General features: G+C 44.5%; 3 protein-coding genes across 6 annotated transcripts; 2 read left to right on the top strand and 1 right to left on the bottom strand.

The window, feature by feature from the left end:
* Positions 1–1012: 1012 nt before the first annotated feature.
* On the top strand, positions 1013–6065 carry LOC110504629 (heterogeneous nuclear ribonucleoprotein H). 2 transcript variants are annotated; one of them, XM_021583394.2, is made up of 10 exons: positions 1013–1166; positions 1696–1799; positions 1904–2059; positions 2229–2372; positions 3066–3204; positions 4139–4323; positions 4555–4667; positions 4746–4881; positions 5052–5228; positions 5366–6065. In XM_021583394.2, exons 2-10 carry the CDS (start codon positions 1715–1717, stop codon positions 5455–5457), a joined length of 1227 nt encoding a protein of 408 aa, XP_021439069.1. In that variant the 5' UTR covers positions 1013–1166; positions 1696–1714; the 3' UTR covers positions 5458–6065. The 2 variants fall into 2 exon arrangements, with proteins under 2 accessions (XP_021439069.1, XP_036826115.1); XM_036970220.1 differs by having other exon boundaries at positions 5362–6061.
* Positions 6066–6109: 44 nt separating this feature from the next.
* LOC110504628 (RUN and FYVE domain-containing protein 1) lies at positions 6110–17129 on the bottom strand. Of its 3 annotated transcripts, none has more exons than XM_036970217.1 (15): positions 16763–17129; positions 16276–16449; positions 15843–16062; positions 15504–15689; positions 15140–15275; positions 9912–10013; positions 9705–9821; positions 8902–9069; positions 8724–8821; positions 8528–8656; positions 8334–8463; positions 8157–8251; positions 7647–7695; positions 7362–7439; positions 6110–7209 (listed from the first exon to the last, which is right to left on the bottom strand). In XM_036970217.1, exons 1-15 carry the CDS (start codon positions 17094–17096, stop codon positions 7069–7071), a joined length of 2157 nt encoding a protein of 718 aa, XP_036826112.1. In that variant the 5' UTR covers positions 17097–17129; the 3' UTR covers positions 6110–7068. The 3 variants fall into 3 exon arrangements, with proteins under 3 accessions (XP_036826112.1, XP_036826113.1, XP_036826114.1); XM_036970218.1 differs by having other exon boundaries at positions 16276–16446; XM_036970219.1 differs by having other exon boundaries at positions 8528–8641; positions 16763–17127.
* A 738-nt stretch (positions 17130–17867) lies between these two features.
* Positions 17868–24233, top strand: LOC110504627 (proheparin-binding EGF-like growth factor). Its single transcript, XM_021583392.2, has 6 exons — positions 17868–18351; positions 19216–19470; positions 21011–21206; positions 21385–21543; positions 22650–22738; positions 22992–24233. The coding sequence occupies exons 1-5, from the start codon at positions 18309–18311 to the stop codon at positions 22720–22722; spliced, it is 726 nt and encodes a 241-aa protein (XP_021439067.1). The 5' UTR covers positions 17868–18308; the 3' UTR covers positions 22723–22738; positions 22992–24233.
* Positions 24234–60948: the final 36715 nt, after the last annotated feature.

Here is a 60948-nt window from a genome sequence, read left to right as displayed (position 1 = left end):
TTTGAAACTGGTCTGCCTCCCAGGCATGAACCAAGTGCATGTTCAAAGCCCACAAAACAAAAGTGACCTAATTAAGCACAAAGTGTAATGAGTAGAAGTCTGTGACTACACATGCAAAAGTGATTTCTTTAAATAAAAACCCTTTATCTGCCTTCCCAATTAAAACTATACTGAACACAAAAATAGGCCCAACCACTTGGCAGCCAGGCCCACTCACTGGGGAGCCAGGCCCAGACATTCCCCCTCCCCCAAAAAGGTATTTATTACAGACAGAAATACTCCTCAGCACCAATTTTTGTTCAGTGTAGTTAGAAAATTAAAACATGTGTTTTGTAGAAAATAGATGTATGTTTCTGGACTATGCACCATGCTGCCTTGTTGACAACATGAATGAGCAATACAGATTAATGTTCAATTTGAGAAGGGCACTCCTCCCTCACCGCTTTTTCCCATTCACGTCACGGACCATAGACCGGTTCCCTGCGGCTCAGCATAATCGAATCCGCCCATTAGCAGAGAGGTTTGGAACTCTCTTTGTTATTGGTCTATTAACTAATTTACTGCATGGTGATGTCACCATGGAAAGCCAAAACTCCCACCCAACCTGCTAATTAGGTCCTTTGTAGATTGTATTTTCAACCAGCCAACTATCAGAAAATAAAAACACTGATAAATGTTTTAAAAACTTTTCCAGTGTTAGTTTCATCAGCTGTTGTACAATATAACAGAAAACACAGGAAAACATGTTTTGACTGTACTGGGCCTTTAATGTTAAAATTTACATTTCTAATTTCTAGATTAGGAATGTACCTTAGAGTAATGTGAGTGCATTTTTTTCTCAAGAGCAAAAGGAAAGCAATGTAAATGTTGAATCTGAAAGGAAGAACTAGCTTTCCAAGTTTTCCAAGAAGCTAGCAAGGTGTCATGTAGTCTACAGCACTAATACAGTTCAGTTTTCACTTCCGTGTCCTCAGTAAAAAAAATAAAATTACAAATGGGTCCACAGATATAGGGCCCAGACAGGCTACGTCATGCTTTTAGGGCGTGGACCTAGTTAGCGAGATTGGCGCTAACTAGCAGAAAAAGACCGACCTGATTCCGATGCACAGCTAGCTATACTAACAATCCTGGTTGTGATAATATTGCCACTGTATCCAAATTAACAGGTAGCTATGTCTATTTTTCAACGAATATGATTTGTGATATTACTTTTACCTTGTGAGTCCTTGCTTGCGGTTTATGCCATCCAATTTGATCAAGCTACTGGTAGCAAGCCAGGTAGCTAACGCCAGGCCTGCCATTTGTGTATGACTGTCTGAGGATCAAATTATGATCTAATAACGTTAGCCAAATTAACGTAATCTAGCTATTTTGTTAGGTGCAATCATGTGTTTCATGATAATGAATTTAGCTACTGTAGCCAGCAAAATGTATTTAACGTAAGCTACTAACAACAATGCGCTAGCTAAATTCACAATGTGCTAACATTGTTAGATAGCTACCAGCTAGCATTTGCAGCAATTTAAAAAGTCTAACGTTATAAGACACGATTAGCTAGTTAACTGCATTCACTTACCTAAAAGTAAAATACAATGTAGATGGCCAGCTAGCTAACTAGTTACGTAGTTAAATATTATTAGCCAAGAAACTTAGGCTAGCTGAGTAAAGGTAGCTAGTTAATTTACGTCTCCTCAGGTTTAAGAGAATACCAACCATGTCTGATGGAGAGGGTTACGTGGTGCGTATGAGAGGTCTACCATGGTCCTGCTCTGTGGATGAAATACAGAGGTTCTTCTCAGGTAACACCTTTACGATAACACCTGTATAGCTTTATACTACACGTTTTATAGCCTCTCACAGCTGAGATAACTGTGAGTCCCTCTAAACTCTTCTTGGTATATAGATTGTAAAATCGCCAACAATGGCACCAGCATCCATTTTACCTCCACACGTGAGGGCAGACCCAGCGGAGAGGCCTTCGTGGAGCTGGAGAACGAGGATGACCTGAAGATCGCTGTGAAGAAGGACAGAGAAACCATGGGCCACAGATATGTGGAAGGTGTGTGCGTCTCTCTGTGTGTGTGTTTTTGTGTCACTGTACATCTTGAAGTTTCAATATTTGCAGCAGAAGCATAATATGTGCCTTGGGACCTCATTTTGGGCTACATTTCTCAGCTGTTTACATTGTGTAGCACTATCAGTAGTGACTGTATGTGTTGTTTTCTCAGTGTTTAAATCCAACAATGTGGAGATGGACTGGGTGATGAAACATTCTGGTTCAAGCAGCCCAGAGACGACTGGAGACGGCCTGGTCAGGCTCCGAGGCCTCCCCTTCGGCTGCAGCAAGGAGGAGATCGTCCAGTTCCTCTCAGGTACTAGTAGCTTGGTTCATAAGAACAGCCCCATAACAGCCTGTAGGAGTAGGTGACCGTCCTCAGCCCTCATCAATGATCCAGGATCATCTACATTTTTCAGACATTTAGCAGACAGTCTAAACCAGAGCGACTTACATTATATAAGCTATAGTTTGTCCAGGATTTCCCCCATCACCTAATTTTCTCTATCACTGCTTTGGTCCCAACCAATACTTAAAACAAAAATAATTATTCTGTCCAAAGATTTGACCAATCAGGCCTGACATGCTAGTCTCTGTCACTCATTGACAGTGGTCCTTTAATTCATCCCATTGGGACAATTATAGAATGGGTGGGTACTAAAGGTACTACCAGAGCCACTCCTTTTTATGCCTTCACATCTACAGTCTCTTCTGTATCCTCTTCTCTCTCTCTCTCCTTTTCTTTTTCGCTCACTCTTTCCTCTCATCCTCCTTTATGTTGCAGTAAAATTAAGTACCATGAATGGTAATTAACTCATTGGTTAAAAACACTCACCAGGTGTGTACATTACATAATGTAAAGTTTTCATTATCTTTATTTTTTTAATTTATTTAAAAAAAAATCTATCATACAAAAGAAATAAAGCAACAACAGAGAAAGCTACCTTTCTGTAACTGGGCATGTGATTTACTGTGTCCCCCACTGGGGTTATCTGTCCTTGGGTTGAAGGGTTGGAAATCGTGCCAAATGGGATAACATTGCCGCTGGACTTCCAGGGGAGGAGTACGGGGGAGGCCTTCGTGCAGTTTGCTTCACAGGATATAGCTGAAAAGGCTCTAAAGAAACACAAGGAAAGAATAGGGCACAGGTGGGGATGGTTGGTTGGTTGGCTGGATAAAGTTGCATTTCTTATGGTGTACAACTTATAAACATTAACCACAGGTATAACTGACTGACACTCAACAGAACAGTAAAAAGTTATCTGTTCATTTAAGACAACACGTACTCAGATATTGACTGTAAAGACACATAGTTACAATATTGGATAAAAACACACTAACACTCATTCACTCACAGCAGTCGTTGGGAAAATTAAGCACATTCTCTTGTTCTTAAAACCATTGGGAGATAGATCATATTCTGAGTTTAGTGCCGAGGTGACTTGTAAGCTCTCAGGTTCGTCGCAGAGTAAAAATTGCAGTTTAATTTGGCATATCCATTTTAAGAGTGAAACTGATTGGTTCCTGGGCACTAAACATCAGTACAGGTAGCCAATGAATAGACAGATACGATTCTCCCAGGTGTTCTAACTCACTGAGGGCCATTCAACATGAGGACAAGGACCCTGCCCACTGACACTCACAGGTAATGAAAGTGTGTCTCCATGGATAACAACAGGACAATGACCACAACAGGGACACAGATTGTACTGTAACCTCAGTGTTAACTGTATCGGGTACCTGCAGGTGACCATAAGAAAAGTGCCTGTTGTACTGTCAAGGCTTTATACTGCACAGTATACTGTTACCCACTAGATCAAGTCTCACCTACCTACGAAACAGTAGTGCACATGGCAGCACCTGGCCTGAATAACCCAACTTTATCAGTACCCTCAATGACCAGCAACTACAGAAAAATGTCAGCTCAGCAACTGAATAGTGAACATCCAACTTTATTGGTGCCCTTTCCATTTGAACACACATTGATTCAGCCTTAGGAGCTGTACAGTAGCTAGCTCTAGTCTACACCTCCTCCTGTGTGTGGTGGTCTTCATGGTGGTGTGTGTACTGTATGCATCTCAGGTACATTGAGATCTTCAAGAGCAGCCGTGCCGAGGTGAGGACCCACTACGAACCCCAGAGGAAACCTATGGGGATGCAGAGACCGGGGCCCTATGACAGACCGTCTGGGGGCCGTGGGTACAACATGATGGGGGGCCGAGGAGGGGGCTCTTACGACAGGGCCAGACGCGGAGGCTATGGTGGAGGTGTGTGTGTATAATATCTACCCAGTGTAAGAAGAAAGTTTTTGTTTTTGATCATCTGGATGGAGTAAGAGGGAACGATGATCAGTCAAAAGGGTCATGATTATGGATCATAACGGTCTCCCAGTCATATTCTTCCTAGCCCTCTATGTACATTTCTATCATGATGAGAGACTGTATATGCCCCAATGTCCCAGACCGGTCTCTCCTTAACTAAGGTGTGTCTAACCACAGGTGTGTCTGATGGGCGGTATGGTGACAGTAGCTCCTCCTTCCAGAGCACCACGGGTCACTGTGTTCACATGAGGGGTCTGCCCTACAGAGCCACAGAGACTGACATCTACAATGTGAGTTCTAGGATCTCCTACTAAGAATGGTCTGTGTGAGAGACGGTGAGAATAACACACTGCTCCCTCTCTCCGTAGTTCTTCTCTCCTCTGAACCCAGTGAGAGTGCATGTAGAGATCGGGCCAGACGGCAGAGTGACAGGAGAGGCTGACGTGGAGTTTGCTACACACGAGGATGCTGTGACAGCTATGTCAAAGGACAAAGCCAACATGCGTGAGTCTGTCTTTGTTTGAAGTTGTTTTGGTTTGAGCCGGCCACAGCTATTATGAAAGGCACTTTAAAATGTACCCCCCCCCCACAATTCTTCCTCCTACCCCATAATCCCTCCTTATTTTCCTACCTTAATGATTAATACATGTACTAACCATCTGTCTGTCCTGCAGAGCACCGCTATGTGGAGCTGTTCCTCAACTCTACAGCAGGAGGCAGTAATGGCTCGTACGGCAGTCCGATGCAGGGGGGTATGGGGAACCAGTCCTCCTATAGCAGTGGAGGGCTGAGCTCTGGATACTCTGGAGGCTACAGCAGCCAGGGCAGCATGGGAGGTTACAGTGACTATAGTGAGTATCAGCTCTGTAAAACACACCCCCTGTTCACATGCACCTCCACCACTGTTGACCAGCCTTGAACTATCAAGCTTTACTGTGTGTGACTTCTGAACTCCTCGGTCCTATAGTGTGTATCTCTCTCCTGTCAGGTAACCAGGGCGGTATGAGCAGCAGTTACTACAGCGGCGGTGGACGAGGAGACAGGAGTTCCAATGGCCTGGGGGCAGGATGGGGGATGTAGTTCTTTAACCAAGCATGCATTCTGCTGGAAGGACTGGAATTGTAGTTCTCACCTGGATGTTTTGTTTTAGACTGATCGTATTAATGATTGAGGTCCCTTTGACTTTTTGTTTTCACCTGCTCCTACTATTGTTATTGACATGACTGCAGCAATGCAAACTATGACCGTGGTCGGAATGCTTGTTTCATCATCGTTACCTGGAAGATTCAAATAACCAACTGTGACCCAGAGTAGTTCACTGTGAAGGGTTGCGGTAAACTAGTCAATTCAGAAAGTAAACCACATTTTTGTAATTGAAAAGCAATTGGCCCCATCCCTGAGTGGATGAACCAACACTTCTGTAAATAGTCTTCTAGATGTTCTCTTTTCTCCAGTAGGTGCAAACATTTCTGGACTCTCTGTCGAAGTAGTGTGACGTTAACATGGAACTAAGAGCATGTTTGTTTTATAATGAAGATTGTTATGGGGAATTCTCCATGCCGGATGGATACTTATTTAGCAAACTAAGTTTCTGTTTATAAAGGTTTCTTTCTACTGCCTATGTGGAATTTTCTCTTCGTATTTCTTGTAAGGTGGACAAGAGTAAATACAATTTTAAGATCGATAAATGTCTTTGTCCTGTTTGACGTGAGTGGTTCCTTAGACAGTCAAACACATTCAGATATGTTTTATTAAATTAGATATCTATATAGAAAACATGTTGCTCAAAACAAGCCCCAATGAATCGGCAGAAATTGGCTGTTTAGTAGCACTAGTCACAATTATCGTTATTTATATACATTGTAAAATAGACCTTTCTTGGTATGTGTTAACATTCTGTCATTTACAACAACAAATCCACAATTGTTCAGCAAGGCAGGTTGAGGAAATGAACTTGGTTCCTTTGCTTCAATGGAAGTGAAAGAATCATGTGAAACTATATATAATCGCCTCAGACATTTAAATCAAGAGTTTTGAAAAGGTCTATAAGTGAATCAACAATGAAATTATTGAAGGTCAGTTCATCTAACATTTTCCCACAATTGTGACATTCTGGGTCATTCATAATACAACAAAGACTGACGTGTTCCATACTCTACACCCCCCCACCCCACAACTATCATTTTAAATTCAGCATCCTAGAGGAATATGGAGTTAGTAACATGACAATTAGCTGGCTAACTAACTATTCTTCATCTTACTTTGAAATCCACCCAGGGGAGATGAGAAAAGGCAGAGGGTTCAACAGTCAACCGTGCCCAAACATCCTGAATTTCAGGTTAGTGGCAAAACAGAACTTAACACAGCCTCCCTGCTCAAATTTGATTAAAATGTTCTCTGTGGGCTTTGAGCACAGTGAGGGAAGAAAGATTATTAGTGAAGCGTGTGAGTGTGTATTCCGTCAGGAGGAAGAGGTGTGTGTGCGTGTTCCGTCAGGAGGAAGAAGTGTGTGTGTGTGTGTGTGTTCCGTCAGGAGGAAGAAGAGGTGTGTGTTCCGTCAGGAGGAAGAAGAGGTGTGTGTGTGTGTTCCGTCAGGAGGAAGAAGAGGTGTGTGTGTGTGTTCCGTCAGGAGGAAGAAGAGGTGTGTGTGTGTGTTCCGTCAGGAGGAAGAAGAGGTGTGTGTGTGTTCCGTCAGGAGGAAGAGCTGCTCCTCTGCAGCAGTAGTGAGTGACAGATGTCACAGACTCGTACAGGTCGAGGGTAGGAGGGCAGGGCCAACTCATTACTAGAACAACTGTTACAGTAGATATCTCCACAGTTCCTACAGTGGTGCTACAGACAAACAGACAGGAAAAAACAGGGACATTTAGTAGAACTATATTTGTTAACCTTGTGGCAAATGACAGCATTTCATACAAAGGCCTTTCTAAACATCTGCCACAGACCAGAGTCCACAACGAAGAGATGGATGGACAGAGCCGTACCTTTCTGCGAGCGATGGAGAACTCCTTCTGGCATTGTTTACACTGTGTAGCCTCATCATCTTTCAGCCAGGCTTGGCCCTGATGGACACAGAGACAACAATGCTCAATCACGAATGATTACAGAAATGAGTCTGTGCTGTGAAGGTGGGGCTCATGGGGTCGTTCAGGTACAAGGAGAATTCTAAGACCAGCGGTGAGTGCCGATGTCTCGTCTGTTCTTCACCGTAGAGACTTGGTGTAAGGTGGGCTAGGGGAAGTGTTCATGTAGGACAGTGAACACCTTACCTTCAGGGCTTTGTTGACTTCTTTGAAGTCCTCCATCTTCAGTTTAGACCTACAAGAGAGATGAGTCACACAAAGATAAACAGATGGAACACAGGAAGGAAGAGAGATGTAAATAGGCCCATCTCCTGTAAGGCCGTGTGGTACAGTACTCACTGGCTGAGGTATAGGCCCATCTCCTGTAAGGCCGTCTAGTACAGTACTCACTGGCTGAGGTGTAGGCCCATCTCCTGTAAGGCCGTCTAGTACAGTACTCACTGGCTGAGGTGTAGGCCCATCTCCTGTAAGGCCGTCTAGTACAGTACTCACTGGCTGAGGTGTAGGCCCATCTCCTGTAAGGCCGTGTACTACAGTACTCACTGGCTGAGGTGTAGGCCCATCTCCTGTAAGGCCGTCTAGTACAGTACTCACTGGCTGAGGTGTAGGCCCATCTCCTGTAAGGCCGTGTACTACAGTACTCACTGGCTGAGGTGTAGGCCCATCTCCTGTAAGGCCGTCTAGTACAGTACTCACTGGCTGAGGTGTAGGCCCATCTCCTGTAAGGCCGTCTCCTGCTCCTGACAGGTCTGCTGGAGCTGCTGCTTCTCCTGACGAACATCCTGCAGCTCCTAGAGACACACAGAAACCAGCTCAGAAGAAAAACAGGAGGTAGACTTCTCTTTTCTCTGTGTGTGTGTGAGAGAAGCTGACCGTGTGTAGCCCCTGTATCTGCTGTAGTTGGGTGCGTAGCTCGGTGCTGTTGTCCTGTTCTCTCTGTAGAGCTCTCTGAATGGCCTGTCTCTGCTCCTTCTCACTGCACAGATCACTCTCCAGACCCAGCCTAGGGAGACAGGGGAGTGGGTCACAACGTCTGTGTGTGTGTGTGTATCCCCGTGCTTACGTACCTCAGTGTGTCCAGGTCAGACAGTTGTTTCTGTAGGGAGGCTACCCTGCCCTCCAGCTCTGTCCTCATGTCCATCTGGTCACTTTGTCTGCGATCACGCTCAGAGTTCTGCAGTCTGAAAATACATGGGCTACAATTCAATCCTGTTAAAACAAAGAAACCATCATGGAAACCACCCTGTACACACACACACACACCTCTGCTCCATCTCCTTAATGGTGGTCTTCATCTGGTTTATCTTCTCCTCCAGCTGTCCCTCTTCCTCCTGCTTCCTCTGGGCCTCACGCTCACAGTCCTGCACACACATTCTGTCAAGAGGTGTGTACTCACGAGGGTGTTGCTGCGTAAGTGAGAGTGTGTGTGAGTGTGTGTTACCTGTGTCTTATGGAACATCTGCAGGTTGAGGGTTTTGACCTGGTCTAGTTGTTGTCGGAGGGCTTGCAGTGTGTCCTGTTTCTCATGTGTGTCTTTCTCCAGCAGCCTCATGGCCATCTCCATCTCCTGCTTTAGTCCTACCTGCAGCTCCAGCTCCCTCTCCAACTCCTACACACAGGAATAAAATGTACAGGAACACACACACCTATTGTAGAGGCAGTTAGCTAGGGTCTCTTAAAGAAATGTAGAGCTCGTTGTTCATCTTGCTGTTACACACACCTGTCTGATGCTTTTCTCCTCCTGGTACTGTTTCTCACACACACACACACCTGTCTGATGCATTTCTCCTCCTGGTACTGTTTCTCACACACACACACCTGTCTGATGCTTTTCTCCTCCTGGTACTGTTTCTCACACACACACCTGTCTGATGCTTTTCTCCTCCTGGTACTGTTTCTCACACACACACCTGTCTGATGCTTTTCTCCTCCTGGTACTGTTTCTCACACACACACACACACACACCTGTCTGATGCTTTTCTCCTCCTGGTACTGTTTCTCACACACACACACACACACCTGTCTGATGCTTTTCTCCTCCTGGTACTGTTTCTCACACACACCTGTCTGATGCATTTCTCCTCCTGGTACTGTTTCTCACACACCTGTCTGATGCATTTCTCCTCCTGGTACTGTTTCTCACACACCTGTCTGATGCATTTCTCCTCCTGGTACTGTTTCACTCACACCTGATGCGTTTCTCCTCTTGGTACTGTTTCTCTCTCTCTCACACACACACACACCTGTCTGATGCGTTTCTCCTCCTGGTACTGTTTCCAGACCACACTGTACATCTCATCCAGGCCCTGTCGTGTCTGTCTGTATGTCTCCAGCTCTACTGCACTGTCCTCCAGGGTCACCTAGGACATCACACAGGACGTGAAATGCCAGCTCTTCATGTTGTCTGAGTTAGATTAAAGTTACACAGAGTAAAAGCAGTGAGTCCTGACCTCCTCTTTCTTCTGGTTGCTCTGGACGATGGTCTCATTCTCATGTCTCAGTGTTTCCTGTTCCTCCCGTAAAGAGTTAATTCTGTCTGTCGCTGCTGTCAACTGTAGGATTATAACACATCAATAAGCACTATGTAGGGTTATAACACATCAATAAGCACTATGTAGGGTTATCAATAGGCACTATGTAGGGTTATAACACAGCAATAAGCACTATGTAGGGTTATCAATAGGCACTATGTAGGGTTATAACACAACAATAGGCACTATGTAGGGTTATAACACATCAATAGGCACTATGTAGGGTTATAACACATCAATAAGCACTATGTAGGGTTATAACACATCAATAAGTAGGGTTATGTAGGGTTATAACACAATGAGCACTATGTAGGGTTATAACACATCAATAAGTAGGGTTATAACACATCAATAAGCACTATGTAGGGTTATAACACATCAATAAGCACTATGTAGGGTTATTTTCCCCCCATTAATCTCATTGTCTGAAAGTGTTAAAATACACTGAAAACACCTAAATAAATCTATACAGCTCAAATCTACCATGTAAAAACACGTTGACACAGAGGCTAAAGAACGTCTGCTTTTCTCACTTTACCTCATTTGACTAACCATTACTTTAGACAAATTCAACACGAGAATATTCTTGTAATGCTTTTTTGTATGAAAATCTTAAACTACAGTTCACACTGAGCAAATTAGGGAATTTGCGATTAATCACAGCAAATCCTGCGATTAACTCGATTAATAAAACATAAAAACATGAACCCACCCGCAAGGGCTGTGGGGTTAACACACCCGCAAGGGCTGTGGGGTTAACACACCCGCAAGGGCTGTGGGGTTAACACACCCGCAAGGGCTGTGGGGTTAACACACCCGCAAGGGCTGTGGGGTTAACACACCCGCAAGGGCTGTGGGGTTAACACACCCGCAAGGGCTGTGGGGTTAACACACCCGCAAGGGCTGTGGGGTTAACACACCCGCAAGGGCTGTGGGGTTAACACACCCGCAAGGGCTGTGGGGTTAACAAACCCGTAAGGGCTGTGGGGTTAACACACCTGTAAGGACTGTGGGGTTAACACACCTATAAGCACTATGTAGGGTTACAACACATCTGTAAGGACTATATGGTTATAAACATCCATAAATCATTACATATAGTAAGTAATAGAACACACAACAACTACATAGGGTTATATAACAGATCCACAAGCATTATGTAGGGTTATAACTACAGATGTGCATCTCTACCTTTCAAGACAATTCCATGTATCTGGATACATGGGCTCCGATACGATACGTTTCAGTTTGAAACGATTCTGTGCGATACGATTTGAAGCACTAACATTGCATTGCATAAACACATTCATTTTCTAAATGAAAATCTGCTGCTGATGGAACTCATGAGCTGACTTCTGTCTGTCTGAATGATGTATACTGGAAAAATATAAAACACAGCATGTAAAGTGTTGGTCTCATGTTTCACGAGCTGTCTCAGCCTCCAGTATTTATGCTTCAATAGTTTGTGTGTTGGGGGGCTAGGGTCAGTCTGTTATATCTGGAGTATTTCTCCTGTCTTATCCGGTGTGTGTGAATTTAAGTATGCTCCCTCTAATTCTCGCTCTCTTGGAGGACCTGAGCCCTAGGACCATGTCTCAGGACTACCTGGCATGATGAACCCTTGCAGTCCCCAGTCCACCTGGCCGTGCTGCTGCTCCAGTTTCAACTGTTCTGCCTGCGGCTATGGAACCCTGACCTGTTCACCGGATGTGCTTCCTGTCCTGTACCTGCTGTTTTCGACACTCTCTCTCTCGCACCTGCTGTCTCTAACGCTGAAAGCCTCTAAAGCCAACTGACATTTACTCCTGAGGTGCTGACCTGTTGCACCCTCTACAACCACTGTGACAATTATTATCTGACCCTGCTGGTCATCTATGAACATTTGAACATCTTGGACATGTTCTGTTATAATCTCCACCTGGCACAGCCAGAAGAGGACTGGCCACCCCTCATAGCCTGGTTCCTCTCTAGGTTCTGGCCATTTCTAGGGAGTTTTTCCTAGCCACCGTGCTTCTACATCTGCATTGCTTGCCGTTTGGGGTTTTATGCTGGGCTTCTGTATAGCACTTTGTGAGATTGGCTGATGTAAGAAGGGCTTTATAAATACATTTGATTGATTGATGAGCTGAAATAAAAGATCCAGAAATGTTCCATATGCACAGAAAGCGTATCTCAAAAGTTGTGCACAAATGTGTTTACATCCCTGTTGGTGTGCATTTCTCTTTTGCCAAAATAATCCATCCACCTGACAGGTGTGGCATATCAAGAAGCTGATTAAACAGCCTGACCATTACACAGGTGCACCTTGTGCTGGGGACAAAAGGCCACTAAAATGTGCAGTTTTGTCACACAATGCGCAATCGGCATGCTGACTGCAGGAATGTCCACCAGAGATGTTGCTAGATAAATTATCATATTTTGTTTTAGAGAATTTGGTAGTCTGTCCAACCGGCCTCACAACCGCAAACAACATGTAACCATTCCAGCCCACATCTGGCTTCTTCACCTGTGGGACCAACAACATGTAACCATTCCAGCCCACATCTGGCTTCTTCACATCTGAGACCAGCCAACCGGACAGCTGATGGAACTGTGGGACCTGCCACCCGGACAGCTGATGGAACTGTGGGCTTACCGTCTAAGGAAAGCTTGTCGTCCTCACCAGGGTCTTGACGTGACTGCAGTTCAGCGTCGTACTGACTTCAGTGGGCAAATGCTCACCTTCCATGGCCACTGACACGCTGGAACAGTGTGCTCTTCACGGATGAATCCCGGTTTCAACTGTTCCGGGCAGATCATTGTGTGGGTTTGCTGATGTCAAGCTTGTGTTCCATGGTAGCGGTGGGGTTATGATATGGGCAGGCATTTATCTATAAGAACAAATTCTTATTTACAGTGACGGCCTACCCCGGACAACGCTGGGCATTTTCTGTGCCGCCCAATGGGACTCCCAAACACGGCCGGATGTGATGCAGCCTGGATTCGAACCAGGGACTGCAGTAACGCCTCTTGCACTGAGATGCAGTGCCCTAGACCGCTGCACCACTCAGGAGCCCATTGCATAACCTATGGACAACGAACACAATTGTATTTTATTGATGGCAATTTGAATTCAAAGAGTTACCGTGACGGGATCTTGAGGCCCATTGTCGTGCCATTCATCCGCCGCCATCACCATGTCGCAATAATCTGTACACAATTCCTGGAAAGTGAAAATGTCCCAATTCTTCCATGGCCTGCATACTCACCAGACACGTCACCCATTGAGCATGTGTGGGATGCTCTGGATCAATGTGTACGACTGCATGTTCCAGTTCCCTCCAATATACAGCAACTTTGCACAGCCATTGAAGAGGAGCGGGACAAAATTCCTCAGGTCACAATCAACAGCCTGATCAACTCTGATAAGAAGATGTGTCACGCTGCATGAGGCAAATGGCGGTCACACCAGATACTGACTGGTTTTCTAATCCAGGCCCCTAACTTTTTTTAAAAGGCATGTTTTTTTAACAGTATCAGTGACCAACAGATGCATATCTGTATTCCCAGTCATGTGAAATCCATAGATTAGGACCTAATGTATTTATTTCAATCGACTGATTTCCTCATTTGAACTGTAACTCAGTGAAATCTTTGAAATTGTTGCATGTTGGGTTTATATATTTGTGTTCAGTGTATAGGTCTTTGGTGTATATAGCACAAATGTGGATTTCCTCCGGTCTTGTAATCGAATGGTTTGACTGTTTGGAACTCATGACAACTCAGTGAGCTTCTCTTTTTCTCATGCTTCGACCATGCAGCGCGGTAGCAAAAGTGATTGCTGTCCTCGTTATGAAATTATTAACTCTATATACAAATGACCATATATAATGTTGAAGACTCCTGCCAACTAATATCAATAAATAGTTTTATATACAGATAAAAAAATAAAATAATTAAAAATAAAATAATTAAAACTTATTTTAGTAAATACTTCCAACACTTTTTCTTTCTTAAAACTGTATTGTTGGTTAAGGGCTTGTAAGTAAGCACTTCGCTGTTGCCTGTTCTTTTCGGCGCATGTGACAAATAAAATTGGATTTGAAACATTGAATTTGGCCTTACTGCCCATAGAAAGACATTGAATAACAGCTTCATACATGGTTAAACAGATGTTTGTTTTTTACTATCTAAAGGAAGTCGTTCTGAAGTGTCTATCTGTGTTTTGCTCAGTTCATCTGTGTTTGTGAGAGACTAACCATTCCACAGAGGGGTCATATTAGTGTGTAGCTAAACTATTCAGACACTACAGACAGAAGTTGACAGATCAGCGGTACCGACTTCAGGACGAGTCATGTGATGGGGGTCGTAAAGCAAAACGGAGAACACCATCATGTTCGTGAGTCTCATGTTTCTTTGTAAAACCGTTCGCATGCTACAGACGTTTCTGTGAGAACAACAGTTTTCAGGATGTCACATGGTCTGACAAACACCATTCTAGCTCTGCCACCTTTCACCCCAGATGCGGATTGGAAACATTGTCCGATGCGGAAGGGAAACATCGTCCGATGCGGAAGGGAAACATCGTCCGATGCGGAAGGGAAATATCGTCCGATGCGGAAGGGAAACATCGTCCGATGCGGAAGGGAAACATCGTCAGATGCGGAAGGGAAACATCGTCCGATGCGGAAGGGAAACATCGTCAGATGCGGAAGGGAAACATCGTCCGATGCGGAAGGGAAACATCGTCCGATGCGGAAGGGAAACATCGTCCGATGCGGAAGGGAAACATCGTCCGATGCGGAAGGGAAACATCGTCCGATGCGGAAGGGAAACATCGTCCGATGCGGAAGGGAAACATCGTCCGATGCGGAAGGGAAACATCGTCAGATGCGGAAGGGAAACATCGTCAGATGCGGAAGGGAAACATCGTCAGATGCGGAAGGGAAACATCGTCAGATGCGGAAGGGAAACATCGTCAGATGCGGAAGGGAAACATCGTCAGATGCGGAAGGGAAACATCGTCAGATGCGGTGGAAAAACATGTCTATCTTAAAAACTTACAGATTTATGGGAATTTTGTATTACGCTAATTTGATTTCCGCAGGCATCAACTCTAGGGGGTTAATAAACACTACCAAGGATTAAAACACATAAGCTCCTCTGACCTCCTCAATGAGCTTGCCGTTGGTCTTCTCTATGGAGTCCATCTTGGCCTGCAGGTCAGAGACAGAGCAGCTCAGGTGTCTGTTCAGCTCCTCAATGTAGTGCTTCTGGTCCAATATGGCCGTCATCTTAGTATCACTGACAGAGGAGAGAAGGAGAGGTTACAGGAGAAGAGACAAAGTATAACAGAGAGAGAGGAGTGTGGTTCATCTTTGTATCACAGAGAGATGAGTGTGGTTTATACATAGTGTATGGGTAGAAGCTGTTGGATCCTTTTGGACCTAGACTTGGTGCTCCGGTACCGCTTGCCGTGCAGTAGCAGAGAGAACAGTCTATGACTAGAGTGGCTGGAGTCTTTGTACTTACTCCTTAGTGGTCTCAGTGGTCATAGGGTCCTTCAGGTACAAGGAGAAGTCTATGACCCCGACCTGGGAGTCCAGGTCCTCTCCTTTGATACAGAGGTTAGCATCAATGACGTTTAGCCCCACCAGCATCCCTCCTATCACTGTTCCCTCCTCCTCCATCATCAACGCTCCTGGATCATAGAACTCACTGTGGGAGGAAGGAGGGAGAGAGAGATATATTAAGTTAGATACAATAACTACTGTAAACGTGAATAGGACACATGTTTACCGGTGTTACATGTTTATTACATACTTATTACACTGATTTAGTTCTCGCAACAGAGCCTTAAGCTCTACTCACACCAGGAGGTATTTATTGTCCAGCAGGGCTTTCAGGTAGTCAGACAACTTCTTCTGCATCAGGGCCAGATGCAGCCAGGCCCGAGCCCGACCCAACCCAGTCTTTATCCCTGGCAGGTCTCTGGCACTGGTGGTAATATCAGTAGAATCAGGACACAGCTTCTGAACCAGCTCCAGAGGACCCCAGATAGACTTATTCTGATTGATGAATGACTTCTTTACTACAGAGAGAGAAGTAAGGTGAATGTTTAGGTAGTGTTCTTTAAAGGGTGAAAACTACCAAGTCTCCAACTTGGTTGTGCAGGCTTTCGCTCCAGCCCCGCACTAACACACCCGATTCAGCTAATCAAGACCCTGATAAAAGTCTGAAACACACCCAGTAGCGCTCCAGACTGAGGGTTGTCCGGTCACCCCTGTTCCAGAGCAAGTCTCACCTTTCAGTCCGTGTTTGAGGCACTGCTCCAGAACCACAAAGAACTGCTGCAGAGGAGGGTAGTCAGAGTCCAGGGTTCTGCCCAGACTTAGAGAAGACTGGATCAGACCCTTAATACTCAGCTTCATCATACTGAACAGGTTGGAGCGCTCCACAGCCATATGGTCCTTCACTGCTACATATAGAGAGGGAGAGACACAGAAAGGGAAATTAAAAGAACGACAGGAGAGAAAGAAAAAAAGAGGTGAGCGAGAGAAAGAAAGGCGAGAAAGAGAGGGGAGTTTCCGGTTCAAAAGTAATTAAATATAGACTGTTAGAATTACAGTCGTCTATATTTATGATGTTGGAATATGCCATTCTGATGTATTGTGTTTACAGCTAATGACGGTTGAGATACAGAAGAGTGAAGTCACTGGTTCAGCACGAAACTACCTACTAAGTTTATATACCTCCACATTGGCGTGCAATACAATACTCTTGTTACGTACCCGGTAGGTATTGGTTAGCGTTGGTGTCATTCTCCGTAGAGTTTTGTTTAGTCGGACACTTCAGAGAGCTCGCGGCAGATCCCGAAGATGTGGCGTTTCTCAACGCTGCACCGTAGCTGACCCCACTGCTGATCGTCTCGGTTGCCTTCCGTGCCAGCGACATGATCGGTGTTGACCAGTTGCTCTCGGTCGCCGGTTTGTCTTTTGAAGTCTCTTCATCGCTGCTAACGCCAACAGGGTGGCTGTCTGGAAGAACTTCCAAAACTTTGGGGTCCTCTTCTTTGGCGTCGCTTTCCTCAGCAGCTGTGTTTGTTTCACTTACTCCGTCGGCCATTTTTCATAATGGAACACGTGACAAGGCCTGAGCAGTCGCATATGATGCTTGCGAAAGTCCAAAGTAATCAATTTATGATTCTCGGTGGGTTTTTTTTATTCACTTCGCATTATTAGAAATGTTTCTTACCATATTTAAGCGAGGCTAAGTATTTGTATTTTCATTCTTATTATTCTTATTATATATATTTGTTTTAATTGCAACAATAATACCAATATTACGCATGTGTATATAATGATTTAAAAAAAATAAAAATAAGCCACGTATTGGGTACAACAGCTAATGTTTACGAGGTTATAGATGTGTAGCCATTTCACACCACTAGATGTCACTATTGTTATTGTCCCGTGTCCTTCAGGTGTGTCTCCATTGCGTGTGAAGGCCTATGATGAAACAGCTGAAGTCACAGACCTAGAAGTCCATTTAGATCAGTGGCTTTTGGTTGACATCATGTTATTATTTAAACCAGTTTCAAACATGTTTAGCTGTTTTCCCAGCTTTAGATTAAGTCTTGTCCTGACTAAGTAGATATTTCAATAGATACTCTTCATTGAACATGGATTTTAGTCCAGGACCAGGCTTATTAAACTGTGCCTGGTAAACGGACCCTAAATGTCATAATTTGCATGCGTTTTCTATTAATGTAGTCACAGGTCTAATGATAACCTTTCGTAAGTCCTTTATGCACTTTCATTCAAATGATACAGAAAGAGACAAAATATGATCAGCAATATAATGTTAAGCAATGCACCCTTTATGTTATTTTTCTAAGTAAAATGCCTAAAGAGTCAACAAATTAGACATGATCATTTAGCCTACATTAGTGTGTTGTAACTGTATAACCCATGTATATGGTTTCAACCACTGTAATTATTAACCATTATAATAAGGTGTATAGCATATAAACATGTTGTAATATGTATGTGACTGTATTCTACTGTATAGGCGTGGTCGAGGCAGTCTATATAAATCGTGACGCCTCTAGTCTGGCGCTCCTTCCACTCTTCCCCAATAGGCAAAGGCTGTGTTTGAGTGCGCAACGGCTACCCGATACGCGCCCGGCATCTTGAATAAGAAAGTCGCACTGAGAACCGACGGAATAGACAGGAACGTTTCAGGAGAACAAATATTGACTACGTGTACAAGAGAAAGGAAAACGACATACAGTGCTTTTTACAGAATTACAGTTGGTGGTGATTGAAGTTTGAAGACATGAGGATTCTACGAGTTGCGCTCCTGCTCGTCCATGCCTTTGGTTAGTGTCAAATTACACTTGTATATATCAGGTCAGATTATATAGTTCCTTTTCTGTAGCGTTTATACTTTAACATTGAATAAACTGTTGGTGGTAATAGTTTATCCTAGACTTTATTCCTCCTAAATGGTATATTTCTTATTCACAAGAGACATGTCTTGGAGTTACACTTGTTGACTGTAAAAGAGTGCGAACTTCTCAACCATGACCTTCTGAGCAAGTCTCCTAAACTTTTAAAAGAAGAGTCAACGATTTTCATAAGGTGTAGGCCAGCCTATGCTATTCAAGAACGAAGTGTGGTCATCTTTCTATTTTAAAACATGCTTTATGTAACTGGATATACTTATTTTTAACTCATATTCTTGTACATTAGCTAACTGTCTGTCTATGCAACATTTTGTGTACCATAGCCAAGCAGGATTATAGTCTCCCCTGTACAGAATACTGTACATGCATGATGTTTTTGGGTGCCTCACAGTTCTTGGAGCTGAAATTCAACTATCCAGTTGTATAGCCTCACCTGAAGGGGCCATGGGGCCTCATGCAGGGCTCTCAGTCTAGAGACATGTTTCAACTTGCCCACTCAAACCCCTCCATTTTCCTGGCACCTGAATAAATGACTGTGTTGGAAAGAAAAGCTTGTGTTTCCAGTGAGCCAAAACTGGTTGAAATGACTTATTTTCAAGCAGTTTTGGCTCACTGGAAACACAAGCTTTTCTTTCCATTGAAATGATGTATGTTCACCCAGTGTTGCTCCCTGGGTGAACTCTTCACAGTGTCAGTCGGAATCTACATCTCTGAACTACAGATATGTGAATAGTGTAGCATCAATAATTTAATCTTGTGATTCCTTGTGTTTTCCAGTGGTCTCGAGGTTGGTGAGTGGAGCTGTGGTGGACAGGTATGAGAATGAGAGGTCGCAGCACACAGCAGTTATAAACCTGTTGGATGTCCTGAGCGACAGAAGGATGGAGGGAGGGATGGAGAAGAGTAAGCACGGAGTGGAGGGTCCAGTGTTGGAGGAGGATGGAAGCGAGGAAGAGGATGAGGAGTACTATGATTACTACCATGAAGATGACGAAGATGCATCAGGGGACTATGGGGTGGAATTACCTCGAGGTAATTCATAACGCGCTGTGATTTATGTTTGTTTATTGCTCTGTTGAAAATCACCATCCTATAGTTTATAGGTTCTGGAATCCTCACTGACACATGTATTAGAATACCCATTATAAACATGATTTATGGCACTATCATTCATTGGATTAACTGGTAGATTGTCAGTTCCATTTGAACAACTGTTCCTATGTAACCAATAGTTACATTTACTTTATGGACCAGGTAGCCTAGTGGTTAGAGTATGCACCTATCATACTACTATGGCTGACCCTGTAAAATAACACATTACACTGCACCTATTATACTGCTATGGCTGATCCTGTAAAACAACACCTATTATACTGCTATGGCTGATCCTGTAAAATAACACATTACACTGCACCTATTATACTGCTATGGCTGATCCTGTAAAATAACACATTACACTGCACCTATTATACTGCTATGGCTGATCCTGTAAAACAACACCTATTATACTGCTATGGCTGATCCTGTAAAACAACACCTATTATACTGCTATGGCTGACCCTGTAAAACAACACCTATCATACTACTATGGCTGACCCTGTAAAATAACACATTACACTGCACCTATTATACTGCTATGGCTGATCCTGTAAAACAACACCTATTATACTGCTATGGCTGATCCTGTAAAATAACACATTTCACTGCACCTATTATACTGCTATGGCTGACCCTGTAAAACAACACCTATCATACTACTATGGCTGATCCTGTAAAATAACACATTTCACTGCACCTATTATACTGCTATGGCTGACCCTGTAAAACAACACCTATCATACTACTATGGCTGATCCTGTAAAATAACACATTTCACTGCACCTATTATACTGCTATGGCTGACCCTGTAAAATAACACATTTCACTGCACCTATTATACTGCTATGGCTGACCCTGTAAAACAACACATTACACTGCACCTATCATACTACTATGGCTGATCCTGTAAAACAACACCTATCATACTACTATGGCTGATCCTGTAAAACAACACCTATCATACTACTATGGCTGACCCTGTACAACAACACCTATCATACTACTATGGCTGACCCTGTAAAACAACACATTACACTGCACCTATCATACTACTATGGCTGACCCTGTAAAACAACACATGTCACTGCACCTATCATACTACTATGGCTGACCCTATACAACAACACCTATCATACTACTATGGCTGACCCTGTACAACAACACCTATCATACTACTATGGCTGACCCTGTAAAACAACACCTATCATACTACTATGGCTGACCCTATAAAACAACACATTACACTGCACCTATCATACTACTATGGCTGACCCTGTAAAACAACACCTATCATACTACTATGGCTGACCCTGTAAAACAACACCTATCATACTACTATGGCTGACCCTGTAAAACAACACATGTCACTGCACCTATCTGGTGTACAATAAAACCTGTATTCTATGAGATGTGTTGGCTAGGTCCATGCATTCAGTTGATTAACATTTCTTGTCTGTGCTCTTTTCTGTTTTAGTTGCATTGTCGACTAAACCTAAAGACCCATCGGCCATCTTGGAAGCTGAGAGGAGTGAAGGGAAGAGGAGGAGAGGTGGAAAGGGGAGGAAGAAGGGAAAAGGAAAAAAGAGGAACCCTTGTCTGAAGAAGTATAAGAACTTCTGTATCCATGGCAGCTGTCATTACCTGAGGGACATCAAAGCTCCATCATGCATGTAAGAAATACCTCTCTTATCGCTCTTTCTCTCTCAATCTCTCTCTTTCTCTAACTCGCTCTGTGGCTCTCTATCTCTCCAGAATAACAATATGCCTGCTGTACTGTATGTTGCATGAATCACATCTCACCCCTGTCCCTCTCCCCCTCTCTCTCTCTCTTTCGATCTCCTTGTGCAGATGTCGTCCCAGTTACTCTGGGGAGCGGTGTCACCTGTTCACGCTGGCTTCAGAGGGGAGGGACGTGGGAGGATACAGCCGGACCACAGCTCTGGCTGTGGTGGCAGTGGTGTTGTCTTCTCTCTGTCTAACCATCATAGGCCTGCTGCTGGTGCTCAGGTCAGTAGAATCAGAGTAGCTGTATAACACAGGGGATGTATAGAACCAGGGCAGCTGTACAACACAGGGGATGTATAGAACCAGGGCAGCTGTATAACACAGGGGATGTATAGAACCAGGGCAGCTGTATAACACAGGGGATGTATAGAACCAGGGCAGCTGTATAACACAGGGGATGTATAGAACCAGGGCAGCTGTATAACACAGGGGATGTATAGAACCAGGGCAGCTGTATAACACAGGGGATGTATAGAACCAGGGCAGCTGTATAACACAGGGGATGTATAGAACCAGGGCAGCTGTATAACACAGGGGATGTATAGAACCAGGGCAGCTGTATAACACAGGGGATGTATAGAACCAGGGCAGCTGTATAACACAGGGGATGTATAGAACCAGGGCAGCTGTATAACACAGGGGATGTATAGAACCAGGGCAGCTGTATAACACAGGGGATGTATAGAACCAGGGCAGCTGTATAACACAGGGGATGTATAGAACCAGGGCAGCTGTATAACACAGGGGATGTATAGAACCAGGGCAGCTGTATAACACAACACACATTGCATTATGCAGCAGCTGAAGATAGACAAAGTCTGTATTGACACTGTCTTTTGGAAATGGGCCAACAGGAAATGAATAGTAAACAACCTAATTGATTGTAGGGGAAAGGGAGTTGAGGCTATAACAAACATATGACAGTATAGTTCAACATGGTCATAGTTCAACATGGTCATAGTTCAACATGGTCATTGATCAACATGGTCATGGTTCAACATGGTCATAGTTCAACATGGTCATGGATCATCATGGTCATGGATCAACATGGTCATAGTTCAATATGGTCATGGATCAACATGGTCATGGTTCAACATGGTCATAGTTCAACATGGTCATAGTTCAATATGGTCATAGTTCAATATGGTCATGGATCAACATGGTCATGGTTCAACATGGTCATAGTTCAACATGGTCATAGTTCAATATGGTCATAGTTCAATATGGTCAAAGTTTAGCGTTATTGTTCCCACCACAGGTGTTTTTGTTGTTGTTTCAAAACAGTTCCAGGATCCACAGGTCTTAACTCTGTTGTTGTTTTTCTACAGGTTTCACAAGCGAGGAGCGTACGACGTAGAGAATGAGGAGAAGGTGAAACTGGGGTCAGCACCCAACCACTGAAGAGTTGGAGAGAAGGGTGAGTTACCAAGGAAACCCAGGGAAAGACAAAAATCCTATATTTTCAAGTCCTGAAATGAAATGTTATTTCCTCTCCTAAATTGATAGGAGGCAGGCAGAAAGTGAAACCTCAACATTACTGTACATTACAGTATGAATGTGAAACAGAGGCTGGATTTAGATTGATGAAAGATGAGTTTTGGTTTTGTTTTCATACGGTCTGAGTGTTGAAGGAAACTTGATTGCTCATTGTTTCTCCCTCTATATTTCAGGACAGGATAGGGAAATTCTACCTCAAAATAGAAAAGAAGAAGTGTAAAAAAAAAGCCAAGAGTGAACCCAGAGAGACTTGGAAGGTATGGAAGAGAAGGGGGACTGGATGGGCGTGACCTGTACATATAGCCCCATCCCTTCTCACTGATGGACAGATGTGATTGGGTAGCTCAGGATTCTGAGGTAGTCCCTGCCACCTATCAGGAGAGAGCCTGCCTAAAACTGGAACTCTGATTGGCTGGGAGAAAAGACTGAAGTGGTGATGAGCATATGGAAGCTGAGAGGAAAAGGAGGAATGTTTCTGGGCCCGTATCCACAAAGCATCTCAGAGAAGGAGCCTTCAGATCATAATGAATAAGATTATATGAACAGACCTTATATCAGCACTCCTTCTCTGAGATGCCTTGTGGAAACGTCCCTGGACTCAGTGCTGCTTCTTGTTAAAAGACTACCAGGAATCTCAGACTGAAAGGACACCATCTTCTCTTCATCTGCCAGAAACAGAGAGAACCCTGGTCTTTCTTCAACAGGAGTGTTGTTTTTACCAATCAACATTTGTATTTTCCTGCACATGTTTGTTCGTTGTCATTTTCTAGTGTACTGTAAAACTTTTATTTATACCATATACTTCTCTTTTAATGTATTTATTGATGCGTTGATGTTGCTGTATTTATGCAGATATTTAACTGCTTCGTCCACCCAAGATGCACTGCCAGTTTGTAAAGATTATCTATAAGGTCATCATTGTGTTTTTATATTTAAATGTTAAAGCATATTTATTGATAAAAATTTAAGATAAAGTATTTAAAAAAATGTACAGTAATTTTGGAGAAATAGACATTTCAAAGTAAGAGTCCTCTTGGTCTCATAGGGATACCTGATTGCTGACTTTGATATATCGGCACTCTGGTTACAGGCTGCTGAGAACACACACCACTGTGCTTGGTTGGTTGACTGACTTATTAATTGATTGATTAAACAGCTCTGTGGTGTATTCCACCAATGGACCACTGACAGGTCTCTCTTTCTGTACCATTATGACGTGGTTGCATTGTGTTTGACTCTGTGAAGAAGACATGCAAAACATCCAGATATCGAAGTGAATTTAATAGAACCTACTCTAGAATCCCAAAATATAGAATATAGGAAATATGTAAAATGAATGTTTAAAATCTAGAATCCAGTTTAGATTTTTCTGTATTACAATCAGGATGTGGAATAGATCCAAGGTAAACTCTGGTGCCTTGTCGAGTCCAGCCACTGTAGTGAATGTTGGAACATAGAAACACACACAAATGGTGAAGTTTTTATTGTCTTTGAGAAACAAGTTGGACATTAATCTCCAAAAATGTTATCTCCAATTTCAATGATTTATTTATGTTACCATGCCAGTTAGTTGTGTTGTTGTTTTGTTGTAACATGATGGGTGTGGTTAGGGATATACTCAGTGATTTACTGTATGGTAATATACACTGAGATCCATGCTAAGATCATGATAAAATGTGAATTCATTTTAAAAACAAATAACCCTCCTCAAGAAAAACATACTGGAAACAACCTGCAGTTTTGAAGTGATTTCTAGTCAAAAAGTGTTCATTTTTTCTCTGAAAATAAAGTATTTTTTTCTCAGAATTCATAAAGTCATTGTATTTATTATACTTTGTCTGTGTCACTAAGGCTACATTTACACAGGCAGCCCAATTCTGATATGTTTTCCATTAATTGGTCCTTTGACCAATCAGATCAGATCTTTTACCAATAATTGGGCAAAAGATCAGAATTGGGCTGCCTGTGTAAACACAGCCTATAGCTCACATCCATCCATATCAGCTGCTATACACTGATGAGTGATTCAACTCAGAATCATGACGCAAGAACACTGATCTGTTGTCTGTTTAGGGTCCGTTGTTTTGGATTGGAAGAAGGTCATCTTACTCAAGATCTGTGGTGTTTAAGATGAAGTTTTTTTTATTTTTTTACCTCAAGCTACTCCTCCTATCTGTTATTATAGATGAATAATATTTCTATACTAATGTCCTAGGCTTCACCTTGATAGTTAAGGTCACCATTTATATAGCTATCTGGTATTTATATAGCTAACTTCCTGTATGAGTGTGTCAGAGTGGCCTCATAAAGAGAGACCAGGTCTGGGACGACAACACTACTGTGTCCTTTTGGTCTTTCAGTCACTGGCTGTAATTATAGAAAGGATAATATTTGTCTTCCCCTCCCCTCACCCTCACTTTCACCCCTCCTCTCCTCCCCCCACCATTCAGCTACTCCTTTCAACCAGAGCACCTGTATCCTGGCCAAGGGTCACCTTCAAGATGTATAGCCAGCCCTTGCAAGCGTTCTGAAGAGTTCCCACTTAAGTCATTTCTTAAGTAACTTAAGTTTCATTGAAGAGCATTTTCTCTTTCCATGAATCATCTCCACATGTGTTCATGCCAATGACAGAAGAGCTGGCAAAATCACAAGCAGACCTGGATACCCAGCTGGAAAGCTACCTGGCTAGAAAGCTACCCACCTACGGTAATCTAGTATATCCACAGTTGTTCTCCCTTCGATCTACAGTAATCTAGTATATCCACAGTTGTTCTCCCTTCGATCTACAGTAATCTAGTATATCCACAGCTGTTCTCCTTTCGATCTACAGTAATCTAGTATATCCACAGCTGTTCTCCTTTCAATCTACAGTAATCTAGTATATCCACAGCTGTTATCCTTTTATCTACAGTAATCTAGTGTATTATCGGCTTTTCTCCTTTGATCTACAGTAATCTAGTGTGTTCTTGGCTGTTCTCCTTTGATCTACAGTAATCTAGTGTATTCTCGGCTGTTCTCCTTTGATCTACAGTAATCTAGTGTGTTCTCGGCTGTTCTCCTTTGATCTACAGTAATCTAGTGCGTTCTCGGCTGTTCTCTTTTGATCTACAGTAACCTAGTGTATTCTCGGCTGTTCTCCTTTGATCTACAGTAATCTAGTGTATTCTCGGCTGTTTTCCTTTGATCTACAGTAATCTAGTATGTTCTCGGCTGTTCTCCTTTGATCTACAGTAATCTGAAGCTATAAGACTATGTAGTTATGATGACAGGACCCCATCAGGTGCTCTGACAGATCATCAATCAGACGATATATTACTAAGTGGCTGGTTAAAGTGGGTGGGTGGGTGGGTGGACATGAACCTGCTGCACTCTAGCCAGGAACAGGAACAGGAAGCCTTTGGGGGAGCAGATGAAGTTGGGACACCTGATCTGAGAGTACACCGCATCATTCCACTACACCACCACAGCATTAGTCACACAGCCAACAGATGGCACGCTCAGAGACGCTGTCTACTAATGTAACATATGAGCAACTCTACCACACACACACACACACACACACACACACACACACACACACACACACACACACACACACACACACACACACACACACACACACACACACACACACACACACACACACACACACACACACACACACACACACACACACACACACGCAACTATACTATAACACTTAATCCTTCCACCACTGAGCACCCCTGAATAGCAACGCCCCACAGAGGTGATGTAGAGCTCACACCAGCCCCTTACAGTAAATACCCTGTGGCTAAACAACAATGCTGTGCTGCTGTGTAACATAACATCGCCTGGCATAATGGTCTGGTTTAGTCTATGGATTCATAGCCAGACTCAACCAACTGTTACTCAGACAGTGAAATCACCTCCTGTCCGGATGCTGCTGCTGCTGCTGGTGTGTGTATATGTGTGTGCGTGTTAGTTTTACAAGACTGTATCTGTGCGTGCGTGTGTGTGTGTGTGTGTGTGTGTGTGTGTGTGTGTGTGTGTGTGTGTGTGTGTGTGTGTGTGTGTGTGTGTGTGTGTGTGTGTGTGTGTGTGTGGGCGACCTGCTTCCCCCAGCCATGGGCCTGGCTGTTTGATGTGGGGTCTTTGTTGGTTTAGGGACCCCCTCTGGAATGCAGTGAGGGTGAGAGGGTTGGAGAGATGAGAGGGGTGGTGGTAAATGGTTAAATGGGTCCCCTAACAGTCAATTGTTGATGGATCTGAAATTGCTGACTCAAAAGTCAAATTAAAACAGTCTTGTCTCGGTGAAGTTAATTGTTAGTACTCTTCACACAGTAAAAGGTCTAAAGATTCCCATTGTCTTTTTCTTCTGATTCTTTTGGCAGAGATTTTGGTGACAGGGAGGGAGAACTGGTTGAAGCCAGAAATTCAGCTGCAACATGCAGGGCGTGTCTTAAGAGTGTTCTGCTCAAACCATATGTTGAGCAATAGGGAGAGTGCTGTGCCCCGTTTGAAATCGATGCAGACTAAGAAGGACGCAGTACCATATAGCTGAGGCTGAAACATCTGCTATTGTTTTTAAACTGTAAATGGCTTTGACAGATTTTTGTCAAACTATTGCTGAGTTGTACAGTGATTATTCAGTGTGTGTGTGTGTGTGTGTGTGCGTGCGTGTGTGTGCGTGCGTGTGTGTCCGTGCGTGCGTGCGTGTGTGTGTGTATGTGTGTCTGTGTGTGTGTGCGTGTGTGTGTGTTATCATGTACAGTAGTGGAGCCTCCCATAAGCCTGTCCTCACAGAAATAGTTGAGTGTAGTCATGGTCACATAGTTAGCTGCTATTCCAGGGACTGACAGACAGGCAGGCAGGACAGACACACTCCCAGAGAGAGAGACAGAACTAGAGAGAATCTTCTACAGCTCCTCTATGTCTCAGAACACTGATGAGTGAACGTAATGACGTAATGCATGGGTTGTCTAGTCCTGAACTAATCATGTTTATCCACCTCCAGCTGAATCAGGTACCTTAGTATGGTGACACACAAACAGGCTACAGCATCTGATGTTCCTTGTTTATGAGGGTTCTGAGACGGTTCCTCTCAGAGAAATTCTAGTAGAATCTAGACACATTTACAGGTGACAATCCTGTATCCTAACAATGCCGTTCTGTCGTGCCAACATGACTATCCCATGCTTCTATGTGTACCGTTAGAAGCGACTGAACAATTTCAATGCTCAGGGATTTTTCTCTCTCTTGAAAGAACAGTAAACTGACGAGGTGTATGATAGGGTGGACCCTGTGGTAGACATTCCAATCCTCCCAGTCCTATGTCATCTTGGTCAGTCTTAGCCACAGTCACAGTGCTGTTGAAATTACTAAGTTACCAAACAAGCAAGTGTGGTTGATTAATCGGGTTCAGGAAATTCTTGAGTGTGTGTGTGTGTGTGTGTGTGTGTGTGTGTGTGTGTGTGTGTGTGTGTGTGTGTGTGTGTGTGTGTGTGTGTGTGTGTGTGTGTGTGTGTGTGTGTGTGTGTGTGTGTGTGTGTGTTTCAAGTTGGGTAGAATAGCAATTAAGAGCACAGGATACGATGCAATAATAATAATAACAATAATAATAATAATAATATAGATAATAATAGAAAATAGAATACAACCTTTAAGTAAGAATAAAACCACACGAGAACTACATTTTTTTTTTAACCTTTATTTAGCTAGGCAAGTTAGTTAAGAACAAATTCTTATTTTCAATGATGGCCTAGGAACAGTGGGTTAACTGCCTGTTCAGGGGCAGAATGACAGATTTGTACCTTGTCGGCTCAGGGATTTGATCTTGCAACCTTTTGGTTACTAGTCCAACGCTCTAACCACTAGGCTACCCTGTCTCTAACCACTCGGCTACCTGTCTCTAACCACTAGGCTACCCTGCCGCCCCAATCTGTAACGATGAGAGTTAAAGAAACATGACAATACAAATATATACAGGTCAGTACCTTATTCAATGTCATGGGGTACTGGAGTGGTTGTATATACAGGTCAGTAGTACCTTATTCAATGTCCAGGGGTACTGGAGTGGTTGTATATACAGGTCAGTGTCAGTACCTTATTCAATGTCCAGGGGTACTGGAGTGGTTGTATATACAGGTCAGTGTCAGTACCTTATTCAATGTCCAGGGGTACTGGAGTGGTTGTATATACAGGTCAGTGTCAGTACCTTATTCAATGTCCAGGGGTACTGGAGTGGTTGTATATACAGGTCAGTAGTACCTTATTCAATGTCCAGGGGTACTGGAGTGGTTGTATATACAGGTCAGTGTCAGTACCTTATTCAATGTCCAGGGGTACTGGAGTGGTTGTATATACAGGTCAGTGTCAGTACCTTATTCAATGTCTAGGGGTACTGGAGTGGTTGTATATACAGGTCAGTGTCAGTACCTTATTCAACGTACAGGGATACTGGAGTGGTTGAGGTGGGTTTATACATAAGAAGTGACTGGTAGCAGGATATACAGGTAAACAGGGCTGAAAAGTGACTGGTAGCAGGAATAGATACAGGTAAACAGGGCTGAAAAGTGACTGGTAGCAGGAATAGATACAATGCCTTCAGAAAGTATTCACAGCCTAGACACATTTTGTTGTTACAGCCTGATTTCAAAATGGATTTAATTGAGATTTTGCATTACTGATGTACACACAATACCCCAAAGTAGAATGATTTTACACATGTTTACAAATTAATAAAACATTTAAAGCTGAAATGTACTGAGTCATTAAGTATTCAAACCTTTTGTTATGGCAAGCCTAAATACGTTCAGGAGTAAGTCACATACAGTGCCTTGCGAAAGTATTCGGCCCTCTTGAACTTTGCGACCTTTTGCCACATTTCAGGCTTCAAACATAAAGATATAAAACTGTATTTTTTTGTGAAGAATCAACAACAAGTGGGACACAATCATGAAGTGGAACGACATTTATTGGATATTTCAAACTTTTTTAACAAATCAAAAACTGAAAAATTGGGCGTGCAAAATGATTCAGCCCCCTTAAGTTAATACTTTGTAGCGCCACCTTTTGCTGCGATTACAGCTGTAAGTCGCTTGGGGTATGTCTCTATCAGTTTTGCACATCGAGAGACTGACATTTTTCCCCATTCCTCCTTGCAAAACAGCTCCAGCTCAGTGAGGTTGGATGGAGAGCATTTGTGAACAGCAGTTTTCAGTTCTTTCCACAGATTCTCGATTGGATTCAGGTCTGGACTTTGACTTGGCCATTCTAACACCTGGATATGTTTATTATTGAACCATTATATTGTAGATTTTGCTTTATGTTTTGGATCATTGTCTTGTTGGAAGACAAATCTCCGTCCCAGTCTCAGGTCTTTTGCAGACTCCATCAGGTTTTCTTCCAGAATGGTCCTGTATTTGGCTCCATCCATCTTCCCATCAATTTTAACCATCTTCCCTGTCCCTGCTGAAGAAAAGCAGGCCCAAACCATGATGCTGCCACCACCATGTTTGACAGTGGGGATGGTGTGTTCAGCTGTGTTGCTTTTACGCCAAACATAACGTTTTGCATTGTTGCCAAAAAGTTCAATTTTGGTTTCATCTGACCAGAGCACCTTCTTCCACATGTTTGGTGTGTCTCCCAGGTGGCTTGTGGCAAACTTTAAACAACACTTTTTATGGATATCTTTAAGAAATGGCTTTCTTCTTGCCACTCTTCCATAAAGGCCAGATTTGGGCAATATACATTGTATAGATTGTTGTCCTATGGACAGAGTCTCCCACCTCAGCTGTAGATCTCTGCAGTTCATCCAGAGTGATCATGGGCCTCTTGGCTGCATCTCTGATCAGTCTTCTCCTTGTATGAGCTGAAAGTTTAGAGGGACGGCCAGGTCTTGGTAGATTTGCAGTGGTCTGATACTCCTTCCATTTCAATATTATCGCTTGCACAGTGCTCCTTGGGATGTTTAAAGCTTGGGAAATCTTTTTGTATCCAAATCCGGCTTTAAACTTCTTCACAACAGTATCTCGGACCTGCCTGGTGTGTTCCTTGTTCTTCATGATGCTCTCTGCGCTTTTAACGGACCTCTGAGACTATCACAGTGCAGGTGCATTTATACAGAGACTTGATTACACACAGGTGGATTGTATTTATCATCATTAGTCATTTAGGTCAACATTGGATCATTCAGAGATCCTCACTGAACTTCTGGAGAGAGTTTGCTGCACTGAAAGTAAAGGGGCTGAATAATTTTGCACGCCCAATTTTTCAGTTTTTGAATTGTTAAAAAAGTTTGAAATATCCAATAAATGTCGTTCCACTTCATGATTGTGTCCCACTTGTTGTTGATTCTTCACAAAAAAATACAGTTTTATATCTTTATGTTTGAAGCCTGAAATGTGGCAAAAGGTCGCAAAGTTCAAGAGGGCCGAATACTTTCGCAAGGCACTGTAAGTTGTATGGACTCACTCTGTGCGCAATAATGGTGTTTAACAGGATTTTTAAACGACTACCCCATCTCTGTACCCCACACATACAATTATTTGGAAGGTCCCTCAGTCGAGCAGTGAATTTTAAGTTCAGATTCAACCAAAAAGACCAGGGAGGTTTTCCAATGCCTCGAAAAGAAGGCCATCTATTGGTAGATGGGTATAAAAAACAAATAGACATTGACTATCCCTTTGAGCTCATACACTCTATCATTACAAAGATACAGGCGCCCTTTCCTAACTTAGTTGACGGAGAGGAAGGAAACCGCTCAGGAATTTTGCTATGAGGCCAATGAAGATTAAAACAGTTACAGAGTTTAATGGCTGTGATAGGCAATAGCTGAGGATGGATCAACAACATTGTAGTTACTCCACAATACTATCAATTACAGAATGAAAAGAACAAAGTCTTTCGAGAATAAAAATGTTACAAAACATGCATTATGTTTGCAATAAGGCACTGAAGTAATACTGCAAAAGGTTTTTGTCCTGAGTACAAATCATTATGTTTGGGGCAAATCCAACACAACACATCCCTGAGTACCACTCTTCATATTTTCAAGCATGGTGGTGGCTGCATCATGTTATGGGTATGCTTGTCATCGTCAAGTAATATGAAGTTGTTTTTATTTATAAAAAGAAATGGAATAGAGCTACGCACAGGCAAAACCCTAGAGGAAAGCTTGGTTCAGTCTGCTTTCCAACAGACACTGGGAGACAAGTTCACCTTTCAGCAGGACAATAACCTTAAACACAAGGCCAAATATACACTGGAGTCGATTACCAAGAAGACGGTGAATGATCCTGAGTGACCTAGCCACAGTTTTGACTTAAATTGGCTTGAAAGTCTATGGCAAGACTTAAAAATGGTTGTGTGGCAATGATCAACAACCAACCTGACAGAGATTAAAGAATTTTGAAAAATGATGGGCAAATGTTGCACAATCCAGGTGTGGAAAGCTCTTAGAGATTTACCCAGAAAGACTCAAATCTGTAATCGCTGCGAAAGGAGATTCTAACATGTATTGACTCAGGGGTGTGAATACTTATCTAATAAAGATACAGTATATTACACAGGAGGTTGGTGGCATCTTAATTGCGAGGGAATGGCTCGTGGTAATGGCTGGAGAGGAATGGTATCAAATACAGTACCAAGTGCAAAGTTATGGGCGGAGCTAGAAAGTTGGCTGTCAGAAGTATTACAATGTAAACTTACCTTTAATATGTCTGCATATTTCAAGACATGGCATAAGGAGTTGTAGTGAGATACCCAATGTACTGGACTATTCTCTTCTCATCTTGAAAAATGTATACTGAAAACATGGAAATCTATCAAGTTTCAGGTAAGACCTAAGTGCCTACTGTGTAGAAGTAACAATGTTTATTGTAACAAGGGTAGGCAAACGACAGGTCAAGGCAGGCAGGGGTTGATAATCCAGAGTAGGGGCAAAGGTACAGGACGGCAGGCAGGCTCAGGGTCAGGCAGAGTGGTCAGGCAGGAGGGCTCGGAGCCAGGACAGGCAGGTGTCAAAACCAGGAGGGCGAGAAAAGAGAGACGAAAAAGCAGGAGCTTAGACAAAACGCTGGTAAGCTTGAACAAACAAGACGAACTGGCACAGAGACAGAAAACACAGGTATAAATACCCAGGGGATAAGTGGAGAAGATGGGCAACTCCTAGAGTGGGTGGAGACAAGGACAGGTGAAACAGATTAGGGCTTGACTCTAACACCCATGGGAATGGAGAGGGTTTGAGTGGGGATGCCCAGCTCGGACGCCAGGGTAACATCCATGAGACTCACATCGGCCCCCGAGTCGATGAGTACCTGAAGAGACTTGAACTGGTTGCCCCACCGCAGGATGCCACGGAGAGGGGGGCGAGCAAGGGGAGACGAAAAATCTTTAAGGCCCACCAGAGTACTCACTCCAACGAATGAGCTGGGTCTCTTGAAGGGACATGTAGACACATAATGACCGGTAGTAGTGCCGTACAGACAACTCTGGATCTCAAGTCTGCATACCCGTTCGGCTGGACAGCCTAGCCCTGCTGAGCTGCAAAGGCTCGGGGAAAAATAAATAAATAACTAATTGGAATAATTTAAGGCCATGTAGCAAACAATAACGCTGCTAAACAATAATGCAGGCACTAGGGATGGGGGTGTGGCCAGGCACTAGGAATGGGGGTGTGGACAGGCACTAAGGATGGGGGTTGTGGCCAGGCACTAGGGATGGGGGTGTGGCCAGGCACTAAGGATAGGGGTGTGGACAGGCACTAGGGATGGGGGTGTGGCCAGGCACTAGGAATGGGGGTGTGGACAGGCACTAAGTATGGGGGTGTGGCCAGGCACTAGGGATGGGGGTGTGGCCTGGCACTAGGGATGGGGGTGTGGACAGGCACTAAAGATGGGGGTGTGGCCAGGCACTAGGGATGGGGGTGTGGCCAGGCACTAGGGATGGGGGTGTGGCCAGGCACTAGGGATGGGGGTGTGGCCAGGCACTAAGGATAGGGGTGTGGACAGGCACTAGGGATGGGGGTGTGGCCAGGCACTAGGGATGGGGGTGTGGCCAGGCACTAGGGATGGGGGTGTGGACAGGCACTAGGGATTGGGGTGTGGACAGGCACTAGGGATGGGGGTGTGGCCAGGCACTAGGGATGGGGGTGTGGCCAGGCACTAGGGATGGGGGTGTGGCCAGGCACTTGGGATAGGGGTGTGGCCAGGCACTAGGGATGCGGGTGTGGCCAGGCACTAGGGATGGGGGTGTGGACAGGCACTAGGGATGGGGGTGTGGCCAGGCACTAGGGATGGGGGTGTGGACAGGCACTAGGGATGGGGGTGTGGCCAGGCACTAAGGATAGGGGTGTGGACAGGCACTAGGGATGGGGGTGTGAGCTTTCGGGTCTGGGCAGTGGTTCATTTTCCTTAATTTTATTTTTTAAACATTCAAATCTTATTCCACTTTGACATTATTTTGTGTAGATCGATGACAAAAAAAATTACAATTAAATACATTTGAATCCCACTTTGTAAGCCAAGGGGTGTAAATACTTTCTGAAGGCACTTTCAATGCTTGTAATATACTAATGGTAATATATACATGTAAACAGGGGTAATAGTGACCAGTAACAGGATAAATAGATACTAATGGTAGTATATACATGTAAACAGGAGTAATAGTGACCAGTAACAGGATAAATAGATACTAATGGTAATATATACATGTAAACAGGAGTAATAGTGACCAGTAACAGGATAAATAGATACTAATGGTAATATATACATGTAAACAGGAGTAATAGTGACCAGTAACAGGATAAATAGATAGATGCCAATGGTAATAAATGATCAATGAACAGCAGCATAATGGAATAATACACCTAATCAATAATCATTTTAGCAGCAGCTTAGGTTGTGTCTGAGTAGGTAGAGACATGTGGATGGGCACAGAGTCCGTGTGAATAGTCTGTGGGAGATGGCGAACAGTAGACGCTGGCCAGGGGTTAGAAGCTGTTTAGGAGTATGTTTGTCTGAGCCTGGAGAACGGTCCATGTTTTGGGTGGCTTGAGTCTTTGGCCATTTTTATTAGTGTGTGAGTTGTTCAGGCAATGCTTGGAGTGTGTGTGTCAAGGAGTTGTTGTGAAAGGTGCTTCCTGTCTCAGCAGCCGAGCAACAATGGGTCGTTTCCACAGCAATATGGAAGTGCGCACACCGACACCTGGAAAAGTAATCATTCTCTTACTGGATTCGATCAACAGGAACACATTAAGACTTACCTGGATTCAGTGATTAGGGATATGTGTGTGTGTGCGTACGTGCGTGCGTGAGTGTGTGCGTGTGTGTGTGCATGTGCGAGAGAGTGCCTGTGTATGTGTGCCCGTGTCTGTTTGTGTATGCATGTGTGGGTGTGTGTATGTGTGTGAGCATATGTCCATGTGCTTGTGTTGGCATGGCGTGCCCCAGCTGCTGTGGTACTGAGGTAAGTGCCAGTCTCTCTGTGCCACTCAGAGTCTGATGGATGAGGTGGTGACACAGCCATTGTGAGTTGACAGTCAGAAGCTGTGAAAGTCACTGTGCTATACACAACCGCTACCACTACAGGACACTCCATATACACTGAGTATACAAAACATTAAGTATACTATATACACTACCACTATACTACAGTACACTATATATACTGCCACTACAGTATACTATATATACTACCACTACCACTACAGTATACTCTATATACTACCACTATCGCTACAGTATACTATATATACTACCACTACAGTATACTATATATACTACCACTACCACTACAGTATACTCTATATACTACCACTATCGCTACAGTATACCATATATACTACCACTATCGCTACAGTATATTATACATACTACCACTATCACTACAGTACAGTAGATAACCTACCATGACAACTACAGTATACTATATATACCACCAACATCAATAAGGTACACTATGTATAATACCCTTACAACAACAGCAAACTATATATACTACCACAATCACTACATTACACTTTATATACTACCACTACAGTATACTATATATACTACCTCTATCACTACAGTATACTATATATACTACCAATATCACTACAGTACACTATATATACTACCACTATGACTACAGCATACTTTATATACTACCACTACAATATACTTTATTTACTACCACTATCACAACAGTATACTATATATACTAATACTACAGTACACTATATATACGACCAATATCACTACAGAATACTATATATACTACCACTACCACTACGGTATACTATATATACCACCACCATCACTACAGTATACTATATATACTACCACTGTAAGGATTTTCCTCCTCTTCGTCTGAAGAGGAGAGGCGAGAAGGATCGGAGGACCAATATGCGGCGTTGTAAGTGTCCATGGTATTTATTTAAACACATAAACTGAACACTCCATTCAAAAACAATAAACATAGCGTGAATAACTGAAACCGAAAACAGTACAGTGTGGTGTAAAACACAGACACGGAAACAATCACCCACAAACAAACAGTGAAACCCAGGCTACCTAAGTATGATTCTCAATCAGAGACAACTAACGACACCTGCCTCTGATTGAGAACCATGCTAGGCCGAACACAGAAAAACAACCTAGACACACAAAACATAGAATGCCCACCCAGCTCACGTCCTGACCAACACTAAAACAAGGAAAACACAAAAGAACTATGGTCAGAACGTGACAGTACCCCCCCCCCCCCCCTCCCCCCAAGGTGCGGACTACGACCGCACAACCTAAACCTATAGGGGAGGGTCTGGGTGGGAATCTGTCCGCGGTGGCGGCTCTGGCGCTGGACGTGGACCCCACTCCATCATTGTCTTTGTCCACCTCCTTAGCGCCCTTTGAGTGGCGACCCTCGCCGCTGACCTTGGCCTAGGAACCCTAACAAAGGGCCCCACTATACTGAGGGGCAGCTCCGGACTGAGGAGCAGCTCGGGACTGAGATAGCTCATGACCGAGAGGTAGCTCATGACCGAGGGGTAGTTCAGGACTGAGGGGTAGCTCAGGCCTGAGGGGTAGCTTAGGACTGAGAGGTAGCTTAGGACTGAGGGGTAGCTCAGGACTGAGAGGTAGCTCAGGACTGAGAGGTAGCTCAGGACTGAGAGGTAGCTCAGGACTGAGAGGTAGCTCAGGCTGGTTGACAGCTCTGGCAGCTTCTGGCTGACGGCTCTGGCAGCTCCTGGCTGACTGGCGGCTCTGGCAGATCCTGGTTGAATGGCGGCTCTGGCAGATCCTGGCTGAATGGCGGCTCTGGCAGATCCTGACTGAATGGCGGCTCTGGCAGAACCTGGCTGACTGGCGGCTCTGGCTGCTCCTTGCAGACTGGCGGCTCTGGCGGCTCCTTGCTGACTGGCGGCTCTGGCAGCTCCTTGCTGACTGGAGGCTCTGGCGGCTCCTTGCTGACTGGCGGCTCTGGCGGCTCCTTGCAGACTGGCGGATCTGGCAGCTCCTGACTGACGGGGGGATCTAGCAGCTCCTGACTGACGGGCGGCTCAGATGGCGCTGGGCAGACGAGCGGCTCAGATGGCGCTAACACTAAAGTACACTATATATACTGAACACTATCACGACAGTATACAATACATACAACCACTACAGAAAACTATATGTACTACCACTATCACTACTGTACAATATATATACTACCACTACCACTACGGTATACAATATAAAGTACCACTACCACTACAGTATACTATATATACTACTACTACCACTACAGTATACTATAAATACTACCACTATCACGACAGTGTGCTGTACATACTACCATTACAGTATACTATATAAACTACCACTACCACTACAGTAAACTATATAAACTACCACTATCACTAAAGCACACTATATATACTACCAATATCACCACTTACAAATCAAATCACATTGTATTTGTCACATGCTTCGTAAAAAACATTTGTAGACTAACAGTGAAATGCTTACTTAGGGGTCCTTTTCCAATGCAGAGTTAAAGATAAAGATCTATATTTTTTAAAGTATAAATAGTGACACAAGGAATAAATACACAGTGAATGAGGAATAACAAATAACAAGTAAAACTAACATGGCTATATACAGGGAGGTACCATGAGGTATTTGAGGTACAGTTGAAGTCGAAATTTAACATACACCTTAGCCAAATACATTTAAACTCAGTTTTTCACAATTCCTGACATTTAATCCTAGTAAAACTTACCTGTTTTAGGTCAGTTAGGATCACCACTTTATTTTAAGAATGTGAAGTGTCAGAATAATAGTGATAATGATTTATTTCAGCTTTGATTTCTTTCATCACATTCCCAGTGGGTCAGAAGTTTACATACACTCAATTAATATTTGGTAGCGTTGCCTTTAAATTGTTTAACTTGGGTCAAACGTTTCAGGTACCCTTCCACAAGCTTCCCACAATAAATAGTTGAATTTTGGCCCATTCCTCCTGACAGAGCTGGTGTAATTGAATCAGGTTTGTAGGGCTCCTTGCTCACACACGCTTTTTCAGTTCTGCCGACAAATTTTCTATGGGATTGAGGTCAGGGCTTTGCAATGGCCACTCCAATACCTTGACTTTGCTGTCCTTAAGCCATTTTGCCACAACTTTGGAAGTATGCTTGGGGTTATTGTCCATTTGGAAGACCCATTTCCGACAAAGCTTTAGTTTCCTGACTGATGTCTTGAGATGTTGCTTCAATATATCCGCAAAATTTTCCTTTCTCATGATGCCATCTATTTTGTGAAGTGCACCAGGCCCTCCTGCAGCAAAGCACCCCCACAACATGATGCTGCCACCCCTGTGCTTCATGGTTGGGATGGTGTTCTTCGGCTTGCAAGCATCCCCCTTTTTCCTCCAAACATAATGATGGTCATTATGGCCAAACGGTTCTATTTTTGTTTCATCAGGACAGAGGACATTTCTCCAAAATGTACCATCTTTGTCCCCATGTGCAGTTGCTAACCGTAGTCTGGCTTTTTTATGGCGGTTTTGGAGCAGTGGCTTCTTCCTTGCTGAGTGGCCTTTCAGGTTAAGTCGATATAGGACTCGTTTTACTTTGGAAAGAGATACTATTGTACCGGTTTCCTCCAGCATCTTCACAGGGTCCTTTGCTGTTGTTCTGGGATTGATTTGCACTTTTCGCACCAAAGTATGTTCATCTCTAGGAGACAGAACGCGTCTCTTTCCTGAGCGGTATGATGGCTGCGTGGTCCCATGGTGTTTATACTTGCATACTATTGTTTGTACAAATGAACATGGTACCTTCAGGTGTTTGGAAATTACTCCCAAGGATGAATCATACTTGTGGAGGTCCAATTGTTTTAATGAGGTCTTGACTGATTTCTTTTGATTGTCCCATGATGTTAAGCAAAGAGGCACTGAGTTTGAAGGTACGCCTTGAAATACATCCACAGGTGCACCTCCAATTGACTCAAATGATGTCAATTAGCCTATCAGAAGCTTCTAAAGCCATGACATCATTTTCTGGAATTTTCCAAGCTGTTTAAAGGCACAGTCAACTTAGTGTATGTAATCTTCTGACCCACTGGAAATGTGATACAGTGAATTATAAGTGAAATAATCTTTCTGTAAACAATTGTTGGAAAAATTACTTGTGTCATGCACAAAGTAGATGTCCTAACCGACTTGCCAAAACTATAGTTTGTTAAGAAGAAATTTGTGGAGTGGTTGAAAAAAAAGTTTTAATGACTCCAAACCAAGTGTACAGTTGTCACACATCTAGGAGTGCTGGGTGCAGAGTTTATTTCGGTAAACGGGTAAGTGGTCAACGACAACACAACAGGCGCACAAAATATGACCGACCCAAAACAGGACACCAAAAAGGTGTGAGAACATACTAAACGCAACCATCCACAGACAAACAGAAAACAAGCCCGCACAAAAGCAGGCGGGCCTAACCGGCTTTAATAGCCCTAAAACAAATCTCAAACAAGGAACAGGTGAAATCAATACAGACATAACAAACAGAAAAGGATAAAAGGGATCGGTGGCAGCTCGGAACAGGCAGGGGAGCCACCTTCGGTGGAAGTCATGACAACAGTATGTAAACTTCAACTGTAGCTATGTACTGTACATATGCAGTAAGTAGGGGTAAAGCGACTAGGGAACAGGATAGATAATAGACTGTAGCAGCAGCATATGTGATGGGTTTGAGAAGTGTGTGTTTGTGTGTGTGTGAATGTGAATGTGTGGCGCCAGTATGCAGTGTGTGTGTGTTATGTGTGTGGGCATATGTAGTGTGTGTGTGTGTGTGTGTGTGTGTGTGTGTGTGTGTGTGTGTGTGTTGGGGTGTCAGTGTCTGTGTGAGTGTGTGGGTAGAGTCTAGTGTGTGTGCATAGAGTCAAAAACGTTTATGCCCAATGCAACGAGCTGTATAGGGCCATAAGCAAACAAGAAAATGCTCACCCAGAGGCGGTGCTCCTAGTGGCCAGGGATTTGAATGCAGGAAACAGTACCCAATTTCCACCAGCATGTCACCTGTACAAATAGAGGCAAAAAAAAACTCTAGGTCTCCTTTACTCCACACACAGAGAGGCATACAAAGCTCTCACTTGCCCTCTATTTGGCTTAATCTGACCACAACTCTATCATCCTGATTCCTGCTTACAAGCAAAAACAGGAAGTACCAGTGACGTACTCAATACGGAAGTGGTCCAATGAAGCGGATGCTAAACTACAGGACTGTTTTAGAAGCACAGACTTAAATACATTCCTGTATTTATCCGTTGGCATTGAGGAGTTTACCATATTAATCATTGGCTTCGTTAGTAAGTGCATGGATGATGTCATCCCCACAGTGACCGCACATTCATATCCCAACCAGAAGCCATGGATTACAGGCAACATCTGCACTGAGCTAAATGCTAGAGCTGCCGCTTTCAAGGAGCAGGACAGTAATCCGGACGCTTATAAGAAATCCCGCTGCGCTCTCCAACGAATCAAAGCATTTATACAGGACCAAGATCAAATCCTACTACACTGGCTCTGATGCTCATCAAATGTGGCAGGGCCTGCAAACTATCACTGATTGCAAAGGGAATCACAGCCAGGAGCTGCCTACCAGACGAGCTAAATGCCTTCCATGTTCCTTCGAGGCAAGCATGAAAGCACCAGCTGTTCTGGACGACTGTGTGATCATGCTCTCCGCAGCCGATGTGAGTAAGACCTTCAAACAGGTTAACATTCACAAGGATGCAGGGCCATGGAGTACCAATATGCGTACTCAGAGCATGCGCTGACCAGCTCGAAAGTGTCTTTACTGACATTTTCAACCTCTCCCTGACCCAGTTTGTAATACCTACAGTGCTTTGCAAAAGTATTCATCCCCCTTGCCGTTTTTCTATTTTGTTGCATTACCATCTGTAATTGAAATGGGTTTTTATTTGGATTTCATGTAATGGACATACACAAAATAGTAAAATTGGTGAAGTGAATTTTTTATATTTTTTACTTGATCCAAAAAATGATAAAAAAACAACAACTGAAAAGTGGTAGGTGATTATGTATTCACCCCCTTTGCTATGAAGCCCCCAAATAAGATCTGGTGCAACCAATTACCTTCAGAAGTCGCATAATTATTTAAATAAAGTCCACCTGTGTGCAATCTAAGTGTCACACGATCTGTCACATGATCTCAGTGTATATACATACACCTGTTCTGAAAGGCCCCAGAGACTGCAACACCACTAAGCAAGAGGCACCACCAAGCAAGTGGTACCATGATGACCAAGGAGCTCTCCAAACAGGTCTGGGACAAAGTTGTTGAGAAGTACAGATCAGGGTTGGGTTATTAAAAATATCAGAAAATGTTCAGCATCCCACAGAGCACCATTAAATCCATTATTAAAAAATGGAAGGAATATGGCACCGCAACAAACCTGTCAAGAGAGGGTTGTCCACCAAAATTCACGGACCAGGCAAGAAGGGCATTAATCAGAGAGACAACAAAGAGACTGAAGATAACCCTGAAGGAGCTGCAAAGCTTCACAGCGGAAATTGGAGTATCTGTCCATAGGACCACTTTAAGCCGTACACTCCACAGAGCTGGGCTTTACGGAATAGTGGCCAGAAAAAAGCAATTTCTTGAAGAAAAAAATAAGCAAACACGTTTGGTGTTCGCCAAAAGGCATGTGGGAGACTCCCCAAACACATGGAAGAAGGTACTCTGGTCAGATGAGACTAAAATTGATATTTTTGACCATCAAGGAAAATGCCTGGCGCAAACCCAACACTTCTCATCACCCCGAGAACACCATCCCCACAGTGAAGCATGGTGGTGGCAGCATCATGCTGTGGGGATGTTTTACATCGACAGGGACTGGGAAACTGGTCAGAATTGAAGGAATGATGGATGGCGCTAAATACAGGGAAATTCTTGAGGGAAACCTTTTTCAGTCTTCCAGAGATTTGAGACTGGGATGGAGGTTCACCTTCCAGCAACAAAATGACCCTAAGCATACTGCTAAAGCAACACCTGTGTGGTTTAAGGGGAAACATTTAAATGACTTGGAATGGCCTAGTCAAAGCCCAGACCTCAATCCAGTTGAGAATCTGTGGTATGACTTAAAGATTGGTGTAAACCAGTGGAACCCATCCAACTTGAAGGAGCTGAAGCAGTTTTGCCTTGAAGAATGGGGAAAAATCCCAGTGGCTAGATGTGCCAAGCTTATAGAGAGACATACCCCAAGAGACTTGCACCTGTTATGCAAAAGGTGACCCCTTTTAATTTGCACGGACTTTCTTACACCAGCTCTATGCCCACTAACCGGATTCTACCCACACTCACACACTCACACATACTACATTTCAACACACACACACACACACACACACACACACACACACACACACACACACACACACACACACACACACACACACACACACACACACACACACACACACACACACTATTTCAATGTCCAATGTGTAAAGTTAGTCCAGTGTGTGGGTAGTGTAGGTAGTGTCCAGTGTGTGGGTAGAGTGCAGTGTGTGGGTAGAGTACAGTGTGTGGGTAGAGTCCTGTGTGGATAGTGTCGGCAGTGTCCAGTGTGTGGGTAGTGTGGGTAGAGTCCAGTATGTAGGTAGTGTGGGTAGAGTCCAGTGTGTGGGTAGTGTGGGTAGAGTCCAGTATGTAGGTAGTGTGGGTAGAGTCCAGTATGTAGGTAGTGTGGGTAGAGTCCAGTGTTTGGGTAGAGTCCAGTGTGTGGGTAGTGTTGGTAGAGTTCAGTGTGTGGGTAATGTGGGTAGAGTACAGTGTGTGGGTAGTGTGGGTAGAGTCCCGTGTGTAGGTAGTGTGGGTAGAGTCCAGTGAGTAGGTAGTGTGGGTAGAGTCCAGTGTGTGGGTAATGTGGGTAGAGTCCAGTGTGTAGGTAGTGTGGGTAGGGTCCAGTGTGTGGGTAGTGTGGGTAGAGTACAGTGAGTGGGTAATGTGGGTAGAGTCCAGTGTGTGGGTGGTGTGGGAAGAGTCCAGTGTTTGGGTAGAGTCCAGTGTGTGGGTAGTGTGGGTAGAGTCCAGTGTTTGGGTAGAGTCCAGTGTGTGGGTAGGGTCCAGTGTGTGGGTAGTGTGGGTAGAGTACAGTGAGTGGGTAATGTGGGTAGAGTCCAGTGTGTGGGTGGTGTGGGAAGAGTCCAGTGTTTGGGTAGAGTCCAGTGTGTGGGTAGGGTCCAGTGTGTGGGTAGTGTGGGTAGAGTACAGTGAGTGGGTAATGTGGGTAGAGTCCAGTGTGTGGGTGGTGTGGGAAGAGTCCAGTGTTTGGGTAGAGTCCAGTGTGTGGGTAGAGTTGGTAGAGTCCAGTGAGTGGATAATGTGGGTAGAGTCCAGTGTGTGGGTAGTGTGGGTAGAGTCCAGTGTTTGGGTAGAGTCCAGTGTTTGGGTAGAGTCCAGTGTGTGGGTAGTGTTGGTAGAGTCCAGTGAGTGGATAATGTGGGTAGAGTCCAGTGTGTGGGTAGTGTGGGTAGAGTCCAGTGTTTGGGTAGAGTCCAGTGTGTGGGTGGTGTGGGAAGAGTCCAGTGTTTGGGTAGAGTCCAGTGTGTGGGTAGAGTCCAGTGTTTGGGTAGAGTCCAGTGTGTGGGTAGTGTGGGTAGAGTCCAGTGTTTGGGTAGAGTCCAGTGTGTGGGTAGAGTCCAGTGTGTGGGTAGTGTGGGTAGAGTCCAGTGTGTGGGTAGGGTCCAGTGTGTGGGTAGTGTGGGTAGAGTACAGTGAGTGGGTAATGTGGGTAGAGTCCAGTGTGTGGGTGGTGTGGGAAGAGTCCAGTGTTTGGGTAGAGTCCAGTGTTTGGGTAGAGTCCAGTGTGTGGGTAGTGTGGGTAGAGTCCAGTGTGTCGGTAGAGTCCAGTGTGTGGGTAATGTGGGTAGAGTCCAGTGTATAGGTTGTGTGGGTAGAGTCCAGTATGTGGGTAATGTGGGTAGAGTCCAGTGTGTGGATAGTGTGGGTAGAGTAGAGTGTGTGGGTAGTATGGGTAGAGTCCAGTGTGTGGGTAGAGTCCAGTGTGTTTTCATAACTCAGTTCAACAAAGTCAGTGCAAAAAGGATAAATGCAGATAGTTCAGGTAGCCATTTGATTAGCTATTTTGCAGTCTTGTTTAGAAGTATAATGGCTTGGGGGTAGAAGCTGTTTAGGGTCCTGTTTGTTCCAGACTTGGTGCACTGGTAACGGCAAGGAAGACAAGGAAAGGGAGATGCAGAGAGGGGGAGTGAAAAAAGAAGTGAGTGGGTACAGTGAGAGACAAACAAAAAAGATGGAGAGTGGGTCAGGGTGAGTAAAAGAGGGTAAAAATGTGTGAGAAAAAAGATGAGAGAGAGAAAGCCGGATAGAGTGATAGAAGATGAGAGAGAAGGCCGGATAGAGTGATAGAAGATGAGAGAAAAGGACGGATAGAGTGATAGAAGATGAGAGAGAAGGCTGGATAGAGTGATAGAAGATGAGAGAGAAGGCCGGAAAGAGTGATAGAAGATGAGAGAGGTACGGATAGAAAGAGGATGAGAGGATGAGAGAGAGGGTGGGAGAGAGAGAGGATGAGAGAGAGGGTGGGAAAGAGAGAGGATGAGAGAGAGGGTGGGAGAGAGAGAGGATGAGAGAGAGGGTGGGAGAGAGAGGATGAGAGAGAGGGTGGGAGAGAGAGAGGATGAGAGAGATGGAGAACTGGATGAGAGAGGGAGGGATAGAGGTTGAGAGAGGATGAGAGGGAGGGAGAGAGTGAGTTGGCAGCAGAGGTGCTGACTAGTCTTTGCTTCTGCCTGTGGCTCAGATCAACGAGTTAGAGGAGAGAACTGTCTCTGTCTGTCACCACTCTCCTCTCCTCCCTCCTCCTCCCTCTCTCCCCCACTCCTCTCCTTCCTCTCTGTCTGTCACCACTCTCCTCTCCTCCCTCCTCCTCCCTCTCTCCCCCACTCCTCTCCTTCCTCTCTGTCTGTCACCACTCTCCTCTCCTCCCTCCTCCTCCCTCTCTCCCCCACTCCTCTCCTTCCTCTCTGTCTGTCACCACTCTCCTCTCCTCCCTCCTCCTCCCTCTCTCCCCCACTCCTCTCCTTCCTCTCTGTCTGTCACCACTCTCCTCTCCTCCCTCCTCCTCCCTCTCTCCCCCACTCCTCTCCTTCCTCTCTGTCTGTCACCACTCTCTTCTCCTCTACCTCTCTCCCTCTCTCCCCCACTCCTCTCCTTCCTCTCTGTCTATCATAGATATATTTACCTAATACCCTCTATCCCCCCTCTGTAGGGCCTCAGTGACCTCTCCTCCCCTCCTCCCCCCTCTATAGGACCTCAGTGACCTCTCCTCCCCTCCTCCCCCCTCTGTAGGACCCCAGTGACCTCTCCTCCCCCCTCTGTAGGGCCTCAGTGATCTCTCCTCCCCTCCTCCCCCCTCTGTAGGACCTCAGTGACCTCTCCTCCCCCCTCTGTAGGACCTCAGTGACCTCTCCTCCCCACCCCCCCCTCTGTAGGACCTCAGTGACCTTTCCTCCCCTCCTCCCCCCTCTGTAGGACCTCAGTGACCTCTCCTCCCCTCCTCCCCCCTCTGTAGGGCCTCAGTGATCTCTCCTCCCCTCCTCCCTCCTCTGTAGGACCTCAGTGACCTCCCCTCCCCTCCTCCCCCCTCTGTAGGGCCTCAGTGACCTCTACTCCTCCCCCCTCTGTAGGATTTCAGTGAACACTCCTCTCTTCCTCCTCCCCTCCCCTCCTCCCCCCTCTATAGGACCTTAGTGATCTCTCCTCCCCTCCCCCCTCCTCTGTAGGACCTCAGTGATCTCAACTCCCCTCCTCCCCCCTCTGTAGGACCTCAGTGACCTCCCCTCCTCCCCTCCTCCCCGCTCTGTAGGAACTCAGTGACCTCTACTCCTCCCCCCTCTGTAGGATTTCAGTGAACACTCCTCTCCTCCTCCTCCCCTCCCCTCCTCCCCCATCTGTAGGACCTCAGCGACCTCTCCTCTCCTCCTCCCCCCTTTATAGGACCTCAGTGACCTATCCTCTGCTCCTCCCTTCTCTTCTCCTCTCCTCCTCTCTCTCTCCAGCCGTCTGCTCTGTGTGTTCCTTGGTATTTCTGCATGTTCTCCTCTGAGCATAAATAGCCATGGCATACAGATCCACTCTCTCACTATGTGTATGTGTGACTGAGTAGAGATGCCAGCAGATTCCCCAGGGTTGATCTCATGGTGTTGGACAGATACTTGTTATGTATCTTGATCACACTATTACATTCTCAGTATATTTAAGCCTGCAGAAGCTCCTCAAAGACTCACATTACAGTGAGACAGGAGGAGAGAAGAGAGGGAGGAGATGAGGAGAGGTGAGAGGGGGGGAGAGGAGAGGAGAGAGCGGGGGGAGAGGGAGGAGAAGAGAGAAGGGGGATACGAGTAGAGAAGTGAAGAGGAGAGAGTGGGAGAGGGAGGAGAGAAGAGAAGAGGGGGGAGAGGAGGAGAGGAGAGTAGAGTGAGGGACAAGAGGAGGAGAGGGAGGGAGGGCAGGAGAGGAGAGGAGGAGAGGGAGGAGAGGGCCGAGAGGAGAGAGGGGGAGATGGAGGAAAAGAGAGATTGGAGAGAGGGGAGGAGAGGGGAAGAGTGGAAGAGAGGGGGAGAGGAGGAGAGGAGAGAGTGGGGAGAGGGAGAGGGAGGAGAGTAGAGAGAGGGGAGGAGAGTAGGAGAGGGAGGGGGAGAGGGGGAGAGGGAGGAAAAGAGAGTGAGGAGGAGAGGAGAGAGAGGGAGAGGAAGAGAGGGGAGGAGAGAAGAGACGGGGAGAGGAAGAGAGGGGAGGATCGAAGAGAGGGGGAGAGGAAGAGAGGGGAGGATCGAAGAGAGGGGGAGAGGAAGACAGGGGGAGAGGAAGAGAGGAAGAGGGGGAGAGGGTAGACAAGATGACTTATGTTTGACTCATTTGTTTTCTCTGCCCCTTAGGTTGCAGTGACTCCATCCTCTAACCCTCCCATATCCGCTTGGCCAAGTGTGTGTGTGTGTGTGTACTGTGGTTTGTGGGGACCAGCCTAACGTGTGCTGGCTGGTCTGCAGAATGACAGAGTAGAGCCTGGCAGACGGATGTCAGGGGAGAGAGGGGCGGAATGATGAGAAAGAGGGATGGAGGCTGTGGTTAGAGCGAGCAGGAGGAAGGAGTTTTTTTTAAACCCTCTTTCTTCTGTGGTTAACGTAATTTGATGTCAGTGGAACAAACAATCTGATAGTAGAAATATACATTTTTTTCATATAATTTCGCAATAGCAAAGCTATGCTCACCAAGTCTGTACATAGTCAAAGCTTTCCTTAATTTTGGGTCAGTCACAGTGGTCAGGTATTCTGCCACTGTGTACTCTCTGTTAAGACCAAATAGTATTCCAGTTTGCTCTGTGTTCTGGTAAATTCTTTACAATGTGTCAAGTAATTATCTTTTTGTTTTCTCATGATTTGGTTGGGTTTAATTGTGTTGCTGTCCGGGGCTTTGTGGGGTCTGTTTGTGTTTGTGAACAGAGCCCCAGGACCAGCTTGCTTAGGGGACTCTTCTCCAGGTTCATCTCTCTGTGGGTGATGGCTTTGTTATGGAAGGTTTGGGAATTTCTTCCTTTTAGGTGGTTGCAGAATTCAATGGCTCTTTCCTGGATTTTGATAATTAGTGGGTATCGGCCTAATTCTGCTCTACATGCATTATTTGATGTTTTACGTTGTACACTGAGCATATGTTTGCAGAATTCTGCATGCAGTCTTAATTTGGTGTTTGTCCCATTTTGTGAATTCTTGTTTGGTGAGCGGACCCCAGACCACACAACCATAAAGGACAACGGGTTCAATAACTGATTAAAGTATTTTTTAGCCAGATCCTAAATGGCATGTCAAATGTTATGTTCCTTTTGATGGCATAGAAGGCCCTTCTTGCCTTGTCTCTCAGATCGTTGACAGCTTTCTGGAAGTTACCTGTGGCGCTAATATTCAGGCTGAAGTATGTATCATTTTAGTGTGCTCTCGGGCAACGGTATCTAGATGGAATTTGAATTCGTAGTCCTGGAAACTGGACTTTTTTTGGAACACCATTATTTTTGTCTTACTGAGATTTACTGTCAGGGCCCAGGTTTGACAGAATCTGTACAGAAGATCTAGGTGCTGCTGTTGGCCCTCCTTGTTTGGGGACAGAAACACCAGATCATCAGCAAACCGTAGACATTTGACTTCAGATTCTAGCAGGGGGAGGCCCGGTGCTGCAGACTGTTCTAGTGCCCACGCCAATTCGTTGAAATATGTTGAAGAGGGTGGGGCTTAAGCTGCATCCCTGTCTCACCCCCCATCCCTGTGGAAAGAAACGTGTGTGGGGTTTTTTGGACAATTTTAACTGCACACTTGTTGTTTGTGTACATGTATTATTATAATGTTGTATGTTTTTCCCCAACACCACATTCCATCAATTTGTATAGCAGGCCCTTGTGCCAAATTAAATCAAAAGCTTTTTTAATATCAACAAAGCATGCAAAGACTTGGTTTGTTTGTTTGTCAATTAAGGTGTGCAGGATACATATGTGATCTGTTGTATGGTAATTTGGTAAAAAGCCAATTTGACATTTGTTCAGTACATTGATTTTGCTGAGGAAATATATGAGTCTGCTGTTAATGATAATGCAGAGGATTATCCCAAGGTTGCTCTCTCTTTCTATCTCTCTCTCTCTCTCTCTCTGCCTCTCTCTGTGCGGCCTGCCCCAGAGCCCTCAGGCAATTACTGGGGTCTCTGACCGCAATACTTTCCCCTCCTTTTCTCTTCCTCTCCTTTCTTTTGTTCCCTCTCTCCCGCTGAGTTGAGACAGTGTGGGATCTCTGGTCAGAGAGAAGGAATGTGGAGGGAGAGGAGGAGAAGAGAGGAAAGGAGAGAGGGAGAGGAGAGGAGGAGAGGAGAAGGGGATTTTTCCCTCGATGAGGTCATGGATGATGGCTTTTCTCTGAGCGAGAGCCTCGTGGCAGACTTCCCCCCGACCTCGCCCTGACATGTTTCAGATACACACCCCACACGCACACGCACACGCGGACACACACACACACACACACACACATCCCCACACACATGGAGACACACACACACACAGCATCCGAGAGTGTTTGGGCTCTCCTCTGGAGTGTGTGTGTGTGTGTGTGTGTGTGTGTGTGTGTGTGTGCTGAATGGGGACTGCAGAAGTAATCAGATCCATGTTGTCTGTGTGTGCTGAATAGGGACGGAGTTGAGTAGGGCTTACTACATGGACCACTAACTGTCCCTCTGGGGCCTGCCGGCTCTCACTTGATTTAACTAGTGCCTCGTGCTGCACACACACACACACACACACACACACACACACACACACACAGTGACAAACACACATCTCTGATTGAACAGCAATATCCTGACTCAGTGAGTAGTCTCATAAAGGGCGGCAGGTAGCCTAGTGGTTAGAGGGTTAGACTAGTAACTAAAAGGTTGCAAGGCAGTTAACCCACTATTCCTAGGCCGTCATTGAAAATAAGAATTTGTTCTTAACTGACTTGCCTAGTTAATTAAAGGTTACTTAAAGCTATCAGATATGCTTCTATAGAAACTCTGTATTACTGTGAGTGTGGTTATACTGTTTTACTGTACAGTTTAGTAGAGGTGTTGGTTGGTAGTAACAGCTGAGACAGAGGGACCGTGTGGTGTCGAGGGTGGTTATAGTGATTACTCAGAACCTTTTCCTCTCTTGGTGAGAAGCAGTGAGTCAGAGAGAACCGCTCTTTGTGCTTCATTGTGAAAATCTCTCTCTCCCTCTCTCTTTCTGATCCCCTTTCCCTAACACCCATGTCCGGAATCAGACGCAGCACAAAAGGAGGGAGGGAGACAATGACGTTGTTATCACTCTCTCACCTCGTAGTCACAGGCAGACAGACAGACAGACAGACAGACAGACAGACAGACAGGCAGGCAGGCAGGCAGACAGACAGACAGACAGACAGACAGACAGACAGACAGACAGACAGACAGACAGACAGACAGACAGACAGACAGACAGACAGACAGACAGACAGACAGACAGACAGACAGACAGACAGATTAATCTAGTCAGCACTTTCTGGGGTCCTGATTACCTTACACACAGGGCTTTTCTGAGATAACACACTGTTACCTTCAGTGCGCTAGTGTTGACCAGATCACAAGTACCAGGTATTGCATTACTTAGGGAAAAAGGTGCCATTTCACACACAGACACACACGCACGCACGCGCACGTACACACACACACACACACACACACGCACACACACACACACACACACTCCTTGGTCCTTGGTCCATCTGTGTCCCTCATACACAGGAAGGAAAGGGAGAAAGAGACCATGGTAAACAAACCCCAGGTCTGGAAGTAGAGCAGTGAAAGGGACAAGCCGGGGTCTCCAGGTCGTCTCTGAAACTAGATACTTACTGTTGTGTGTGTGTGTGTGTGTGTGTGTGTGTGTGTGTGTGTGTGCACCCTTCCTTAGAAACCTCTACACCTGTTTGTGTGGCCCCATTCATACACACAGACACATACGCCCATCCCAAGACACCCATCTGACAGCTGAGCGCTCTTCTGCTGAGACAAGCCAGTGATTGTTCTGTTCCAGGTGTAAGTCTGGGAGTTCCCTCTCTTCGTATTTACACTCACCTCGGTGACATCTTGATTGTGTTTGAATTACGTCCCTTCCTCCTTCCCTCCATTCCTACCTCTCCCTTTTCTTTATCTCTGTAGTTTCATCCTGGTTCAGAGGAACTGAGAAACCATTATATTACAGCTAGACTTTCAGTTCTTCTCAGCATTTCTAGATCCAGATAGAATTTACTGTAGAGGTTTGTTAATCTAATCTAGTTTACTGTAGGGGATTGTTAATCTAACCTAGTTTACTTTAGGGGTTTGTTAATCTAATCTAATTTACTGTAGGGGGTTGTTCATCTAATCTAGTTTACTGTAGAGGTTTGTTCATCTAATCTAGTTTACTGTAGAGGTTTGTTAATCTAATCTAGTTTACTGTAGGGGTTTGTTAATCTAATGTCATTTACTGTAGAGGATTGTTAATCTAATCTAGTTTACTGCAGGGGTTTGTTAATCTAATTTACTGTAGAGGATTGTTAATATAATCTAGTTTACTGTAGGGGTTTGTTAATCTAATCTCATTTACTGTAGATGTTTGTTAATTTATCTAATTTACTGTAGGGGATTGTTAATCTAATCTAATTTACAGTAGGGGTTTGTTAATCTAATTTACTGTAGGGGATTGTTAATCTAATCTAATTTACAGTAGGGGTTTGTTAATCTAATCTAGTTTATGGTAGAGGTTTGTTCATCTAATCTAGTTTACTTTAGGGGTTTGTTAATGTAATCTAATCTATTTTACTGTAGGGGTTGTTAATCTAATTTACTGTAGAGGTTTGTTAATCTAATCCAATTTACTGTAGAGGATTGTTAATCTAGTCTAGTTTACTGCAATGGTTTGTTAATATAATTTACTGTAGAGGTTTGTTAATCTAATCCAATTTACTGTAGAGGTTTGTTAATCTAATCCAATTTACTGTAGAGGATTGTTAATCTAATCTAATTTACTGTAGAGGTTTGTTAATCTAATCCAATTTACTGTAGAGGATTGTTAATCTAGTCTAGTTTACTGCAATGGTTTGTTAATATAATTTACTGTAGAGGTTTGTTAATCTAATCCAATTTACTGTAGAGGATTGTTAATCTAGTCTAGTTTACTGCAATGGTTTGTTAATATAATTTACTGTAGGGGATTGTTAATCTAATCTAATTTACAGTAGGGGTTTGTTAATCTAATCTAGTTTACGGTAGAGGTTTGTTCATCTAATCTGGTTTACTTTAGGGGTTTGTTAATGTAATCTAATCTAGTTTACTGCAGGGGTTTGTTAATCTAATCCAATTTACTGTAGAGGATTGTTAATCTAATCTAGTTTACTGTAGGGGTTTGTTAATCTAATCAAATTTACTGTAGAGGATTGTTAATCTAGTCTAGTTTACTGCAGGGGTTTGTTAATCTAATTTACTGTAGGGGTTTGTTAATCTAATCTAGTTTACTGTAGGGGATTGTTAATCTAATCTAGTTTACTGCAGGGGTTTATTAATCTAATCTAGTTTACTGTAGGGGTTTGTTAATGTAATCTAGTTTACTGTAGGGGATTGTTAATCTAATCTAGTTTACTGTAGGGGATTGTTAATCTAATCTAGTTTACTGCAGGGGTTTATTAATCTAATCTAGTTTACTGTAGGGGTTTATTAATCTAATATTGTTTACTGTAGGGGATTGTTAATCTAATCTAGTTTACTGTAGGGGTTTGTTAATCTAATCTAGTTTACTGTAGGGGTTTGTTAATCTAATCTAGTTTACTGTAGGGGTTTGTTAATCTAACCTAGTTTACTGTAGGGGATTGTTAATCTAATCTAGTTTACTGTAGGGGTTTGTTAATCTAATCTAGTTTACTGCAGGGGTTTATTAATCTAATATTGTTTACTGTAGGGGATTGTTAATCTAATCTCATTTACTGTAGAGGTTTGTTAATCTAATTTACTTTAGGGGTTTGTTAATCTAATTTTATTTTCTATAAAGGTTTGTTAATCTAATCAAATGTAATGTAGCTGCTGGTTAATCTCCAGAGCAATGCATGTACTCTCCTTCCTTGAATCCCTCTCTCCATTCCAGTGGGGTCTGAAACTCCCTCCTAAACCAACAAAGATCTTACATCCAACATCAAACAGCCAGCCAGCTAGGCCCGGGAGTTGAAGGAGATGACATCATCACCACAACACACTGAGTAGAATGGTTTGTAAGAACATCCCCTACCCTACACCCAATAAAACATTGCTTTGAATTGGAATGCTGCCATAAACAGTTGCTTGGAATTAGAATGCTTGATCTTCAGCTATGGTTCTATGGAATGTCCGTTCTTCTTCTATGGTTCTATGGAATGTCCGTTCTTCTTCTATGGTTCTATGGAATGTCCGTTCTTCTTCTATGGTTCTATGGAATGTCCGTTCTTCTTCTATGGTTCTATGGAATGTCCGTTCTTCTTCTATGGTTCTATGGAATGTCCGTTCTTCTTCTATGGTTCTATGGAATGCCCGTTCTTCTATGGTTCTATGGAATGCCTGTTCTTCTTCTATGGTTCTATGGAATGCCCGTTCTTCTTCTATGGTTCTATGGAATGCCTGTTCTTCTTCTATGGTTCCATGGAATGTCTGTTCTTCTTCTATGGAATGCCCGTTCTTCTTCTATGGTTCCATGGAATGCTCGTTCTTCTTCTATGGTTCAGGTCTCTGCAGGGTAGTTGATCCTCCAGTCGTAGAGCAGTGGGGCACCATATGGTGGTTTTGACCAATCTCCAATACTCAAATTCTTCACACGTGTGCGTGTGCGTGGTGTGTGTGTGTGTGTGTGTGTGTGTGTGTGTGTGTGTGTGTGTGTGTGCACCGCTTAATTAAATCCCCATATATAGCGATAAGAGGTCAGGAAAATGATTCAGCAAGGCCAGTGGATTGTGGTAACAAAGTTCCCCCACAGCTGACATGATCAAACAGTAGACAGGTGATAAAAGAGAGACAGGTCAATAGCCCATATTGAAACTAAGACACAGCGAGCAGAGAAAACAACATCATAAAAGAGAATTGCAGCAGTGAGTTTCACAGTCATTACTGGCTGTTATAGCTGTGGGAATGGGGGTGGAATTGTGTGCAGATGTTAGTAAACTGGAGTTAGGTTTAGACACACACACACACACACACACACACACACACACACAGACGTTTGCGTATTTCCCACTATATTCCTAGCAGAGTCCTGCGGTGACATGGTGAGTCTGTAATCCAACTCCTCCTGACATTTACACAACACACTAGTCTAGTTTGTTCTCCATGACAGTTCTCTTATCACTACGGATATCCCGTTTGTTTCAGACTGGTAAAAATAGTCCTGCTGTCAAGACCATTGTACCCATTTCTGCCATTGTGAGCTCACACCAGCCATGAAGTGATAACTGCTGTGCCATCTAAACATTTTCCATGGAGTTGTCCTTCTTTTCCAACTCTGGGTCATTCTTTCTCCACTTCCTCTCTCCTTTTTCTCTTTCTTTTTCTCTCTCCCCCTCTCTCCCCTTCCCACTCTGTCGCATCAGACTGCTAGAATGCCAGTCTGAGAGAGAGAGAAACAGAGAGGGAGAAAGATAATAAAGGAGGGATTCATTCTGTCACCGTCTACATCCTCCACTTCCTCTTTCATTCTGTCTTCCTTCTTCCTTTTATTTTTAGGTTATTTATAAATGTTATTTTTAGAGTATTTAACATCTCTGAAACCCCACCTTCTAAGGAAACAGGCCAGACTAGTTGTGACAGAGACAGAAGAAAACTAACCTTCATGGAAGGGAAGACTCCAAAACAACAAACAAGCTCTCTGTTTGTGTTAGAAGGGCTGCCTTTTCTTTTGGTGGGTGTGTATCGTCGTCCATGTGTCGTCAGTGTGTGTTGTCTGTGTGTGTGTGTGTGTGTGTGGATTCCTTGGCCAGAGGAGATATGCTGTCTACACTTGCAGGCTCAGGCTCTTCCCCCTCAGCCTGACTAGTCCATAGGCACCACAGGGGAGCCACACACACACACACACACACACACACACACACACACACGCACACGCACACGCACACACACGCATACACACACACACACACACACACCCTGCAACAAGATCTCACGGTTTTTCCAATTTGACCTCAGATTCTGACATTCATCCACGTGTCTCCTAACATCAAATTTCTTACACACACATTCCCTCCCACTATTCTCAGACAGTGCAGGAGTCAAACCATAGGAGGCCTCTTTCCCTTCCTGTAAGAAAACACTGCAGGATTTCAAAACCATGTAACAGAAGACAAGGGAGTCATAGAAGGAAATGAAAGAGGACAATATTACACTGTGTTGAGACAACACATGTCCCATGGTGTTCCTGAGAACCAGAAGAACCATTGTGGTTTTCCATTTGAACCAACTTCCTCTACACACTGACTTTAATACAGTGACTATAACATCCTTGTTGGCTGTAACACTCTGACTGGATGTAACACTCTGAATGGCTGTAACACTCTGACTGGTTGTAACACTCTGACTGGCTGTAACACTCTGACTGGCAGTAACACTCTGACTGGCAGTAACACTCTGACTGGCTGTAACACTCTGACTGGTTGTAACACTCTGACTGGCTGTAACACTCTGACTGGCAGTAACACTCTGACTGGCAGTAACACTCTGACTGGTTGTAACACTCTGACTGGCTGTAACACTCTGACTGGCAGTAACACTCTGACTGGCAGTAACACTCTGACTGGCAGTAACACTCTGACTGGCAGTAACACTCTGACTGGTTGTAACACTCTGACTGGCTGTAACACTCTGACTGGCAGTAACACTCTGACTGGCAGTAACACTCTGACTGGCAGTAACACTCTGACTGGCAGTAACACTCTGACTGGCAGTAACACTCTGACTGGCAGTAACACTGACTGGCTGTAACACTCTGACTGGCAGTAACACTCTGACTGACTGTAACACTCTGACTTTGCCCACTGATGTGTGTGGTTTTCTTGTGAAGTATTTTGCCGCTCAGAACGTCACTTCGACTTCTCTCGGCCTCCTCTTTCTCTCTTTCTCTCTCTCCCTCGCTCTCAGCCTACTGTGCTCATGCCACCAAATTCTTTCTGCCAAGGTCCTGTTCCGACTCATAACACAACGGAAGGAAGGAGAGAGCGAGGGTGGGCGAGAGGGACAGAGCGGGAGGAGAGAAGTTGGCGGAGAAGAGAAACAGAGGACAGACGGAGGAACGCCAGAAAAAACGAGGCAAGAGGGAGGGTCTGTGATGTCATGGAATGTCTCAGCGTAGACAGACGTCAACATTTGACTCTAGTTAGAAGATATATATTTCATATTTTCATCCTAAAAAGTGGTGGTCCAGGAGATGAAAGCAGGAGAGACCAAGGGACCTGACTGCACTGTAACACTCACACTAACTGCACTGTAACACTGTAACATTAATTGCACTGCAACACTGTAGCACTGTGACACTGTGACACTGTAACACTAACTGCACTGTAACACTGTAACACTGTAGCACTGTAGCACTGTAGCACTGTGACACTGTGACACTGTAACACTGTACCACTGTAAAACTGTACCACTGTAACACTGTAGCACTGTAACATTGTACCACTGTAACACTGTAACACTGTACCACTGCAACACTGTAGCACTGTGACACTGTGACACTGTAACACTGTAGCACTGTAGCACTGTAGCACTGTGACACTGTAACACTGTAACACTGTAACACTAACTGCACTGTGACACTGTACCACTGTAACATTGTAACACTAACTGCACTGCAACACTGCAACACTAACACTTCAAACACCACAACACTGTAACACTGTAACACAGTAACACTAATTGCACTGTAACACTGTAACACCGCAACACTGTAACATTGTAACATTGTAACACTGCAATACTGTAACACTAACACCAACACTGCAACACTACAACACTGTAACACTAACACTGCAACACTGCAACACTGTAGCACTAACACTGTAACATTGTAACACTATAACACTAACACTGCAACACTGTAACACCTTAACACTGCAACACTGCAACACTGTAGCACTAACACTGTAACACTAACACTGCAACACTGTAACACTGTAACACTGTAGCACTGTAACACCGTATCACCGTAATACTGCAACACTGCCAGACTGTAACACTAACACTAATACTGCAACACTGTAACACTAACACTGCAACACTGCAACACTGTAACACTAACACTGCGACACTGTAACACCGCATCACCGTAACACTGTAACACTGTAACACTGTAGCACTGTAACACTCTAGCACTATAACACCGTAACACTGTAACACTGTAGCACTGTAACACTGTAGCACTATAACTCCGTAACACTGTAACACTGTAGCACTAACACTGCAACACTGCAACTCTGCAACACTGTAACACTGTAACACTAAAACACTGTAGCACTGTAACACTCTAACACTGTAACACTGTAACACTGCAACACTGCAACTCTGCAACACTGTAACACTGTAACACTGCAACACTGTAACACTGTAACACACTAACACTGTAATGCTGTAACACTGCAACGATGTAGCACTAACACTGCAACACTGTAACACTGTAACACTGTAATGCTGTAACACTGCAACGATGTAGCACTAAAACTGCAACACTGTAACACTGTAACACTGTAGCACTGTAGCACTGTACAACTGTCTTTGTTTAAATTCTTCCTTGACCTTGAGTGGTCTGAATGAGTGGAACAAACAGCCCAGGACATCTGAAGGTAGAGATGGGGAAACACTCACACACGTGCCTCTGCACGTGAACACACACACACACACACACACACACACACACACACACACACACACACACACACACACACACACACACACACACACACACACACACACACACACACACTACCCATTTCCTGTCTTTGATAACTTTGTTGACAGAACCTCTGATGGTGGAACAGTGGGTTTCACACCAGTAAAGACTTGTTTAGAACTAAGGATGTTCTAGAATAACTTGCTTTACTTCATGACATTTCTGCTTTGTAGTGTGTGTGTGAATGCCATTGAGAGGCCTTTGGGAAAACCAAGATGATGAAACAAGTTTAAAAATACCTCTGAGACTGGTATTGTTATTATATTAGAGACTGGTATTGTTTGGAGGGTGTACAGACTGTCGTTAGACTGTGAGGTTAGAAATTAGAGACTGGTATTGTTTTGAGGTTGTACAGACTGTCGTTGGAGTGTGAGGTTAGACATTAGAGACTGGTATTGTTTGGAGGGTGTACAGACTGTCGTTAGAGTGTGAGGTTAGACATTAGAGACTGGTATTGTTTGGAGGGTGTACAGACTGTCGTTAGAGTGTGAGGTTAGACATTAGAGACTGGTATTGTTTGGAGGGTGTACAGACTGTCGTTGGAGTGTGAGGTTAGACATTAGAGACTGGTATTGTTTGGAGGGTGTACAGACTGTCGTTGGAGTGTGAGGTTAGACATTAGAGACTGGTATTGTTTGGAGGGTGTACAGACTGTCGTTGGAGTGTGAGGTTAGACATTAGAGACTGGTATTGTTTGGAGGGTGTACAGACTGTCGTTAGAGTGTGAGGTTAGACATTAGAGACTGGTATGGTTTGGAGAGTGTACAGACTGTCGTTAGAGTGTGAGGTTAGACATTAGAGACTGGTATTGTTTGGAGGGTGTACAGACTGTCGTTGGAGTGTGAGGTTAGACATTAGAGACTGGTATTGTTTTGAGGTTGTACAGACTGTCGTTGGAGTGTGAGGTTAGACATTAGAGACTGGTATTGTTTGGAGGGTGTACAGACTGTCGTTAGACTGTGAGGTTAGACATTAGAGACTGGTATTGAAGGGCTAAGATTGTAGGTGTAATCACTGTAGTAGATTCCTAATGTAAAGAGAAGCTGAAGTGGTTTAGGGCCAGGATTCAATACGATCGTCTTTGTAAGTGATACGGCACCGTGAATGTGGTCTCCGCGAACACTGGAACATTGCCTTGAAAAGGTGCATAGCCGACAAACCGCCACCGGATTGACTCCCGTCCTGGAGCACCTGGATCTACGAAAAGGTTCTGTGTAGGACAGTGTTTGAATTGGCCCAGCTATTGGTGGTAACCCTCTGACACACTCTAGTCCAACACGCTCTGACAGGAAAACAGAGGAATTTGATAAACAAGGCGTGGAGGAGAGGTGTGAGGGAGGGAGGGAGAGAGGGAGGCAGTGGAGGAATGTACAGTAAAGTGTAGCCTGGGGCTGCCCCTTTTTATTGTTGAGATCAGACAGCTGACTAGACCAGGTGAGTAGACCAGGTGAGTAGACCAAGTGAGTAGACCAAGTGAGTAGACCCTGAGTAGACCAGGTGAGTAGACCAGGTGAGTAGACCTGGTGAGTAGACCTGGTGAGTAGACCAGTTGAGTAGACCAGGTGAGTAGACCAGGTGAGTAGACCCTGAGTAGACCAGGTAGACCGGCTGAGTAGACCGGCTGAGTAGACCGGCTGAGTAGACCAGGTGATTTACACAGAGGCCTTGACACACATGCATTCGTGTGCGTGTGCGTGTGTGAGTGTGGCGGCAATGCTATGTCCCCAGGGGAAGCCAGGACAGAAGGAGAGTGAACATTCATCTTTAATATGAGATATGAGTGCAGGGAGGGTGGGAAATACTCCATCATACTGTATCTTGTCAGCAGTATACTCCACATATACTGGTGTGCTAAGCTTGTATAGTCATACCCAAGAAGACTCAAGGCTGTAATCGCTGCCAAAGGTCCGTCAGCAAAGTACTGAGTAAAGGGTCTGAATACTCATGTAAATGTGATATTTCCGTTTTAAAAAAAAATAATATAACAGTACATTCGGGAAGTATTTGGACCCATGAACTTTTTCCACATTTTGTTTTCGTTACAGGCTTATTCGAAAATGGATTCAATTGTTAGAGAGAGAGAGAGAGAATGACCAGCTTGGACTATGTACAGACTCAGTGAGCATAGCCTAGCTATTGAGAGAAGCCGCCGTAGGCAGACCTGGCTCTGAAGAGAAGACAGGCTATGTGCACACTGCCCACAAAATGAGGTGAAAACTGAGCTGTATTTCATAACCTCCTGCAAAATGTATGACCATATTAGATACACATATTTCCCTCAGATTACACAGAACCACAAAGAATTCGAAACAATTCCAAATTTGATAAACACTGTGAAATACCACAGTGTTACATTACAGCAGCAAGATTTGTGACCTGTTGCAACAAGAAAATGGCAACCAGTGAAGAACAAACACCATTGTAAATACAACCCTTATTTATGTTTATTCCCCTTTTGTACTTAAATTATTTGCACATCGTTACAACACTGTAAACAGACATAATCTGACATAATTCAGAGACGGAGCAAAGGTACAGGATGGCAGGCAGGCTCAGGGTCAGGGTCAGGGACAGGGTCAGGCTCAGGGTCAGGCTCAGGCTCAGGGTCAGGCTCAGGGTCAGGCTCAGGGTCAGGGTCAGGGTCAGGGTCAGGGACAGGGTCAGGCTCAGGGTCAGGGTCAGGGTCAGGGACAGGGTCAGGCTCAGGGTCAGGGTCAGGGACAGGGACAGGGTCACGCTCAGGGTCAGGGACAGGCAGGCTCAGGGTCAGGGGCAGGGTCAGGGTCAGGGTCAGGCTCAGGGTCAGGGTCAGGCTCAGGCTCAGTCTCAGGGTCAGGGTCATGCTCAGGGTCAGGGTCAGGCTCAGGGTCAAGGACAGGCAGGCTCAGGGTCAGGGTCAGGCTCAGGGTCAGGCTCAGGGTCAGGCTCAGGGTCAGGCAGGCTCAGGGTCAGGGTCAGGGTCAGGCAGGCTCAGGGTCAGGGTCAGGGACAGGGTCAGGCTCAGGCTCAGGGTCAGGGACAGGATCAGGGTCAGGCTCAGGGTCAGGGTCAGGGTCAGGGTCAGGCTCAGGGTCAGGGACAGGCAGGTTCAGGCTCAGGGTCAGGCTCAGGGTCAGGCTCAGGGTCA

Source organism: Oncorhynchus mykiss, chromosome 31 (genome assembly GCF_013265735.2).
Source record: "Oncorhynchus mykiss isolate Arlee chromosome 31, USDA_OmykA_1.1, whole genome shotgun sequence".
In the NCBI taxonomy this organism is placed as follows: Eukaryota; Metazoa; Chordata; class Actinopteri; order Salmoniformes; family Salmonidae; genus Oncorhynchus; species Oncorhynchus mykiss.
The sequence above is the reverse complement of the archived record's forward strand: the minus strand, read 5'-3'. Positions and strand labels throughout refer to the sequence as shown.

Coding starts and splice junctions, on each gene's coding strand:
- LOC110504629 (XM_021583394.2), top strand. CDS start 1,715: ATGTCTGATGGAGAGGGTTACGTGGTGCGTATGAGAGGTCTACCATGG. Junction 2,060..2,228: donor GGGCCACAGATATGTGGAAG/GTGTGTGCGTCT, acceptor TTGTTTTCTCAG/TGTTTAAATCCAACAATGTG. Junction 4,882..5,051: donor AAAGGACAAAGCCAACATGC/GTGAGTCTGTCT, acceptor TCTGTCCTGCAG/AGCACCGCTATGTGGAGCTG.
- LOC110504628 (XM_036970217.1), bottom strand. CDS start 17,096: ATGGCCGACGGAGTAAGTGAAACAAACACAGCTGCTGAGGAAAGCGAC. Junction 8,464..8,527: donor TCTGACCTGGACACACTGAG/GTACGTAAGCAC, acceptor CTGTCTCCCTAG/GCTGGGTCTGGAGAGTGATC. Junction 7,210..7,361: donor TCTCCATCGCTCGCAGAAAG/GTACGGCTCTGT, acceptor GTTTGTCTGTAG/CACCACTGTAGGAACTGTGG.
- LOC110504627 (XM_021583392.2), top strand. CDS start 18,309: ATGAGGATTCTACGAGTTGCGCTCCTGCTCGTCCATGCCTTTG. Junction 18,352..19,215: donor CCTGCTCGTCCATGCCTTTG/GTTAGTGTCAAA, acceptor TGTGTTTTCCAG/TGGTCTCGAGGTTGGTGAGT. Junction 21,544..22,649: donor GGCCTGCTGCTGGTGCTCAG/GTCAGTAGAATC, acceptor GTTTTTCTACAG/GTTTCACAAGCGAGGAGCGT.